This window comes from Onychostoma macrolepis, chromosome 01 (genome assembly GCF_012432095.1).
Source record: "Onychostoma macrolepis isolate SWU-2019 chromosome 01, ASM1243209v1, whole genome shotgun sequence".
In the NCBI taxonomy this organism is placed as follows: domain Eukaryota; kingdom Metazoa; phylum Chordata; class Actinopteri; order Cypriniformes; family Cyprinidae; genus Onychostoma; species Onychostoma macrolepis.
In genome coordinates this window covers 10,705,426-10,765,285 of record NC_081155.1, presented here as the reverse complement: position 1 = coordinate 10,765,285, position 59,860 = coordinate 10,705,426, and the positions used below count along the sequence as shown (strand labels likewise).

The 59,860-nt window shown below is 38.1% G+C and overlaps 7 protein-coding genes and 1 long non-coding RNA gene across 9 annotated transcripts; 1 reads left to right on the top strand and 7 right to left on the bottom strand.

The window, feature by feature from the left end:
• Positions 1–656: 656 nt before the first annotated feature.
• zgc:158803 (LUC7 domain-containing protein) lies at positions 657–8,143 on the bottom strand. The gene is made up of 10 exons (XM_058773148.1): positions 7,573–8,143; positions 6,330–6,424; positions 6,070–6,168; positions 5,881–5,991; positions 3,976–4,119; positions 3,404–3,580; positions 3,149–3,327; positions 2,311–2,340; positions 2,084–2,221; positions 657–1,329 (listed from the first exon to the last, which is right to left on the bottom strand). Exons 1-10 carry the CDS (start codon positions 7,631–7,633, stop codon positions 1,110–1,112), a joined length of 1,254 nt encoding a protein of 417 aa, XP_058629131.1. The 5' UTR covers positions 7,634–8,143; the 3' UTR covers positions 657–1,109.
• Positions 8,144–12,527: 4,384 nt separating this feature from the next.
• mri1 (methylthioribose-1-phosphate isomerase 1) lies at positions 12,528–25,182 on the bottom strand. Its single transcript, XM_058773160.1, has 6 exons — positions 24,288–25,182; positions 20,053–20,276; positions 18,811–18,980; positions 17,683–17,859; positions 17,377–17,601; positions 12,528–13,419 (listed from the first exon to the last, which is right to left on the bottom strand). The coding sequence occupies exons 1-6, from the start codon at positions 24,417–24,419 to the stop codon at positions 13,286–13,288; spliced, it is 1,062 nt and encodes a 353-aa protein (XP_058629143.1). The 5' UTR covers positions 24,420–25,182; the 3' UTR covers positions 12,528–13,285.
• A 1,314-nt stretch (positions 25,183–26,496) lies between these two features.
• cc2d1a (coiled-coil and C2 domain containing 1A) lies at positions 26,497–41,109 on the bottom strand. The gene is made up of 29 exons (XM_058773086.1): positions 40,971–41,109; positions 40,406–40,484; positions 39,451–39,592; positions 39,246–39,352; positions 38,917–39,144; positions 37,647–37,941; positions 37,461–37,570; positions 36,351–36,423; positions 36,172–36,261; positions 35,947–36,074; positions 35,764–35,836; positions 34,596–34,714; positions 34,414–34,525; positions 34,174–34,346; positions 32,648–32,770; positions 32,485–32,543; positions 31,587–31,703; positions 31,424–31,497; positions 31,039–31,097; positions 30,894–30,945; positions 30,713–30,812; positions 30,262–30,352; positions 30,014–30,187; positions 29,857–29,912; positions 29,703–29,775; positions 29,498–29,618; positions 28,759–28,835; positions 28,396–28,443; positions 26,497–28,306 (listed from the first exon to the last, which is right to left on the bottom strand). The coding sequence occupies exons 2-29, from the start codon at positions 40,460–40,462 to the stop codon at positions 28,268–28,270; spliced, it is 2,970 nt and encodes a 989-aa protein (XP_058629069.1). The 5' UTR covers positions 40,463–40,484; positions 40,971–41,109; the 3' UTR covers positions 26,497–28,267.
• An 8-nt stretch (positions 41,110–41,117) lies between these two features.
• si:ch211-286b5.2 (uncharacterized) lies at positions 41,118–44,967 on the top strand. The gene is made up of 7 exons (XM_058773099.1): positions 41,118–41,235; positions 41,592–41,638; positions 41,763–41,848; positions 41,949–43,391; positions 44,323–44,456; positions 44,609–44,701; positions 44,828–44,967. The coding sequence occupies exons 2-7, from the start codon at positions 41,611–41,613 to the stop codon at positions 44,928–44,930; spliced, it is 1,887 nt and encodes a 628-aa protein (XP_058629082.1). The 5' UTR covers positions 41,118–41,235; positions 41,592–41,610; the 3' UTR covers positions 44,931–44,967.
• Positions 44,968–46,010: 1,043 nt separating this feature from the next.
• nanos3 (nanos homolog 3) lies at positions 46,011–46,661 on the bottom strand. The gene has a single exon (XM_058773132.1). It carries the CDS (start codon positions 46,487–46,489, stop codon positions 46,019–46,021), a length of 471 nt encoding a protein of 156 aa, XP_058629115.1. The 5' UTR covers positions 46,490–46,661; the 3' UTR covers positions 46,011–46,018.
• An 828-nt stretch (positions 46,662–47,489) lies between these two features.
• On the bottom strand, positions 47,490–53,023 carry si:ch211-286b5.4 (afadin- and alpha-actinin-binding protein). 2 transcript variants are annotated; one of them, XM_058773112.1, is made up of 13 exons: positions 52,873–53,023; positions 52,507–52,578; positions 52,324–52,430; positions 51,774–51,842; positions 51,548–51,671; positions 50,104–50,182; positions 49,739–49,901; positions 49,460–49,610; positions 49,284–49,387; positions 49,052–49,213; positions 48,051–48,168; positions 47,801–47,948; positions 47,490–47,720 (listed from the first exon to the last, which is right to left on the bottom strand). In XM_058773112.1, the coding sequence occupies exons 2-13, from the start codon at positions 52,565–52,567 to the stop codon at positions 47,666–47,668; spliced, it is 1,341 nt and encodes a 446-aa protein (XP_058629095.1). In that variant the 5' UTR covers positions 52,568–52,578; positions 52,873–53,023; the 3' UTR covers positions 47,490–47,665. The 2 variants fall into 2 exon arrangements, with proteins under 2 accessions (XP_058629095.1, XP_058629103.1); XM_058773120.1 differs by having other exon boundaries at positions 47,528–47,720; positions 49,784–49,901; positions 52,873–53,022.
• A 1,542-nt stretch (positions 53,024–54,565) lies between these two features.
• On the bottom strand, positions 54,566–56,415 carry si:ch211-286b5.5 (uncharacterized protein LOC100003596 homolog). Its single transcript, XM_058776993.1, has 2 exons — positions 56,073–56,415; positions 54,566–54,817 (listed from the first exon to the last, which is right to left on the bottom strand). The coding sequence occupies exons 1-2, from the start codon at positions 56,163–56,165 to the stop codon at positions 54,692–54,694; spliced, it is 219 nt and encodes a 72-aa protein (XP_058632976.1). The 5' UTR covers positions 56,166–56,415; the 3' UTR covers positions 54,566–54,691.
• Positions 56,416–57,290: 875 nt separating this feature from the next.
• LOC131541322 (uncharacterized) lies at positions 57,291–59,642 on the bottom strand. Its single transcript, XR_009271472.1, has 2 exons — positions 57,591–59,642; positions 57,291–57,439 (listed from the first exon to the last, which is right to left on the bottom strand). It is a non-coding gene; the product is annotated as an uncharacterized LOC131541322 (long non-coding RNA).
• Between the last annotated feature and the right edge of the window lie 218 nt (positions 59,643–59,860).

Here is a 59,860-nt window from a genome sequence, read left to right as displayed (position 1 = left end):
TCTAACCCTTAAGTTTACATTTGTGTAACCTAATGTATTTATGTCAATTCGGTGATGTTAAAGTACATTTTGGGCTTCAACAAATAAAATAAATTAACATTTTAAGGTTAAATATTTTAAGTGTAGTGTTCTTCTGATATTTTAATACGTTTGTTTAATTGTAAACACTGGTATTTCCATGCAGAAACGCAAACAAAGCATTATTCACATTTATTTCAGCAGAAGCAGAAAATCCATTCAAAGAAGCTTTCATGAAGACAAAACGCCTGAAACACTTTGTTTAAACAATGAAAGCAAGAGATTTATTATTTCATAGCATAATGACAAGGCAAGATGAAGTTTCAAGACAACCTCTCAACACAGCAAAACCAAAGAGTGAGAAAAAGGGGCAAGAGAAACTCACACACATCATGGTACCATGAGAAATAATGTAAGCCAAGCTACAAACCTGTGCCGTTATGTGTGGGGAAAAAAAAAACTGGTTTGGTTTTTGCGGAGAAAAAAGATAAAATAAAATCACTCGCATTGTAATCCAGGGTTACTGCTCAGTTCAGCTCTGAGTTTATATTCATATCAAATGAAATCAGAGGAAAAAACATGAGAAAATAATTATCCACATCAAAATAGTCATTTAAGGAGCTTTAATTATTTAAAAAAAAAAAAAAAAAAAAAAAAAAACAGTAGCCAGTTTAAAAAGATGAAAACGACTTTTTATATTCCTGCAGGTTCTCCTTCATCCACCTCTCCTTATTTTGCAACATGAAAAATAAACTACTTCTAAATGCACTCTTTCCCTTTACAGCACTTCTGTCAAATGTTCTTTTGGTTTGCTGACTAGTTTGGATCAACTAGATCAAAGTGTGTAACTCTTGCTGTCTGAGGCGTCACCTGTATCTCAAATAATGATGCTTCTCTCTCTCACACACACTCACACACACATACACTCTTACACACAATCTCACACACGCAAGCAATCTGTGACTGGCTTCCTCTCTGTAGCTGCTGAGCTTCTACTGATGTATGAGTAACCGGACGGAAAGCTGGTCCAGTTATTGCCAGATCAGTGTAGGGATCGGAGCAGGGATCGGAAGCTACAGTATGTAAAGTATCTAGATCTCTCCGGACTCCCTCTCCTCGGAGCTGGAGCGCTGATCTCTCTCCAGCGACACAGATCTCTCCCGCTCTCTCATCCGGCTCATGTCTGGGGAGACGGGGGATCGTTCTCTCTCCATGTCCCTGCGTCCGTTGTCCCACCATCTCTCGTCCGTGGCGTTCTCCCGCCATCTCTCCTGAGACAGAGGCTGCTCCTGATCTCTGGTGTGTGAAGACCTGCAGAAACCAGCAAGCGCATCAGAATACAAGTATCTGAGTGAGTGCGACAGGCAAAAACAGGCATATACTATTTTATTAAACATTCATTAGGAATCAGTTTTAACTATATTTTATATTAACACGAATATTTAAATAATTTAAATTTAAATTACTTCAAATTCTGAATTCAAAATATTAAAATGTATATTTAGAATTAAAGTAATTTCAAATGATAGTTTAATTAAATCTCATCGCTTTAAATAACATACGTGCATTTAGAATTTCATTTTAAATAATCAAAATTCAATATATAATTTAAAAAGCAGTCTAATAATTTAAATTCTAAAAATTAACGTAGTCAATTAAAAGTAATTCCAAAATTATTTAAAATAGTTTAAAAGAACTTAAATTCCAAATATTAATTGCTTAATTAAAAACCATTTAATTTAACCACATTTAACTCTCCTTGACTATGGTATAATCATTTAAAAATCAAATAATTTATTACAAATCAAGATTAGTTACTAGCTTAAAAATAATTTCCACTACTTCATTTAAAATATATCTGTGACCATGTAACACACCACATGTGTATATTCATTTTAATTGATCACTGGTATCAATGTTATGTTATAATGCTGTTGTTTTTATGACATTTCACTTCCCTCGACTATGGTAAAATCACTGTAAATCATGCCTTATTGCTCAAATGTAACAGTTCCTCCACAACAGATTTCAGACAGGTCGAGTCAAGCTGGAGTTGTTGTGGTACCTCTTTCTTTTGCTCCTGTGTGAGTGGGAGCGAGAGCGATGGCGCTCCTTGTGTCTGTGTTTCCTCTCCCTGTCTCGTTCCCTCTCTCCATCCTCACGGTGCCGGCGAGAGCGATGGGAGGACGAGCTTCCTCCTTCCCTGAAAAGCACAAAGACAGACATAATTTTATCACATTACATCCTTATATTACTGATATAGATGTTATTCGACAGGAAGCTGATCCTCACCGAGATCGCTCACCACTTCTGGATCTGGACCTGAGAACAGAAGGACAAAGAGAAACTTGAAGAACAAATCATGATGAAACACTTGTGCACTTCTGTGTTATGATAGATAGTTTATAGTATTTTTTGTATAAATGTCAGATAGTTTGATTCATTTCTATGAGTCAGCCCTTTCAAACATCAGTGCTTTAACAATTTGCTTGTCAACTAAAAAAAAAAAGTTCGCAGGAGTCTGTAACATACTTGGTTTACACCTTTAAAGCAACAAAATTGCAAAACAAAACCAAAAAAAATGATCATTTGAATTAAATTGAGGTTTTTTCAGTTCTTGAAGTTTTTCAATTACTACAAGATTTTGAATCTATTTGTGTTTTTGGTCTATATTATGAACTGAATCAACACTGAACTGGGCTGAATAATGACACTACTGTCTGTTTAGAGCTGCTTTGCAGTTGAACTGAGTTTGTTTCATAATTCTATATCAACACTGTTATTGAATCTGAACCAAAATCAATCAACATTAAATCTAAAACGAATCTGAGCTCAACAATGACACTATTGTCCTCTGTAGAGCTGCTTTATAGCTGAAATTGAATTGGTTTCATAACTGATGAGTTTTACAAAATTAATACTTTTATTTTCTTGCTCATTACTATGAAACAATTAGTATTGTATAAAGCGCTACAGACATAAATGTGACTTGGTTTGGCTTGACTATTAGAGCTCCACTGATTTGAATTAAAGTGCATAAATATGGAGACACTCTTCCAGCTGTAACATCAAGGCCTGATTGTGATCTGCACACATCTGGGTGAATGAAAGCAGAGCACAAGAGACGCACCTCCTGCGTTCCCGCTCTCGGTCTCTCTCCCGCTCGCGCTCTCTCTCTCGTTCCCTCTCGCGCTCCCGCTCGCGTTCCTTCTCTCTCTCCAACTCCCACTCTTTGGCTCGCTCCTCTTCTTTGTCGCGCTCCTCTCTTCTCCTCGTGCGCATGCGCTCCTGTTTCTCCGTCACAGCTTTCTGCAAATCACAGAGCAGACCGTCTATGAGGAGCTGCGTGACGCCAGCCTGACTGAGCTGTGAGCCGTCATCTTACCCGCAGTTTTTCAAGTTTTTCCCGGATTTCGATGAAACCTAGATGAAGTTTCCCTCCGAAGTGGTCGGCGAGGCGGCGGTCGTTGTCGTGGAGGCCGAGGTAAGCGGAGCAAACCTCACACACCCGCAGCTTCTGCTGCTGGAAGCTGGAGGCCGGCATCGAGTTACGGTAGATGTCCTAAACACAACAACATAATTAACGGCAAATACAAATACATATCTAATCATTTACTTAAAAATGTGATTACAACACACTGCACATGGAATATAACATACAGTTTAAAAAAAAAAAAAAAAAAAACAGAACCCACATCTTCTTAAGAGACCTGGAATATTTTTTTGGATCTAGTATGAACCGTTTGACTTGTGCCTATATAATTTAATATCCATTTGATGATGCATGTTTTCATATTTGTATACCCTGATGCTACTTAATGTAGATTTTTGGGGGGATTTTTTCCCCCCATTGTTATATTGTAAAAAAACATCAAATTTTATTTGAGATTTAAAATCTAGAGCTAGAACTGAGGACCACAATATCATCTCCACCATGACCTCTGACCCCACACTGACCTCTGCTTCTTTCTTCAGGGTGCGTGTTTTCTCCACCTTCTCCAGCACCTGCTGCGCCTCGTCCACGTTCCCCTCGCCGCCCAGCTGCTCCGCTCGCGCCAGCAGCTTCCCGATCTCCTCGTTCAGCTCGTGCACACGCTCCGCCTACCAATCAGAGAACATCAAGACTTAGAGTCACAGCTGAAAAACAGATTCAGAGTAAAGGTCAGAGAGGGTGGCAAATGGGCATGAAAAATAGAATTCATCGTGGTTGGGAAAAAAAAAAAAAAAAAAAACTTGTTATACACTTATCTCAGGCAAAATAACTAAAAGCTACCAAATGGCAAGATATAATATAGAAGAATTTGACATTCGTCTTTTTTTTATAATTATGACATTGATTTATGTTTGGATTGATTACATTTTATGTAATTTGATTCTATTTTGTTGGTGATTATGTTTTTTTCTTGATATTAGGAATTTTCTGAAATATTTTTGTGAGATATTTTTCAATCATATTTTTTTTTGCAGTTAGGTATCTTTTGATATATTTAGGTTTAGCATTTGTAGTTAATTGTCGTTTTCACTTTTATGTTTTTTTCTTTCTTTTTTAGTCATGTGGGTGATCATGTGATTTAGGTTTGTGCTGTATTTAAGGGCTGTACTATGGATGTGCTCATTGTCTGATCAAGAGCTTGTAGGCTCGAAACGTCACCTGTCGTGAGAACAAATATTTTTCTACTTTTGGAGCTGCGGTTTGCCAACTTTGCTCTTCCTGTGAGATGTTATAGAAGCCTGTTTCTGCCACAATTAAAAAAAAAAAAAAAAAAAATACAATTAGGGTTGTGCAATTAATCGAATTCGATTGTCATGCGCATCTCGTCAGTAAAGCTGGTTTTGTGATTAGCAGTAAATCGCCATCACCTGCTTTCAGATGGAGCGGCAGTTAATACTGACAAGCTACGCAATATCGTGTTCATAATCAAAGACGAATCACCTTCGATTACGAACGCGGTTTAGCGTAGCTTGTCAGTGATCTATGGCTCCGTGTATTAACTGCCGCTCCATCTGAAAGCAGGTGATGGAGATTTACTGCTAATCACAAAACCAGCTTTACTGACGAGATGCGCATGACAATCGAATTCGATTAATTGCACAACCCTAATAGTGATCCACTATTCTTTGACATTTTTTTTCCCTCAGAACTCACACAATTCAGCCTTTTTTTCTCCGAATTCTGAATTTTTTGTTATATCTTGCAACTCTGACACTTTTTTTTTCCCCCTTCAGAATTCTGACTTTACATCTCGCAAATTCAGACTTTTTCCTTAGAATTCTGTCTCACAATTTGGACTTGTGTTCTCATCATTTGGAGTTTACACTTCACAATTCTGACTCTTTCTCAGAACTCTAAGCTTATTATTCCACAATTAAGACATTTTTTTCTCAGAATTCTAAGTTTACATCTCACAATTCTGACTTTTAGTGAAAACGTTCGAAACATAAACTTAAAATTCTAATAGAAAAACATCAGAATTATGAGCTGTTAACAAAAAATTGTGAGATATAAACTGACAATTGCGAAAAATAAAGGCAGAACTGTGGGATTTTGCAATCATCCTTTTTATTCTGTGGTGGAAACAAGGTTCTGTAGGATATGGTCCCTTTAAAAAGAAAACAGATTGAGTGGATTTCTTTTCTGTTTCCATGTACTTCCTATCGAAACAGGAAGTTGGAACAGGGCACATTGAAGGGCCCACCCTCCTTTTTCTTCATAAAAAGTATATTAGAGCTGTGGACCATGACTCACTAGTCGCTGGTCTGTGCACAAAAAGCAGGTGTGTGAAACTTCAATATGAAAATGATGTGCAAGTGAAATCTCGTGTTGCAGAGAAACGTTCCCCAGCGGAGATCGTCAGGTTTTACCTTGGCAGCCACTTCAGCGCTGATCTCTTCCTGCGTTTCGGCCAGCCGTTTCTTGGCCAGTTCGGTTCTTCGGTCACAGTCTGCGATGAAGGACTGCAGGTGCTCTGTGGCCTGAGGAGACGCGGCACGATCAGCCATTTTGAAGCTCATACAGTCAGATGTATAAGAATGTAAAGCGTTCATACTCACATCCAGCTCAAAGAAATACTCCTGCTGTTTAGATGCGATCTCATAATCTGCTCTCAAAGCGAGATCATGAATCTTCACACACTCCCCCAGATCCATGCGCTGCACAACCACAAATACAACAGTTTAGAAACCTCAGGCAACCTTTCAACGCGTTTGAAGTCATAAATTAATGTAACTGTGGCAAAGCATAAATAAAGTCCTGCAATTATCAAACCGGTTTTAGTGGAGTAAAGTCAAGATAAAGATAATGAGACACTTACGGTTCCAGACAGTATGTCATGTGGACACGACTCCAGCAGATGACTCTTACACACCCGCTCGTCCGTGAACTTGATCCGCTGTCTCATCGTGTCTCCTGCGAGAAACCAGATCCACACGTTATGAGCATGAGAAATCACCAAATCACGTCAATCAAATCAGGATTCTCACCGTGTCAAACACACAACGAGACACACCAATCAAATACACAACAATGCCACAAATCAAATCATGATTCTCAATAAAAATCGTGAGAATTATGACACTGATGATCAAATTACAATTTTGACATAACTGCATCAAAAATGAGACTGATGATTGTAATAATTATTTAAGATAATGTAATTATGCAAATAAATGAATCATCATTCATGGTTCTCATATCATCAACATCAATGAATTTATGACGGATATAAAATAATCTCAGCCAAACCATAGGAGTTTTAATCAAATCAAGTCATGAAAACTCAAATTGATGAAATGTTTTAAATTCAATGAAATTCATGAAAACTACGAAATCACACCAACCAAATAATGTTTACAAATCATGTCATTCAAAACAAGGGACAAAAAAAAAATCATGCAAAAAAGTAGAATTATTCAATAAAATCAGTAAAAAAAATAAATAAATTATATACACAATCATGATTCTTATGGCAAATTAATAATTGATCATTAACAATTTGCTTCTCATCTAACAAACAAAATCTGATCGTCCATCAAATTCAGTCAATGAAATCATGAGAATCAATAATGTTTACCAAATTAAGTCAATTACAAAGTCAAAAACTAGAACAATTAAATAAAATTGTGTGACCATAAGTCATGTCAACTAAATCATGTGAATTGTGATTTTTTTAATGGCAAATAAATCATGATTCCCACGAAATAATAAATGAATGACGCGAAATTATTCCAACCAAAGCATAAAATGTATGATTATAGCTACAGAATCGTTAGAATCATGAAATTAATCAATCGAAAAGTGAGAACAGCAGTAATTATACAATTATGGCAACAAAATCATTGTAAATCATCAATCTTACATGCTTCCCGTCAATCAAATCACTAAATTCAGCGCTATTAAATGAATCACCCAAATCACGAGAGCCGTGAATCACATAAAATCGCGACTCTTTAACAGATCAAGAGAGTATCGACATATAAAGTATAAAGCGACAAATGAAGTACTGAATCAAACGCATGGTTTAGTTTCGATTTGAAGGGAATGAGAGAAACACTCACCATCTCTGCCAGTGCCCATGAGCTGGTCCAGCATGGCTCTCATCTGCGCCTGGGCCGACATCTTCACCCGTTTACCTCTCTTCACCTGTGAATATTTACCTGCCTGATCAGTTTAACTCCGTGATCTGAGCTGTTCAACTAACGTTAACTCCTCATACAGCAGGCCTCAAGCCCAGCGGCCGCCGAAAACAACACAAACCGCCTCCTGTAACTCACTAACACACTCTCTACTAACACCGCGCACACTTCTGAGTCTGAGATGCTCCAGAAAGCGCAGTTTATAGCTGAAATGCCGCTGAAATCAGTCAATCATAAATCAGGGAGTTAGTGTCGTGCGTTAGCAGCAGCGGCTAACTCTTCCTCAATCCGCCCTATGTGCGCTTATTTATCAGTCCTAGCGCTGCTTTATCAATCCGCAGTTCAGTATTTTGTGTAGTGGTCCATATTCGCAAAGTTTTGACAGTGTTTATTTGTTGTTGCTTTATTGTTTTATGTCTTTTTTTCCTCTCGGAACGAGACTTCCGACCCGCGCGCGCTGCTCCCGCTTGGTTACGCGGCCTCGAGGAAGTGCTGCAGAGCTCGAGCGCTGATTGGCTGACGGGCGGGTGACGTCATGACGTCGGGGGCCGTCGTGAGGTCACCATCAGAGCATATGGAGCAACATCTGCAAAACTCACACCTTGTCATTTTTTAAATACAAAAATGTGAGTATTTTACTCGAATGTCCCAAACGTTTGTTTGCTCTTAAACCAAAAGTTTTTCAGGTTTTTGTTCATTGGTATAGTGCTGCGTAGATACAGATTGTAGTGCATCACTGATTCCACATTACTTGACAAATATTGTAGCTACTAACGTAATCCATTATATTACACATTTTAAGTTATATAAACTGACTACTTTTAACATTGATTTAAATAAAATAATCTTGTACCATATCGATATAAAAATACAAAGAAAAGAAAAATGAGATTCAATAAATTATGAATGATTTATTGCTGTTGTGTGAATGATATGTAATTATGTAATCAGTAAAAAAAAAGTAACTAGTCTGATTACTATTATTTTAAAATCTTTTAAAAAGTATTTATTGTAATCCAGATTACATGTTATCAATTACTAGCCAGCACTGTATACACATACATACAGTTGTGGTTAAAAGTTTACATACACCTTGAAGAATCTGACAAATGTTATTTATTAGACCAAAATAAGATTTTTTTTTTTTATTTAGCCCTGTCCTGAATAAGATATCTTATGTAAAAGATGTTTACATATAGCCCACAACACAAAATAACAACTAAAATGAATTTATAAAAAGACATGTTTGATTCTTAATACTGTGTGTCGTTACCTAGATGATCCTCGACTGTATACTTTTGTTTTGTGATGGTTGTTTGCGAGTCCCTTGTTTAACTGCCCACTGACATCTCTGAATTCAATAATGAAATGCCTTTAACTGAAAATTGAGCGTTTAATCTTGTACATGACTGACACTCTGTCCTCCAATTTGATACTGTTAAGTGCTTTGACACTATCTGTATTGTTAAAAGCGCTATATAAATAAAGGTGACTTGACTTATTCTTCAGAAAAAAATCCTCCAGGTCTTTGGTTTTCCCGCATCTTTTTTATACTTGAACCTTTTCCAGCAGTGACTGTATGACTTTGAGATCCACCTTCATACTGACAACAACTGATGGACTCATACACAACGATTACAAAAAAACATTCACTGATGCTCCAGAAGGAACTTGATGCATTAAGAGCTGGGCAGTGAAAACCATTTGAATTTGAAGATTAATGTAAATTGTACTTATTTTGTCTTTGTGGGAGTATCTTCATCCAAGTACCTTCTAAAATAAATCTCCTGAAGGGCAGTACTAAATGAAAAATATATTTAAACAAAATAATCATCCGGTTCGAAAGTTTTCACTCCCAGCTTGCACCGTGTTTATATCTGACAACGGAAACTTGAGTGAGGGGAACTGGAAAGTTCTAAATGATGCATGTTTTTAATAGTATAATCAAATTTTAAAAGAGAAAGGACTATTTGATTACTCATGAGATGACCGCTTTAATATTGGGTCTCCTCGTTAGCATCTCACTGGTCAATAATTACACAAGAAACGACCACAAACACAACAGTATTGGTTCTCTCTGTTTATTGTTCTGATGTGTAACAGACATCTCTTAATTTATGTACGTTGTATATTATATTCATATGTATAAAAAACATCCAGTGTAATAGTTTTTTCTCCAACTACTTCCACAGAATACAAAATCAAACCCAGCTGTGATTATCAATTAGAAGAACGAGAACAAACAGAAACACAAAGAGGTCCTCTCAGACGGACATCCTTCCTATTGATCACAGTCACCAAAGACACAGTCACATTGGTGTTTTGGCACCAGAGTTTCCTCTCATCTCATTAAAGCACATGGAAAACATACGAGCTCATTTATTAGCCCGACTCTGCACATGCAACTCACCATCCTGTGTTTAGATTGTCTGGTGAAGAAGAAAACGGCCCATCTATCTCATCGTTAGATTACATTTCTGAATAATACAGAGAGATGAATCCATGAACGTTTGCAGCTTTGGCATGCCAGCTAACTGCTTGATTCACAGTTTCTACAAGAGCCAGGCCGTGCATGTCAAGCGCTCCAAAGCTTTTAGTCTTTAAATGATTTAAATCGGAGGAATTTCATTGCTTATATTCTAGATTTAGCCTCTAGTTGTCGAGTGGTGTGTCCCGTCTATAGAGGGCCTCTCAAACATTAGTTTCATCACCAATAATCACAATTCATGGATATACAATGTATAGATATACATAAAACAAATCATCAGCTCACACAGTTTAAGTAAAAATAAAAAAGAATCGATGTGATGTGAAAACTAAACGTACCTTCAGAACATTACAAATCCACACGGATGACCTCGAATTATGCTACATTTGTCTTTATAACGAATCTTTCCATATTTCCCATTCATAGTTCTGGTCTTCAAAATCAAAGATAATAAACTGGCAAAAAATAAAACTAATTTTGTTTTGAGCTGTATCATATGAGAATTTGGATTAAAAAAATTAGACAACACATTTACAGCTGCTCTAAGTGTTTCGATGCTACATTTTTTCGATTTAAACAGATGAAACTGTAAAAATAAATGTGCATTCAATACCGTGCGTGATCCAAAGCTATTATCAAAATAGACCTTAAGCCCGGTTCACACCAAGAACGATAACTATGAAGATAACTATATTAGCCAAGCACACCCTCGTCTGCAGCTTTAAATTCTCGAGCTCATTACAGCAAGATTGATTCTGATTGGCTGTCAGTGTTTTTATTATTCATCAGTTGAAAAAAAAAACGATTCCAACTGTATAGTTTCTCTGTTCCTTTATCGTTACAGATGTGGTGTTGACTGTGCTATTCTTTAATACTGAGAACGATTTTTAGAAATGGTTATCGTTCTTAGTGTGAACAGGCCTTTAATCAGGTTAGACGCCATTTTGAATTTAACGCGGATGAAAACGAGGCTGTACTGTCGTGGCACACACTGTATAAAGATCGCCATTTTTACAACTTGCAGCCTTCAAGCCTTCTGTCCAGCCTCCTTTTCATTTTTGTCAGAAATTAAATATGAAGTTACCTTGACTAAGGTTTATTAATGTGACACTGATTCTCTGACTGTGAAAAACTGGACTATGATAAAAATCATACATTGTTACTTTAAGTAAGTTTATTATGATCGGGTTGCCGTGGTGATTTCAGAAAGCCGTAAGTGGCTGCACCGTTCTATGAGAGGTGGGCGTGGCTCCGTCTCATTCAGCCAATCAGACATCAGTGGGCGGGGTGTTTTTGCTGGTCTCGTAAGGCAGTGAGGATCTCGGGCCTCGTTACATTCGGTATCACGGAGCACAAGCCCGGACCAACTCGCGGTGCTGATCCCCGATCAGACCCGCAGCCGGACTCTGAGCCGAGATCCGCCCAAACCCAGGCTCGACTGCGATCGATCGCGTGTTTGTGTGTGATCGTGTGAATAAATACAACACAGAACTAGGATAAAAACAGAGTGGAAGTACTAGAGGAGTCTGGGATCTCTTCTGAGGTATTGTCTAACATCTAGCTCCATAGCACCATTTTCCCACAACTTGATCAAATACATCTGCCTAAATTACAGATTTAAAGAAATATCGCAGGTTTAACTGTGGTTGTATGTGAAAATAATTTGGATTCGTACCTCATTTTCTGGTCTAAATGACTTTGTTCTAACATACTGTATTTACTCAAATAAGGTTAAAGATCATCTGAATATGGATGCTCATACTCTCTATTTGTTTTATTTGCTCGATTGCAGGCTTCAGATCTCTCTTAATGTTAATATAACATTTTGATTTTGTAACATGAGATAGTTTATTCAACTGGCACTGCCTTTACAAGGACTGGCACTCAGATCGGCATAAATCGTGTAGTCATGGCCAAAAATATCGGCACCCTTGGTAAATAAGATCAAAGAAGGTTGTGAAAATTAATCTGCATTGTTAATCCTTTTGATCTTTTATTTAAAAAAAAAAAAAAAAAAATCTAACCTTTCATTGGATAATAAGAAATTAAAATGGGGGGAAATATTATTATGAAATAAATGTTTTTCTCTTTATACACATCTATATCATATTTACCAAGGGTGCCGATATTTGTGGCCATGACTGTATATGTAGATTAAAGTACAGCCCTTATCTAAAATGGGCTTATATTTTACATAAATCTATTATTATAGCTAATAAACAGTTGGACCTGTAAGGGAAAGTCTCATGAAAATACTTCACCTCAAAACCAAAAGAAGTTTTGCAAAAACATTTTGGTATCATAAAGATGATAATTAAATACATTTCCCACCAAAATTCTCAAAATGTATGTAATGCAAAAAAAAAAAAAAAAACCTACCGTTTAAAAGTTGTTTTTTTAATGTCTTTGGAATGTACTTTTCAGAATATTTTAAAATATCTTTCTCATTACTGTAATATAGTATAGTAATACACCATATTTTTAATCTAAAATTTAGTTAGAGTTTTTTTTGCATTACATTAGTGAGAATATGGAGGGATTAAAAAATATTTAAGTGTCATTAAAATCACAATGCGACATCTTTCTTAATAGTTCTAAAATAGACATTGTTTACTTTAGAAAAAATGTAATTTCTTATTTTTCCATTTGATTTTGGGGTGAAATACGACCCGGATGTGTTCTCAACAGCTTTCACGAGGTTTCCCCTTAAAGGACATCAGTTGACCCGTATTCATCGTAAGACATTTATTTTGAAATACTCTGAATGTTCTACACTGTTTACCACCTCTGTGAAACACTTCCTGTTAAAAACTGGAGCTGAGCCAGATAGAGGGGAAGAAACGAGTGGAAAAAGGAACAAGACATGAGATGACGTGACATGAGCTGTACACACAGAGAGAAGGAGAACAAACTTGTGTGTGTGTGTCTGTGTGTGTGTGTGTGTGTGTGTGTGTGTGAGAGTGTGTTTACAAGCATCCCTGGGTTGTACAAGTGTGTGTCACATGGTGTTTTTCCACGTTGTAAGTGTTGAATTGAATCGAACGTGCCTAGTATACCTTGTTTACACCTCGGTGCTGACGCTTGTGTGTGTAATTAAAGGTGCCACTTCCACCACAGTGAGGTGAAACCACAAGGAGAGCGAGTGGCTTACAGAGCCGTGAGTCTCCCCGTCAGAGCGGCCTGCAGTTCAGACGGCAGGAACACACCCAGCTCGGTGATAATGCCGCCCGTGATCAGCTGGTGAGGAGTGACGTCAAACGCCGGGTTCCACACATCGATGCCTGCAACACAACACAGAGGATGATCGCATTGAATATTAATATTTTGATATTTTGTGTGTGCACTTCGAATTTATTTGTCATTTTTATTAGTTTTAGTTTTTCTTCTATAAATATGTACAGTCAATATTTATGGACCTGACTGTATATGTGACCCTGGATCACAAAACCAGTCATATGAGTCAATTTTTTTAAATATTAAATTTGATTATATTGAGGCTTATATAATAATAAATAAGCTTTCTATTAATGTATGGTTTGTTAGGATCGGACAATATTTGGCTGAGATGCAACTATTTGAAAATCTGGAATCTGAGGGTGCCACTAAGTGAAAATACTGAGAAAATGGCCTTTAAAGTTGTCCAAATGACTTTCTTAGCAATGCATATTACTAATCAAAAATGAAGTTTTGATATATTTACAGTAGGAAATTTACAAAATATCTTCATGGAACATGACCTTTACTTAATGTCCTAATGATTTTTGGCATAAAAGAAAAATCGATAATTTTGACCAATACAATGTATTTTTGGCTATTGCTAGTCTGTTTATTTGTAGTTATTTTAGTATTTAAAATTCGTAAATACACGTGCCGCGACACACGATAAAAGGTATCTTTTCCATGTTAATCTGAGTTTTTGTCATAACAGCGAAATTTCTAATTTGGAAACGGTTTATATTTCCACGACGTCGCGGCTGGAACAACAACAACAACATACCAACTATATGACAGTAGATAATCTCAGGTGATTATGTGCTTTATTCAAAGTTGAACGTGTCTAATATGAGTTTAAATATCATATTAAGTGACCTTATAGCCACACTGAAAGCAACAACAGATAGTTTACCTCAGATCTTGAAAATAAATTAAAGCAAAGATGTCCGTTAAAACTGTGAACTCACCGCGAACCAACGTGTATTCCATAACAGAGATGCTATCAGTCACTCAGTGTGTACATTTAATGATGTTAAAAAGCTTTAATATTTATGAATTAAATTATAAACACTTCCATTTCGTAGCGAGGGCAGTGCGCTTCCAGAGAGGCCCCGCCCACACGCGCTTCTGATTGGCTGTGATATTTGATTGATTCTGTCGCGTCGAGTCTGGTGTGGACACACAAATTGCTTATCGCTGGAATCTTGTCGCGTCGCGTGTAGTTAGGACACGGTATTATACTAATGTGTAAACTACCACTTTTCATAATCAACTAGTCAGTGTTATGGATTGATATTTTGGACAGTTAAAGTTAAAATGCATTAAAGGGTACCTATTATGCAAAATTAACTTTTACATGTTGTTTGAACATAAATGTGTCTTGGCAGTGTGTGTACACAACCACCCTACAATGATAAAAATACATCAGCTCCTTTTTTTTAATCCCCATAAATCATAAGCAGTGTCTCAGAACAAGCCATTCACAGAATCTGTAAAGTGTGATGTCACACTTTACAAGCCCCGCCCACGACTGTTGACAGACACTGCCTTATTAGCAGAGACCCCGCCCCGAGCGAGCCAAAAACACACAATCCGCCATGTTCATCTTCACGCTAGCATTTAAAAGCAGCATTCAAGTAAGAAATATCTTATTAAAGCGATAGAAGTTATTCAGTCCAGAGCAGTGAGTGATTTTCTGCTTTTATTTTATTGTCTGGCTCATATTAACAGCAGTAGGTACTGTATATTAGGCTGCTGTCACGTAATACACAGATCTAACATAAACATGTGATTCTTTCCCAGATGTTTAACTTCACAGACATAACCTACTGTGTTTTTGTAACTCATGTGTGTTTTTAACATAAACTTGTGAGTATTTGACAGTTTAAGCGCAATAAGACATAAAAGAGTTTAGTTCAGCCGTTTGGACTCTCATTCTGACGGCACCCATTCACTGCAGAGGATCCACTGGTGAGCAAGTGATAGAATGCTACTAGGACTGAAAAACGATTAATCAAGATTAATCGCATTCAAAATAATAGTTTGTTTGCATACTATATGTGTGTATACTGTGTATATTTATTATGTGTATATATAAACACACATACATGTATATATTGAGGAAAAATGTGTTAGATTTATATAAATTATTTATATATAATATAAATCGTATACAAATATATATATATATATATATATATATATATATATATATATATATATATATTACACACACAAATTTTTAAAATATATACGTGTATTTATATATACATAATCAAAATAAAAGCTTGTTTACACGTATATGTGTTTACTGTGTATATTTAATGCGATTAATCGTTTTAAAGTCCTAAATGCTAAATTTCTCCAAATCTGTTCCTATGAACAAATGTATTAACTATACTATATATACACTATACTATTTTACTAGCAGTCTAGCTCATACAATTCATGCTGTTTCTCTTCAGATATAACAGACATATAACAGTTCCAGTCAGATAACAAGTTAATTTGCTGAGATGAATTGATTGGGGCATCCCGTGCTGATCTGGGACCAGCGTTCCCGTCTCAATCTCCCGGTCTTGTCTGTTGTGCGTCAGACAGCAGTTTTCATGAGAGCAGTGCAGTAATCTGTCTCTCCCCTCGAGACGCCCGCAGCTATTAAACGCTGCAGCTTTAATTAATCTGATGATTCTGACTCCTCTCTCTCTCTCTTCTGTTTTCACATGTGCGGAGGATCGTTCCTCCCTCATATCAGAGCCGTTTAATTAAAAGCAGCTCTGCTCTGTTTCAAATCTCGTTTAAACCCTGCGGTCACACACTCACACTAATCATCTTTTTCTGCTTTTCTCACCCCTTCTTCAACAAAAAAACCCCCTGCTGCTTTGAACTTTAAAAAACACAAATAGCCATTTACTATAAATGAACACAGTGCAATAGCACATTTAATACACTTACACCACCATTCGAAAGTTTAGCACTGGTAAGATGTTCTGCTCACCAAGGCTGCATACAGTAAAAACTAATATTGTGAAATATTATTACAAGTTGAATCCACTGTTTTCTATGTGAATATATGTTAAGATGTAATTTACTGCTGTGATCAAAGCTGAATTTTCAGCATCACATGATCCTTCAGAAATAATTCTGATTTGCTGCTCAAAAACATTTCTGATTATTATTAATGTTAATGTGCTGCTTCATATATTTGTGGAAACCATATTTTTATTTTCAGGATTCTTTGATAAATAGAATGTCAAAATAACAGAATTCATTTGAAATGTTATGAAACGTCATAAATGCCTCCACTGTCACTTTTGAACAATCATACAAACCCCGAACCTTTGAACGGTGTATACAGTATTTATGATATAAATATATTTAAAGGAAACGTACTGAATTTTACAAAAAAATATTTTTCTCTCTAACTGACATTTAAAATGACCAATCACAGTTTTTGTGTGTGACTTTAAAAGGCAGGTAAAAAGTGGAATATATTAATAAATTTTAGTTTTCGTTATTAAGTTAATAAATAATTGCTAATAAGTGTCAAAAATTAAACTTTAACTATCTTTCTATACACAATCTTCGCAAACTAAGGCAAATTCAGTGATTTCTTCATCCTTGGAAGTATTTATTGTAGTATATTAACTGGTTATTTTAGTTTTATTTATATACTATTATACTACTTATTAATATTTTGAATTAATCTTATTTTTATATTTTTAGTTTTCTTTTTAATTTGAGATTAATTTTCAGCAATTTTGTTCTTTTATCAGTTTTTTTTTTTTTTTAGGTTTAATTTATATTTATTTTAAATGTAAATTTATTTCAGTTTTATTTTAGCTTTTACTTATTTCCACTCAGTAATTTTAGTGCTTCAACTTACAACTTTTCAAAAAGTTAGAAATGTTGCAATATATTTTTATTTATTTATTAAATTTCAATAGTTTTAGTTGTAAAACTAAAGTGCTTTGGATCTAAATTTGTGCCATTTTTTGTGTGAAATAGAGTAATTGTGCACTTACCAGGAGCGGCTACAGGAACTCCATTGATGCTGGTGAGCTCCTCAGCCGGACGCTCCTCGATCACGATGTCTCGTCCGCTCTCCAGACTCAGGTCGCAGGACGTGCTGGGCGCCGCCACGTAAAACGGTACCCCGTGATGCTTGGCAGCGATGGCCAGCTGATACGTGCCCACTTTGTTGGCCGTATCGCCGTTGGCAACAACCCTGTCCGCTCCGACGACGACAGCTGTGTGCACACAGGAACATTAACATCTGACACACCGGATACACACACGACACTCAAGCCAATGCACTCCACATGCGTCACCTGTGATGCCCTTCTCCCTCATGGCGAGCGCCGCCATGCTGTCTGTGATGAGGGTGGCCGGGAACCCCTCGGCCACGGCCTCGTACGCCGTCAGCCGGGCGCCTTGGTTGTAGGGCCGGGTCTCTGTGCAGTACAGACGCTTCAAGCGGCCCAGCGCATGCAGCGACCGCACCACTCCTGCACGGATCAGTTACAGTCATAATCAGAGTCAGTCTTAAGGGATGAGTCCACTTCCAAAGTAAACATTTCCTGATCCTTTACTCACCCCCGTGTCATTTAAGATGTCCATGTCTTTCTCTCTTCAGTCACAAAGAATTTAAGTTTTTTGAGGAAAACATTCCAGAATTTTTCTCCACATAGTGGACTTCAATGGTAGCCAATGATTTGAACGTCAAAAATGCAGCTTCAAAGAGCTCTACACGATCCCAGCCAAGGAATATAGGCCTAATCTGGTGAAACGATCGGCTATTTTCATTAAAAAATGTATATGTATACACTATAACCACATATAATGTATATGTATAACCACAAATGCTCGGCCAGCATTGGCTCTGCCGTGCGCGTCTTTATTAGGCGATGTTGGAAAGGTCACGCATGACGTAGGCGCAAGTACCGACCCAGTGTTTACAAAGCAAACATGCCCTTTAAAAAAAAAAGTAAAACAACAATGTCGGATGATTTTAAAGTTGGAGGAGAAAATGAGATGGAGTTTTTAAATGAAGTCCAAAGACGAAGAACTAACCGCACATGACCTTTCCAACAGGATTACGTAATGTGTGAAGACGTGCATGCGCATCGCAGAGCTACAGCAAGCCGAGCATTTGTGGTTAAAAAGTGGATAAATACTGATTTTTTTCAAAAAATGACTGATCGTTTAGCTAGATAAGACCCTTATTCCTCAGCTGGTATCCCTTTGAAGCTGCATTGAAACTGCATTTTGGAGCTTGAAATCGTTGGCTGCCATTGAAGTCCATTATATGGAGAAAAATCCTGGAATGTTTTCCTCAAAAAAAATGTATTTCTTTGCGACAATAAAGACAGACATGAACATCTTGGATGACATGGGGATGAGTAAATCATCATTATGATCCTCAGATTTCTGCAGTAATGCTAAACACGCGGACTGACCTAGAGCCGTGCCGTATCCCGCGGTGGCCAGGCTGCCGGTGTTACAGTGCGTGAGGATGGTGACCGAGTCTCGTGGGACGCCTGACAGGATGTGCTGCGCGCCATAGTTGCCGATTTTTTTGTTGTCATTCACATCTCGCTCCAACATCTCCTCAATCCAGCCAATCACACTGCAGAGGGGCGTGGCCAAAAGACAGGCATGTTAGAGGAAGATAAAAAGGAGTAATCAATGCAGCACTTCATATTTAGGCTGTTGTGATCATTTGTTTACATTTTCGCTGGAAATGAACTTGAATAACAATTTAAATGGTTTAAATTAAACAATTAATAACAATTGAAACTTCACAGTCTCTCACAGTGAGTATCTGATAAACATTGTATACACCAAATTTGGAAACAAACAAGAACAAGTGTAATTTCCTTTAAGGCTTGTTAAACAGATATGCACAAAGTAGAAAGCCATGTAAATGATATGAAATACTTTAAATAGTATTTAAAGAAAATAAAAACAATGAAAATATTCTAAACAAACAATTGTAATTTTTGTATTATTTTTTTAATGTAAAATATTTAAAATAACAATTTTCTTAAATAAATATCTTTTATTTTGGTCCACTTTAGTTGCGGCAGGGTCTTCATTCTTTATAACCTAGCTGGTCTCGAACAGCCACATTTTTGACAATTGGCATACGGTCTGGTCAAAAACATTATAAAATAATGTAAAATAAAAATTTTATTATTATTTATATACTATTATAGTATTTATTAAAAATGTGAATTAGCCTTTATGTATTTCCTGTTTTCTTTTTACATTTTAATAATTTTGTTTTGTGCTTTTTACATTTTTATTAGTTTTTGCTATCTATATTTGAAATGTTTCTATCTATCTTTAATTCATTTTTATTTCAGTTTTAGTTTCAGTAATTTTAGTACTTCAATTAAAAAAAATAAAATTGAATTTGCCTGAACTAGAACTATATAAATAGAACTAACTGAGAAAAAGCAAGTTGAAGTTTTTCCATCTATAATTTATATTTTATTTTAATTAATGAAAACTATTTTTTACATTTTAAGATTATTTCACAGACATGGTAAAGAAAGCAAAGCAGAACATACTGATCTTTTCTGGAATATCTGGTTTACTTGCTATTAAAACAAAACTCTTTCAAAGAATACAATTTTTCAAACATCCCCAAATCCTCCCATCCCGGGTAAACCCTCGAGGGTCCGGCGGGCTGTCACCTGTCTCGGAGCGGCTCTGTGTTCTTCTCCATGCTCTCGTTCTCGGTGAACTCCATGAGCTCGCGGGCGGCGCGGCCCATGTTGACCGCCGTGGGTCGAGCGGACGTCAGGTGGCACAGCGAGTCCCTGATGAAGGACACGAGGTCTTCGCCCCCCGCGCCCGCCCGCAGCTCCACCGCCAGGCTCAGGCAGCCCACGATGGCGATGGCGGGAGCGCCGCGCACCTGCAGGGTGAAGGGTCACAGGGTCACAGGACTGCCAGCGCTTCATTCACAAATCATCCATTTCAATCGGCTTTCACAATGTGAACACTTCCAGTCAGCTCTAACCTCAGCTCACTGGAATGAAAATTTTTATTTCTTTTGGGATGAAAAGCCCCATAAATGTATTCATTCTGATTGGAAACACCATTCTGAGTTAAAAGTTGTGTGCTGAAGACACGCTCAAGCCAAAATGCTGTTTGCAAACCCTTTTTACATTCAAAATGTTAAATATCAGCAGGAAATCCAATGGGATAAATGTACAAAAGCACTACTCGCTGCATTTAGTGAACCTTTTAGAGGAAAACGACATTTCCATTTAAGAGTTTCAGTGAAATTATGGAGTCATCACAGTTCAGAGATTATTCAATAACTACAAAGAGAAATTACGGTAAGCGTGACGTCCTCGTTTCTTTAGAACTTCAGCCGTTATGATTAGAATGAGCAACAATGACATCATTCTGAGAGTGGCATTCAGTTCAAAGAGCTGATTAACTATGATGTCAGAATGACTTAAAGGGACAGTTCACTAAAAAAAGAAAAGAAAAGAGAACTGTGTCATCATTTACTCACTCTCAAGTTGTTGAGTTTCATCTCCTCCTGAGCACAAAAGAAGATATTCTGAAGAATGCTGGTGACTGAACAGTTGACGGTAGCCATTGACTTCCACAGAATGGGAAAAAAAAAAAAAAGCATGGAGGTCAATGGCTACCGACAACTCTTCGGTTACCAACATTCTTCAAGAAATCTTTTGTGCTCAGCAGAAGAAAGAAGCTCATACAGGTTTGGAAAGAAGACAGAATATTTATTTTTAGATGAACTATCCCTTTAATAATCATATGGCATCACTATTCTAACCATTCAACCATACATTTGTGTTCATTTATCACTTAATCGTTTTATTGTTCCATTTAATCATTGACAATGATCATTTTAAAGCCATTGATTAGTCTTTTATATTTTTTCCATTGTGGTTTAGTCTTATGATGTGTGGTTTCTAGGGATGTTTGTCTTCATTAGTACGAAGTAAGAGAATGTTTTACTTTCAGGGTTCTTAAGGTCACGGGACGTTGTTGTGAAGCAGTAGTTTTCTATTGACTTGTTGGATTTGTGCTGGTCAGACGAAGTCTGAGCAACTGAAACATATACAACTAAGATTATTCAATAAACTCTGCTCCTTTTATCATCATCACCACTTCATCTCCTGCCTCTGCTCTTCTCTGGCTTTACTCAGTCAACTTAGCTGATAGAAGACTGTTAACACAGTTTCGGGTATTAAGACAGTTTTGCTGACTAGCTGTTCTGTTTCTGGATATTTTCTGACAGGGTATTTCTGGCGTGGAAGCATGATCTATATATACGGGCCACTCGTGATGAACCATCACAGAACGTTTTTTCCTTGAACAAATGCAGAGTAAAGAGAGACTCTCTGATGTAGGACTGACCGTGACTTAAGCGCTCGCTGGTGATTGTCATTTCCCGTCCATTAGTAAAGGTCTCATGACAGTGACAGCGGCTGGCACGGGACCAAAGCCCCTCAATCCCCGATTGATCAATAATTCATGCCAGATATTTGCAGTTACGACTATTAATGAGGCGCAGACATGGCTGCCGGAAAACCATCACCCCAACACATTAATTATGCACTACGTTAATCAAGACTGCAACGGCTGGAGAAAGAAAACTCGAGGTTTGCGAAACACCTTTATTATGTCACAACGTGTGTTCGCAAGCATTTACATCTGCAAGACGTCTATAGGATGTTTCCTATCAGATGTCAAATAGATGTTTTTAAGATGTTTATAAGCCCTATTTGGATGGGACTAGTGTTTTCTTGTGTGTTTTGGCCAACGTGAACTACCGTATATGCTCTTACCATGCACATTTTTAATATGTTTGCCTTCCAGCAAAGAAATAAAAAATAACAATAATAAAATCCAGAGCCAGATCATGTAAACTGTTAAGACTGGCTATACTATCAGAATCAAGTAAGAATACTTTATTTTACTCATGTTCGTTTTAATTACATATGTACCTTTGTGAAAATTAAACAAAAAAATAAATATATAAATAGTAAAACTAAAGTACCCACACATTAAGCATGGTTTTGCTATACTAGCCATTTAGCTTCACCATGGTATTTGTAATAAAACTGTGGTTATACTATGGTAATCAATCCAAATGACTATACGCAATGCACGCACACAGATCGCGTGATCTCTGTGACGCCCAGATGTACAAAAAAGACCCTCCCACCTCTGTAATAAACACAAGATGTTAGTCTTGAAAAACACAGGCGTCAGGTGATAAGAATCGAAACTCAAACACAGTTTAGAAAACTAGTCCCGTCCGAATAGGGCTTTAGAACTTATGTAAAACTGGCATCTTACAGACGTCTGTCAGATGTTTGCACACAGCAGATGCTTTCCAGATCAAGCGATCTTTAACAGACATCTTGCAGACGTACATGTGCTATATAGGGGGCATTCACACGGGACAGGTACTGTTTAAACAGTTCAGACGTTTTAAACTTGACGTTCCTTCATAAAAACACATTAGTGACAAACAATAAAACAAATTAGCACATTTAAACCACAAATATATATGTAGAGCGCGAACAGCCAGCTATTCCAGAACGTTGCCCTAACGTTAATGTATGATTGATTTTGGAACATTTCTTTTAATTTTTTTACAAGCATAAACTAACACTCCCAAATATTAAGTGAAATAACGGCCGTGTCGTAAAGAAGGTTTTCATTTACGAAGCTCTAAAAATATTACTGATGGGTGTTTTAGTGCATTTTCTGCAAATATGGAAAAAATAAAAGGTCTCAATTAAATATTTGCAGTGTCACGTGTTTAGTGCAAATTGTTTACTTCCTGTTTGCACCATGAGAAGATGATGGCTGCATCAGAGCTCCAAAACAAAAGGCTAGCGAAATATGTTAACAAAGATATGATAAAGATTTTTGGTACAGATTATCTTTAAGGTGTCTAGTATTAATATATGAATTCACAATTAATGCATTTTGTTGAGTGTGGACAAACATCTTGATAGCGACAATAGTGAACTACCGGTGTGGGATAATATCTATATGTGACCCTGGAGCACAAAACCAGTCATAAGTAGCACAGCTATATTTGTAGCAAAAGCCAAAAATACATTGTATGGGTTAAAAATTATTGATTTTTTTCTTTTATGCCAAAAATCATTAGGATATTAATAAGTAAAGATCATGTTCCTTGAAGACATTTTGTAAATTTCCTACCGTAAATACATAAAAAGTTCATTTTTCATTAGTAATATGCATATTGCTAAGAAAGCAATTTTCTCAATATTTAGATTTTTTTGCACCCTCAGATTCCAGTTTTCAAATATTGTCCGATCCTAACAAACCATACATCAATGGAAAGCTTATTTATAAATCTCAATTTCACAAAATTGACCCTTAAGACTGGTTTTGTGGTCCAGGGTCACATTTTTTTTTTTTTTTTATCTTAGTATAGCTATTCAGTGTTGTATTAGGGGTTTTAATGTGTAATAATAACCACAGTGATGAAAATGAATTAATAGCTGGGCTGAGATATATGAGAATCTTGATGACTGCAGAAGTAGTTTGATTTCAGTAACCGGTCACAATAGTGACCAACCATAAAACACACACTTTTCCCCAAAAATAATTATTGATTATTTCAAGGGGTTACTAATGGCACATCATTTTGATACTTTCACGTCTGAGAAAAAAATTGGGATTAAATGGGTTAAGACGCAAGCGTGCATTATTAAAAAAACAGCGCAGGGACGTTATGTCAAGCGCAGGTTATGCAGATCACACATGCACACGCGTGCACGAACAAAAAGCGCAAGCCCGTGCTCTGATCCGACACAAAGGAGCTCTACCGGCTTCGAGATGTCCGGACGTGCGCGAGCGAAACCGGGCAGTGGATCCGTCGAGCGGGCCTGTCGTAGCCTACCTTCATGCTCTTGATGGCCTCATATCCGTCCCGCACCGAGCGGATCTCGTCGTACACGGTCTCGTGCGGCAGCAGCAGCTGGTTGAGGATCTGCAGAGAACCGGGCCGGTACCGGATCGCCTCCAGCGTCATGACCCGTATGAGATGCGGCTGAACGTATTCCGGGAGCGCTGGCGCCGATGTGTGACGGGATCCGTCGGTCCGCTTCGCGTCCGGTGGAGTCGGGGTGTGTTAGAAGCGCTGCGATTCGTGAATCATGAATCGCGAATCACAAGGTGTGGGCGTCTGCACGGATCGAGGGGGAAAGCGCACCGATCACGGAACCGCGTGTTCGCTCTGGCAGGAAGCCCCGCCCCGCTGACCACGCCCACTCCTGTCAGTCATCCCGCGGAGGCGCGTTTGACATTCAGATGAAGCCTTTTATTATTCTTATAACTACGGCGAAGCAACAATGAAGCGATTCAGACTATTCTTAGCGAGTGAATGGAGGGATCCAATGAAGAGCAGATGTTTGAGACTCGGAATGAGGACACGTAAGATCATGTTTGTGTGGAGGAATCGATTAAAACGCACACGCAGGCGCTATTGTTCATATTTTAATAAGCCGTGACTTCATCGGGGACTTTCATTCGAAGGAATGGTTCTCCCCAAAATAAGAATTCAGCCATGTACTCCTCTTAATAATCGCTAACGGTCTAATGTTCTAAAACAACAAAGCATCCACAGCTCTTTTGACAATGAAAGTGAATGTGGACTCGGTCTGTTGAGCGTCCACAAATGACAAAAACAATAAGCCGTTCACACCAAGGACGATTACTATAAAGTGTGATATTTTAATGTGTCATGACATCTGTCACCTCAGAGGCGTTTTAATTAAAAAAAGTATGTTTTTTTTTCTTAAATGAAAATCCTGTCTAATTTAATCACCTTCAAATCACTGATGTATAATAGAGAACATTTTATATATATATATATATATATATATATATATATATATATATATATATATATATATATATATATATCAGTGCTTGACTCTTTCTCCCGTGTAACACAGAAGTAAGAGATTTTAGCTGAAAAACGATAAAAAAATAAAAATAATAATGTTAACAGCCAATCAGAATCCGACAAATTTTATAGAGCGCGAACATTTAAAGCAGTAGGCGACAACTTACCCTAATGTCGTTCCAAACCTGTATGACCTTCATTTATCTTCTGAACTCAAATGGAGATATTTTTGATGAAATCCGAGAGCTCTCTGACCCTCAGCGAAAAACTGAAATGGTCCTAGGCCCAGAAAGGTACTAAGGGCATCAGACAGTCCATGTGACATCAGGGGTTCAACCGCAGTTTTACGAAGCTATGAGAATAGTTTTTGTGTGCTAAGAAAACAAAAATGATGACTTTATTCATCAATTCTTCTCCTCTGTGTCACCCTCTGCATTCGTGTGCTTTCCTCTGCTTGTAAACAAGGCGCAGCACATGTGTGTTTTACAAGCAGAGGTACTCTTGATAAATGGCAGAAGGCATGATTTGGAGGAGAAGAGTTGTTGAATAAAGTCGTTATTTTTCTATTGTCGTAGATTCATAAAATTCCCCTTGAACCACTGATGTCACATGTTTACGTTTCTGGGCCTAGGAACATTTCAGTTGTGTTGCTGTCTGTGGAGGGTCAGAGAGCTCTCGGATTTCATCAAAAATATCTCAATTTGTGTTCAGAAGATGAATGAAGGTCTTGCGGGTTTGGAACGACATGAGGTTTATTTTTGGGGGAACTATCCCTTTAAGTGCATGCTTATAATAAACAGAACATTATTGTTCTTGGAGTGAACAGGCCTTAAGGGGCCATTCACAGAAACACATTCTGTGTGAACGGCCCATAATACTATAACAAACGTTGTCCGTAGGGGGTTTGAAAGCTTCAAAGCTCACTTACATTTGTGAACTTTTAAATATGGCTTGTTAAGATGCATCACATAAAGTTAAATGAACAACTAGTATGGACTACAAACATTTATACCTACCTTAAAGGTGTTTTCCGTTGTTTCTTGAGCATGACAGTCCCAGTCCCCATTTGCTTTCACTTTTTAGAGCAGCCAGGACATTCTGCAAAACATCTCCTTTGTATCACTTAAACATTAAAAAAAAAAAAAAAAAAAAGTGGCTTTAAACACCACAAGTATATGAGTGAATGATGACAGATTCTCCATTTTTAGGTCAACTTTCCTTTTTAATTATTACATTAGACATTATCATATCCTTCACCGTAGACACATTAACAAATTAATGCAGCTTTTAAAAAATAGACCCATCGTCAGAACATCAGTACATACATTAATACATTAGCAGTGATTGCCTTCAGTATATGGAGACTGTAATGAACCTGATCTGTACACGCTGGAGTGAACGGGGATCATGAAGGGTAATTGGGTTCAGACAGCATCCTAAAAGACGACGGCGTGCCGAATAAAGAGGTTGTCATGGAAACGCGGCAGCTTTATGTCTGGCTCTTTAAAAAAAAACAACCAAACAAACAAACAGTTGATATAATGATTGACTGTAGCACACGCACACACACTGGGACATGTGGATCTGCTCTACACAAACAACAAGGGGTTCGGACTGTGTCAGCCAGGGGTTAAAGTTGATGCCCTTTGACTCTGAAACAGACAACTGGGAAAAAAAAAAAAAAAGAGGTGACAGCTTCCCTAAAAACATGCTGATCTCAGCATATGAATGACCACATCTCCAACACCACAACATCACAAACACACACATTATCACCCGGATACATAACCTCTCGTTCCATCTTATCAAGCCAAACAGACCCAAGGCACACACAGGCACACATGGACACCGTCCTCCGTCCTCCACCCGAAACACCCGCACAATGAGCCCCGTTTCATTTCCTCTCACAACCCTGTCTCCCGAAGCATCGGGGTGCGGATAATCCACGATTATGGGATATTATCCACATCTCCTCCATCTAACACACTCACACACACTTGAACATCTTCCCTGGAGTGCTGAGATTATTCCCATATCACGGCCATGCAGCGGCATTATCCTAATCTGAGAATACTGGAGGACACAGATTACTGTAAAGACTGCAGATTAACAGCATTTATATGTGAAAGAGAGGTTAGGCTGAGCCATGTCAGATAGGAGGAGATGGAAGACAAAAGAGACAAAAACTGGGTTAAAATAAAAAGAACCATTTCGCTTTTGTAGTGCTAGATACATGCATGAAACTGTCAGAGGGAATGAATGACCGACTGTAATCCTGTTCCCTGATAACCGTCATTTTGTTTATGTTTTATATATATATATATATATATATATATATATATATATATATATATACACACACACAAAGCATTACATGGGGAAATCTCACAAATTAATGTCATATTTCACAAAAAGTGTATATATATATATATATATATATATATATATATATACACACATATATACACATACATACATACATACATATCCACTTATTCTTAATATTTATTTTTATTATGTATTTATATATAAATATATAATTTATATAAACATTAAGAATGTGTGTATTTTTAATTGTCATTAAAACTAAAATTAAACTAAACATTAAAAACTAAAATTTCTAATCTCTCTCTTTTTGGGGGCTAAATAAATAAATTGATGGGTTTTGTGAGATTCCCCCTTTAGTGTTTGATGGGGTTTTTTTTTTTTGCATTAGGTGAGAGGAGTTTGATCTCACTCGAAACATTCAGACGGCTCTCCTTACAAAAGACAAATTGAGGATTGTTTTGACGGTCTAGACCGCAGAGTAATGAAGTGCAGCAATGCAAAAGGTGCTTAATTGGATGTGTGTGTGTTTGTGTGTAGTGTTTTTGTTGCGTTTCCCTCTGCAGCTCCTTTATATCTGTCAAGATTCATTTCTATTCTCATGATTTCAGAAGTGTGAAGAGTTTTCCAGCAGACAGTGCGTTTCTTCACTCTCTGACGGCCCGTTTTTTCCTGACCGACTCAAACTGTGAGAGAGAGAGACAATGAAAAAGACGACAGTGAGTTCACATGAAGATGCGACTGAAGCACAGACACGGCAGGCTTTATTATTCACCTCGTTCTCCACCATCTTCAGTCGGCCGAGGGCGTCTTTCGCTGCATCCTGAGAAACCAGAGAAAAAGCTCTTTAGCTTTAATCTAAATGACTGATTTAAAAATGTTGACATCCAGCTTCTGCTGTGTTTAAAGGCACATCACAGAACATCTGCACATCTGAGCAACTGCATGAGTGTTTCATGTCAACACAAAATGACATTCACAACCCATTTCACTTCAGCAATGTCAAGTATTTCTGAGTGAAATGAGAACAAAAATAGACACCTCACAGTTTATCACCGCGTTTACGCAGAACAGCTAAAGTCTGATAGTGTGTGAGTGTGTGTGTGTGTGTGTGTGTGTGTGGGGGTGGTTTGCTCACCCTGTTGCCTTGGCTGGAAAACATTTTGACTGAATCTGACAGACCGTGAACAAACTTCCGCAGCACATTTTCATATTCTGAGACACAGACAGAGAGATACAGTACGTTATTGATTATCTGTTTTGCTCTTGAATGTCTTTAATATGTAGCACTGGAAAGTCCATTTCATTGAAGTGAATCAGTTGATTTAGAGGGTTCATTTAAATGAACCATTTAAAAAAACGATTCACCGATTCATTTGAATCATCAATCATTATCACTCCCAGCAGTCCACATGCAACATTTTATGCTCTTATTTGTAACAAAATAAACATCTAGTAAAATAACAGTTTCCTGTTATAAAATACATTAAAATTTATTGATCAAAGCTGTATTTTCAGCATCATTACTCCAGTCTTCAGTGTCACATGATCCTTCAGAAATCACTCCACTCTAATATGATGATTTGCTGCTCAAGAAACATTTCTGATCATCAATGTTTAAAACAGTTGTGCTGCCCAATGTTTGTGTGAAAACCATGATACAATTTATTTTTTGATGAATAAAAGTTCAAAAGAACAGCATTTATTTGAAATAGAAATCATTTGTAACATTATAAAATGTCTTTACTGTCACTTTTGATCAATTTAATGCATCCTTGCTGAAGAAAAGCTTTAGAGTCTTTGCAAATAAACCCCTGGCCTGGCCCCTTTTGAACGGTAGTGCACATAATGAAAAGTTTTCTAATTGCATGTGGAACCTGTCAGTGCTGCCGGATGTTTCTCCAGGTATGATTTCTGCCACTGCAGTCGCTGACAGACGTCCATGTGCTGCTTGATCAGCTCCGACGGGTCTCGTCTGTTCTTCTTATAATCGTTGATCTAAAGAGACACACAAAATGACTCGCTATACACTCAATATCCAGTCAACAGCTCAATGCTACCATGACTGACACAGACACACACCTTCCACTCCAGTCTCTCTTTGTCGTGGTGAAGCAGACTGAAGCTGTGCAGCTTATACTGCGGAGGAGGCGAGCTGAAACCAACCAGAGACACGCGTTAAACACACTCGCAGAGCGACAGGAAATCAGTGCTGTACGATCAGCTTTAGAGTCACCTTGGTTTAGAGTTCCTGTCGTGATCGTTCCTGGGTTTGGATCTTGGAGAAGGAGCCTGCGCAAAAGAAAATGTTTTTTTAGTTTTTGTCCAGCTGTGTTTGTACGCAAGAACACATCCTGTGTGTAATATAAACAGCAGTAATTGGCATCTCATACCCGTTCCTTTTCCCTGCTTTTCTCCCGCTCTCGGTCCTTCTCCGGTGAAGGTGTGAGTGGGTCGATGACGAGCCACTTCTCTGTCACCGGCTGCAGCTGAACTCCAGACAGCGGCTCGCGGATCTTCACTCGCACCTCCAGCTTCCCTCCTGTCGCCTTACGCCCGTCCAACACCTGCAATGGCAGCACAGCCTCATGGGACACCAGCGCTCGTGTGCATGTGACACGCGTTTGTGTGAATCACTCACGTCAATGATCTCTCTGATCTCACACTGGTTCTCAAGAGCTTCTAGCTTCAGCTGAGCACTTCCCACCACTTTATCTGTCTTGAAGAGACCGCTGCGGACACACACGCGATTATTAGAGTCGCTGCTAATGATAGTGACACCATATTTCAACCCTGTATGAAAAGTGGAAAACTATTTTGTCTAAAGAAAACTAGGCTTATTTTTAGGACTATTAATTTAACTATTAAAACCAATTTCATCTCAATTAATAATTATTTGAATTGTAGTAAAACTTATGCTGATTTGTTTTAAATTCCTTAATTTTATTTTATTTTTTTAAATTTAACATTTGAAAAAAATGACAGCATTGAGAATCATCTTAATTTTCCTTATGAAAAATACTACTAATGTCATGTCATTTTGGGGTGGAATGTGATCCGCACGTGTTAGTGTCGATTAATAAGAGTCTCACCCTTTGTGTACGACCTCAAGCTTGATGCCTTTGGCCTGTACCACTCTCTTAAAGCCTCTGTGATCTCGCTTGATGTTCAGCTTGAACTGCTCCTTAAACTCTGAAAACACACAGAGACTGTCAGCTAATGCTGCCACCTGTTTAACACACTGATCACGTGTGTGTGTGTGTGTGTGTGTACCTGGAGAGTTGGTGTTTCTCACAGTGCTGGTTTTGTCTCTCTGAGCTTCTTCCTAAGAAACAAACACACTGTTAGATGTCAATAGCATGTGTGTGTGTGTGTGTGTGTGTGTGTGTGTGTAGAAGAGTGTGAAAGTGTTGTGTACCGCGCTGGGGAACGGGAACTCAAAGCGCACACTCGCATCCAGATCGTTGGCTGAAACTCCTGGAGAAAACAAAGAAAACAACATTTGTAGCCATTCTGTCACAGAATTTCATTAAGTTTTTATTATATATATATATATATATATATATATATATATATATATATATATATATATATATATATAGACACTCATGTTCAAAAGGTTGGGGTCAGTAAACATTTTTTGAAGAAATGAATACAAAAATAAAATCCCCCAAACTTTTCAACGGTAGTGTATTTCAGAGACAAATCAGAGTTATTTGAAACCATCTTTTTACAGCATTATGACACACAAACACACACACAGGCACATGTTCACACACACACACACACACACACACACACACCTGGAGGAGTGGGCAGGTTGATTCCTTTCACCACGGTCAGCACCATGTCATTAGACGTCAGGTTAGGATTGATCCTAAACACAGATGAAGACATTTAGTGAATCTGCAGGACGACTGCACTGACAGATGTGTTGTGTGTGTGTGTGTGTGTGTATGTTCTCACTTGACGGTGTTGAAGGTGCGCTCCTCTGTGTGGTATTTGGGAACTGATCTTCCTTTAGCGTGAGCTTTCTTCAGCACTTCAATATTACTCATGCATTCCTCAGCCAGCTTCTCAAACCTACACACACATATTTTCTATCACAGAGGCTTTCTATTTACTTGTAATATTTTTATACTGAGTTAATAACCTTTGCTTGGCAGCAATCCTTAAACCAAACCCTCAGCATTTTTTATTTTTTATTTACTATGTTTATTAATCTGTTTTCCTCATGAGGACTGTTTGCTGCTCCCACAATGTTCATTTCAGGTTTTACTCTCCATGTGGGGGCTTTTATTCTCCACAATCTAGGCAAAAACTATCCAACACACAAACAAATATACTTTAAGGCTAAATTATGTTTTTATTTAATACTTATGTTAGTATTTATGGTTAGAATTTAGATACTGATAATTATTACATATTTGAATTAATAAAAAAAAAAAAACATTAATTTGTTTCATTTATACCATTCATGTGTGTAAAAAAAAAAAAAAAAGTAATTTGTTTTTATATTAAATAAGTAAAAAAGCAAAAGCAGTTTTGCATAAAAATAGCATTTTTAATGCTTGTTTAGGTAAATATTATCAAATCTGGCTGTTTTTGATTCATACACTACCATTCAAAGATTTGGGGCTGTTAAGATTTTTTAATGTTTTTGAAAAAAAAAAAACATTTTGCATTTTTTAAAATGTAATTTATTCCTGTGATCAAACAGGAATTAAAAATTTTTTTAACGAATTTAAGCTTTAACATTTTTTTAAAACTATTAATTTCTTTCAGATTCATCAGGCAAAACGCACACCTATTTCAATTTTTTAATTTCACCTATTGTATTTAAATATAATAAATGAAAACACACCTGGCAGTTTCTGCTACATTCCCCATATGAGTGAATTGCTGCGAGTACACCAGGCATTTCTGGAAACAAGTGTTAGAAAGTCAATTAGATTGTAAATAAAGCATGTGTTTCTCTTGAATTCAGTGTGCGCTTCACATGGATCAGATCTGTGCGGTGTAATAACCTCATGCTGCTGTTTGAGCTGCACCATCAGTTGTGTGTACTGCTCAGATGAGTGCGGAGAGAGGGCAGACGAGCGTGAATGAGACAGTCTGTAGTCGTCCTCACTGACCGGAGCGGCCGGCACCTGGACACCAGAGACCACACCATACATAAAACACACACACACTGAGATCTGTGTCAAACACTTTCTCTCTTTACACATATGCACCCTAATTAATTTCTTAATGAAACACCAAAACCAAAATAAATGTAATTAAGCTGAAAACCAAAATAAAGTTTATATAATCAATTAATTAATCAAATTTACATGAACATAAAGACTCAAGTAAAAACTGAGTTGTATACAAACATTTAAATTGCACTTGAGGCAGTTTTCGTATCAAATTACGTTTCTATTCCAATTCGTCGATGACATATAAACATTTAAATGGTGGCTGTAATAAAAACTTCAAATATACATTAAATAATGAAGACAAGTTAAGTAAACATGCAAATGTAATACAGAGCATATATTTAACAACTACTAAAATTTATTTTAATTTAATATAAAACTACACTGTAAAAAAAAAAAAAAAACGGCAGCTGTGGTTGCCAGAATTTTACTGTAAAAAATACTGTTGCAACATTTTAGGTTTTACGGTTTTGACTTACATTTATAGTTAAATACCATAATTTCATTAACTTATATAATGTTAATATACCAACCTACTGAAGTACTGAAATCTGTTTTGTACCTCTGTAATACAGATAACCACCAAATGCAGGTGGTGATGAGAAAGTCACATGATAAACCAAAGCCTATCACAAGCAGCTTTTAAATATCAACCTATAGAAGGTGCACATGTCATTCACACAAACACTAAACACCATCCTGGTAACACACACGAAACTGAAATAATGTAATAAACATTAATTTAACAACATTAGGTGTAACATACAACCCTAATGTGCAAAACTGATAAGAAAATACTAAGAAGAAACAGTTATTTCAACAAAAAAACATCACATTTGAAATGTAACAAAGGGAATTCTGGGAATGTCAATTTATGGTTATAAGCTGTAAATTATATGTTCTTTTTCCACTTCCAAAAATGGTATACTACTGTAAAATAACGTTATGGCCAATACAGTTTTTCACCGCATATAGTAGGGGAACTTACCGTTAACCATTTAACAGATTTTTACTGTAGCATTTTTACAGTCTTTTACCGTTAAATTCAGTCATTTTTTACAGTGTAGCTAAATTGCATGTACAAAATAGGATAGTATTGTCCAATTACGATAGGATATGTAACAATTTGATTTATAGCACTTTCATAAACTGAATAAAAACAAAGCAAAAGCACACCTGATGTGCATTATTTTATATTTTTCATGGAAAAGGTACATTTTGCTCCAACCAAAATGACCTGAACACATCTGACATCTTAATTACAACTTCCTAACTCATAAATACAAACTTCCTAGGAGCGCACCAGAGAAGCGCTAACTAAGCTTTACTTTTTGGTACATCGCTGATTCACAAACCTTGGTGATGTCAACAGGAAGTCCGGCCTTGGCGGCAGAGATCATGGGCTCGAGGCCTTTGGCGTGTCTCAAGTGCTGAGTGGCTCCCTGCATGTCCTTCATCTCTTTAGAGCGCAGCGCAGCCTTCACGAACTGCTGCCTGCGCATCGTCAGGAAATTCAGCTGCTGCTGGGCTGCACAACAACACACGTCACACAACAGTGCGTACGCGTTAATGCCGATATATAAACACACATCTACCTTTCCCTCCTAGTTTGGAGGCGTTGGTGGAGCCGGTGGGCGTCCCTGCAGCCGACGAGGATTTCGGAGGAGCGGGAGCTCTGGATTTCTGAACGGCAGGCTGAGCTGATGGCTGCACAGACACAGAGAGATGAAGAATCTGAAGCACAGTTTCTAGAGGTTCTGCTGAACTTTGACGCTACCTTCTGTGGTTCTTCGTCTGCGTCGGCATCTGCGTCCTGATTGGCCAGCTTCATGGCTGTCTCCAGGACACCCATAAAATTCTGTTCGCCGCCCTCAGTGCCCTGCAGCGGAGGACAACCTGACATGCACAAACATTAACAATGTCAAAAATGAGGTGTACAAACTATCTACTATGAAATCCTGACATGTAAATTCACAATTCTAAGTAAAAAAGTCAGAATGGTGAGATAAAAAGTCACTATGACTTTATAAAATATTTTTATTTAATCCATGACAATAAAACAAATACAGAACTATGATAAGTAAGCTCTAAATTGCAAAAAAGTCAGACTTTTTATTTATTCTCATAAACCCCTATATCTTGCAATTATGACTTTTTCTCAGAACCGCAAGAAAACAAGACTGAATTGTAAACTAAAAACAAATAAAATAAAAATTACATTTATTCTGTGCAGAAACAATAACCGTAACTACACTGTATCCGTTTTATATACACTATAATTAATTTAATTACATAATTATAAATGCACACTGCCATTTAGTATCAGAATGTTTTAATTTAATTTTGTTAATTTAATATATAATATATTTATATATAATATAATTGCTCAAAAGTGACAGTAAAGGTATTTATGTTACAAAAGATTTCAGTTTCAAATAAATGCTGTTCTTTTGGACTTTCTATTCATCAAATATCGTGGGGAAAAAAAAAATTCCACAAAAATATGAATCAACAACTGATTTCAACAATGATAATAATAATAAACATTTCTTGAGCAGCAAATCAGTATATCAGAATGATTTCTGAAGGATCATGTGACACTGAAGACTGGAGTATTTTCAGTGTGTATTACTGTATTTTTTAACACATAAATACAGTCTTGGTGAGCAGAAGAGACTTTCATAAACATTAAAAAAAGTCCTACGGATCCCAAACTTTGAACAGCAGTGTGTATAATTAAATTACTTATTTACTTATAAATAATCAGCACACCATGCTCTAACATTTACAAACACCTCTTGATATATTTAGATTTTAATTAACACATTATCTGGTACATTTTTAACCTTTCTCACTGGTGAGGCACATGCAAGACGTTTTACTATATTCATGAAGACATTTGTCAGAAGTTTGGCTCTCGCTAGAAACAAGTAAACAAGCGTTACCTGGTGGAACAGGAAGGTCTGCCAAATTCACAGGCCGTCCAGCTTTATGAGCTTTAATGGCGTCTTGATATTGCTGAAGTCAAGAACACACACACACACACACACACACACACACACACACACATGAGAGGTTAATGAAACAGCACCTGCTCTTTTATTTAAGTGAGTCTTGGCATGTGTTACCTTGATTATGCGCTGGTGCATGCGAGCTTTGCGGTCATCTCCTTTGCTCTTGGCGCTCTCAGCCGCTTCTCTGTATTTGTCCATGCGCTGCTGTAAGGCCTCGGCGACGCTCCGGGGAGCAGAGAGAGCTGAAACACACACACACACACACACACACACACACATATAACTGATGTCTGTGTTTGATGTGTGAGTGGGACGTCACATTAACCCACACACTCTCACCTGTGTCTGGGGCAGCAGTGGGGGCAGCAGGAGGGGCGGCTGGTTTAGAGGACAGCTGGGGAGGGTTAGAGCGGGGCACTTCAACCTCTCCTGAAAGACAGAGACACTGTCATCAAACTCACACTGAACTGATCAGAATGTAACGGAGGCTAGTGGAGATCTGTGAGGTAAAGCTGTACCAGGAGGGGGCGGCAGTGAGCTGATGTCCACAATCTCCCCTCTGTCAACACTCTCCACCACTGAGTCTAATCTCTGTGAGGAAAGGGAGAGACGGAGAGCAAGGGAAAGTTCATTTTCTCAGTTGTTAATTGTTGGTTAACCTAGTGCTGTGTAAATCTACAATCCACAATAACACACCGACACTTCTGTTCAAACTTTTGGGGTCAGTATATGTTTTAATATTTTTCAGTTAAGTCTGTTCTGGTTTCTATGAGAATATATTGTAAAATGTAACTTATTGCTGTGATCAAAGCTGAATTTTCAGCATCATTGCTCCAGTCTTCAGTGTCACATGATCCTTCAGAAATCATTCTAACATGCTGATTTGCTGCTAAAGAAATGTTTATTATTATTATTATCATTGTTGAAATCAGTTGAGGTGCTTCATATTTCTATTAATAACTGTAATACATTTTTTTCAGGTTTATTTGATAACCATAAAGTTCAAAATAATAGAAGTTATTTAAAACAGAAATCTTTTGTAACATTCTAAATGTCTTTACCTGTGTTATTTTAGTATCATCGAGTTTATTCATAATATTTTGAGTTAGCTTTTATTTTGATATTTTCCATTTTTATTTTTGTTAAGGTTTTAGTAATTTTGTTGTCTGTTTTTATTAGTTTTATCAGTTATTTTTTAAATATGTCTCTATAGTTTTTATTCATTTTTATTTAAGTATTAGCATATCAAGATAAACTAAATGAAAATGAGAAATCTTGCCTAGGCAACTAGCTTAAGTACAATAAGTTTATGTTTTTATATTTTCTCTCACTTAACATTTATTTTATTTTTTAAGTACAATTTTTTTCTCATTTTAGTTTATTATTTATCCAGTTTATCTGTAATAACCAATAACCCTGGTCTTTACTGTCACTTTTCATCAATTTAATGCATTCTTGCTGAATAGAAGTATTAATCTCTTTCAAATTAAATAATCGTACAGACTGCAAACTTTTGAATGTTACTGCACATAAATAAAATGCATAGGGAACCAAAGAAATGAGTGTAAATGTGTGACTTTGTGACCCAAATTAGACCTGATGATCATGAACTGGCAAAACTCATTCACCTTGGACACTTGGTAGAGTTGTTTGGCTTGTTCAGTGTTTCCGCTCTGTTTGGCCTTTAAGGCTGCCAGCTTATACTCTCTCTGTCTGCTTAATATACTCGCTTTGAGCTCTGAAACACACAAACACACATGACAATGTGTACAGTAACAGCTTCAGTGTGAGCGTGTGTGTGTGTGTGTGTGTACCTGAGTGCTGAGCGCTGGGCTGGCCGGGTGTCAGGGGTGATATGGCTGGTGTATCTGGCGTCACGGCCATCGCTCTCTGTGACGGAGGCTGTAGCAGCTGAGGTTTGGATGGAGCAACTGGCTTGACGTTGGCCGTCTGCGGTGGCGTGTTTGCTGGAGCAGGTTTTTCTTGCTCTGTGATTGGCTCAGCCTGCGGAGCAGCGGAGGGTTTTCCACCAGTGGCCACAGGAGGAGGAATCTCATCTTCATTGATGGGCTTCCCCTTTTTAACTGACGTCAGCATAGACTGTAGAGTCTAAAAACAGAAAATGTGTTACTAACCGCTTGGAAATCCTCAGACATGAGGAAAAAATGAAAATTTTGTAATGTCTCGGACTCCTGATGCATACAATACATTGCTATTGGTGATATATGACTTGATCACCATCTGATACATTACAAACAGTCAGTCCTTTTTTCTGTTTGACTGATAACACACACATGCATGCATATATTTAAGAAAAATATGCTGTTTATATATTAAATATATTTATGTATAATATAAATTATGTGAATGTAAATATATTCATGTTAGTATTTTCAAAATATATACTGTATGTGTGTGTATTTGTATATACACATAATAAATATACTCAGTACACACATATATTATGTAATCAAAAACGTTTGAATGCGATTAATCGCGATTAATTGTTTGACAGCACTAATTGCCATATAGTCTAGTAAAAATGTAGTAAAAGTAAAATATAAAAATACATACAAACCATGTAAATATATTCTACATAAAATATAGTACAAGTTATTTATTTTACAGATTAATTAATCTAAATGAATTTAAAATCAAGTTTAAATGTTAAAGATTAAAAGTTTTTTTTTCTTCAAAATGATGGGTTTTCAAATTATTTATTTCTAATTATTATAGTAAATATTGTGTCAAATAAATTGCAGTAATTGTTAGGCTTGTGTGATTTATTATTGTTAAATGAAATAGTCTGATGATATCATATATCACCGTTACACTGGCCACCCTGCTCTCTGAGACAGAGGTCTTCAGCCCTGCTCCTGGGGACCCACTGTCCTGCAAAGTTTATTTCCAACCTGTGTATTTATAAGCAGTCTTGAGGAGCTTGATTAGCTGTTTCTGGTGTGTTTGATTAGGGTTGCAGCTAAACTCTGGAGGACAGTGGGCTGAAGACATGTGCTCTAAGACACTATCATCGGCCATCAAAAAGTCAATGTGGGTGGTGCTCTAGTCTTGGAAATGTCCCACCTTCAGTCCGCGGTCGTATCGCCGTGCTTTGCTGGTCTCCCCCACGGCCTTGGCGTTGGTAATGGCCGTTTGGTACATGTCCAAGCGCTCTTGCAGGCGAGCCTCCAGGCTGTCAGGTGCATTCTGGGATGCGGGCACTGCATTCGAGCGTTGAGGAGGCACCGGTGACGGAGGAGGTTTCCTGACCACTTGCTCCTCATCGTCTTCCAGAACCTCATTCAATTCGGCCTGAAACACATAAAACGACTTGTAAAACCTGTATCTGAGCGAAAGATCACATCTGATGTGCCACCTGTAGTGATGTAAAGACAAGAAGGGTTTTGTCTTACCAAGAGATCAGCGTCGTTCTCCAAATCACCATCGTCATCTCCTTCCTCGTCCAGGTCTTTCATACAAAGCGCTGCCATCCGTTCAATGTCCTCCATGGGCACCGGAGCTACATGATGCAAAAAAGACAGAAAGATTAGGGCAAATGCCAAGGGATCAAGGTTTGTCTTGCTGCTGGTATACGGCATAAATACATAACATCCTCACCTTTTCCTCCAGGTCTTTTGCCTGCTGGTCCGCTCCTCCCTCCTCCTCCCATCAATGCCAGAAGCTCCACCTCCAGCTCCTCATCATTTCCTCCAGAGTCATCCAGCCCGCCGTCAGGAGCCAAATCCAGCAGCAGTCCCATCTGATTAAATGTGAGGAGGGAGAACCGGTGTTATTTTCGTTTTTATCAATATTTTGAATTACATTATATTTTCATTTCATTTTCATTTTAAATAAAGTTTTAGTCATTTTGTTGTGTGTCATTCTTTGTCTGTATATGTAAATATTCATAGCTTGTTTGAACATTACATATGAACTGTTGCAAATTCAAAAGCATTTTTACACATTTACATTTCACTTAATATGTCTATAAATGTTTTAATTTTTCTTTCAATTTTTCTTTTATTACTTTATTATGGTACTTCAGGTTAAAGTAAAGAACAGTTAGAAATTTTGCCTTTGTGACTAGCATGTAGCAATTTTTTATTTTGGTTAATGTTTTTTATTTCAAGTGTCATTTTTTAATAGGTTTAATAGGTTTTTTCATTTCATGCTGACTTCAAAGATGACATTTTAATATTGCATGAATAAAAAAAAAGTAAATTTTATTTCAATTTTTAATAGTTTTTAGTTTTAATTTACAATAATAACCCTCAAAACTGATTTATAGATTCAAAAGCATTTTATGAACCTATATGTGTGGCACTCAAAAGTGAATGCAGTTTTAGCGCACTAAATGTTGGGAAAAGTCCTAGTTACATCACCACAAATCATTAAACATTATAAAGTTAAACAAAAAAAACAAACAAAAAAAACACATGCACAGATGAGTAATTCACAATATGATCTATAACAGGCATTTAGAAAATAAATAGGGTGATTTTCCATTTCATTTCATGCTGACTTCAAAGATGACATTTCCTCTACGAGTCCTGTCTCTCATCTGGTTTGTTACCTGTTTGGCCTTGGCGGCCCCCTGGCCCTTCTGCGGAGGGTTCCGGCTTCGACTCATTTTCTCCGCAGGTCCTTCAAACCTGGAGTGAGAAAAATAAAGATTCATTAACAAAACTACAAAGCAGCCACTGCATCAGCCTTTCAATCACTCCACAACCAACCACAGCAGAAAGAGAGTGGCGTCATGGCGCATTCCTAAATCATTACGTCTGTATTTGCATAATCAATGCATAGACATAATCAACGGCCAAATATACATATTTAATAGTTGAATATTTCTCCCATAGCTCCGTCACCTTACATTAACAGACTAAGCTCAATAGCGAATGTTTCAACGGTACTTAACCTGCTAGTGTTTACAGGTTAAACAGGTTAATCCAAAGCACATATTTGGCTGATTTCGTACCAAAACTATTGGAGGCAAAGCGAAAGGAAGCCATAAAATGAATATCAGATCATTCACAATATAAATCATAAAGTAAACAACTAATTCAGTCAAAGTCTCTGCTAGCGGGAAGGCTAATTCTTCCATCAGACTCTATTTACTAACAATTTGAACGCGATACCTTGATCATATGTTCCTCCAAGGGCGGGTTACGTGGTAAATATCTGTTTCGTTGAGAAGAACAAGCTGCCTGTCATTAAATTTCTGCACCAGAGTGTCATAAACACAGAGATAAACACAAATCTGCACTGCTGTCACTGTAGCTCCAGCACTTCCTGCTTTTCGCCAGGTTTCCCATAGCAACGACAGAGGCTCGCGCTTTACGGCACGCGGGAACGCCCCACAGCACAGCACAGCACCTGTAGTTCAACCGTCAGCGTGTCTATGTATTGAGATTTTAAATCATATTTTACACTTTATGATGGTTTGTCGTGTTATAGTTTGTATTCTCTGAGAAAATGTGCAGAAATAGTTTACTAAATATGAAATAGCGTCACGAATCTTTCGCGCGCTTATTTGACTTGACAGTGTAATGTCTGTCAAATTAATTAAGTGCTGTTTACAACGGGTTTAAACGGTTTATTTGATATGTTAAAGTGATTTATAATTGGTTATAAGAACTTATTTTACAAAATTGGTTTAGAGGAAAAATATATTAATACATGTAAACAAACAATCTACAGTATGTAAATTAATAGCGTCAAGTGTGCCATTAACATGTTTGTGACTTTTATTCATTTAGTTGAATCTGAACTAAAACAATGGGCAAAAGAAAATCAAAGACAACAGGTAGCCCACCTTGTACCCATGTAAACATAATTATCAGTCATTCATACTACCAGCTTGATTAGAGTTATATTACATATTTAATTTTTCAGTAAACATGCTGATGCTATTAAATGTCTTTTGGCAGAGTTCAAACCCCCTAAGAGGACGCAAACCAGAGCAAAACGACAGAAAAGCACTGAAGAAACAAACCAGTGTGAAGATGAAAATCAAGTGAGTTCCCTCTTGATTACAAACATTTTGAAGAAATTACAATATGTTTTGATGTCACTATGCTGTTATATTTGTTGATTCATTTTACCTTAATGTCTAGACTCTGACACCAGAATCAGAAAACGACAATTCCCACAATGCATTGTGCTCAGACAAGCTGGATGAACATCAGCCTGGACAGAGCACATTACAAGTCACTCACACAACAGAATTCCCTGTAGATCCGTGCTGTTCCTTGGAAGAGAAAACAAGCCATGATGATAATGATGAGCTTGGAAATCCACCTGAGGTCTCTCATGGGATTGAACAAACTGTAGCGATCACAGTACAAACCCCAGAACTCGACAACAGCGACAAGCACACTCTCTCTAGACCTCTGAATACAGAAGCTATTAATGTAGATCAGCTCAACATAGAGCTGGATGATGAAGAGCGTGAAATCACAAGAAATTCAAATCATCAATCTCAGAAGGTCCCAGATGACTGCGACTCTGAATTACCACCAGATGAGCATCAAGAGAGAGAATTGTCACACGAGGACACTGAACCCAAGATGGATGAACAATTAGGGTCTTCGGGCATCGTAGAGGAGACCTCATATGACCAGATTCAGATGCCTGAAGATGCAGGTTCTGCAGATCCTCTAGTAAAGAGGAAAACAAGAAAGAGGATGGGAATGTGCAGGCTTGGAGGAAGGAAGAAGATGCTCAAGGGACAGCCGACTAGAGGGAATGTGTTTGAAGGAAGCCAGGAGAACGAGATGGAGCAAGTTACTAATGCAGATCAGGTCATGACGAGTGACGAAAAGGGAGTTGCTGAGTTAGAGGTTTCAGTGCCCTCCTTCTCAACCTCTTGCTCAATGGAGGATACACCTGTACAAGAGGAACTGGAGCAGCCTGATGTGCAATATGGGAATGAAGTTCAGATACTGGTGAAATGCATGTCAAGGGAGCCTGTTACTCATGAAACTGATAATGCAATCTCATCCCATGCTCTAAACACTCTCGAGCAAAATGACACTGAATGCATGGAGCAAAATGCTACTGAAAGCAACGTTAGAGAAGATAGCAATGAGGTCGCAACTGAGATTGGTACTGAAGTACCTGTAGATTTTGCTGAAGTTTGCAAGGACTCAACTGATGTTTCAGCTCAAGAAGAGGTTGTGATAGCCGGTTCACTTGAAGTTCCCAAAGAGGCCAATGAAGCCTCTCCATCCGCTTCTGCGGTTGCTAACCAATTTGGAGAAGAACTCGTAGCGGGAGGCGACGAGATCAAGCAGTGCAGTCCGTGTGAATGTGACATGAACGCCTCTACCAGTGACCACACCAGTGAACAGTGTGTGGAGCTCATGGATATCGCAGCCGATGAGACCATCAGTGCACCTCCTGCAGTCCACGAGACAGAAAATAAGTGTGAGTCACCTGACTTTACTCAGGTTGCTCCCACCGTCACAGCTGAGAACAAGGCAGACTGTGAGAACAACAGCGCCTCGAGTTTGTCCTTACCTGCAGCTCCACCAGGTGGTGATAATGAAGATGTGCAAGTGAGTTATTCTTTTGAATGAAGAACGTACACTTAAAGCAGGGGTGTCCAAACCTGCTCCTGGAGGGCCACTGTCCTGCAGAGTTTAGCTTCAACCCTAAATAAACACACCTGAACCAGTTAATCAAGCTCTTCAGACTCAGAAGAAACGTCCGTGCAAATTTGTTGGAGCTAAACTCTGAAGGATGCCGTCTCTCCAGAATCAGGGTTAGACACCCCTGACTTAAAAAAAACAAAACAGTCAAGTCATTCCAAAGCCATATTTCAAGAAGATACTGCAGAATGTGCTCTGAAGTGCTTTTAGGATCTAGAAAAGTCATAAAAGCACCATAAAAGTAGTCTATACGACTTCTATAAGATAGCTTTGGGTGAGAAAAAGGCTAGAATAAAGTATTAGTTGACACAGAAATCAGTGTTGGTTGTCATCAAACCGGTGTCACTGGTGTGTATATTCCTTTGAAATACCAAAACCACTAATTGGTATTTTTTATTTGACTTTAGTTTTAAATTTGCAGTGTAGGTTTTGGTATCCAAAACTCTGACATGTCCTTTAAAGTCAGCATTAAAGGCATAGTTCACCCAAAAATGAAAAATCTGTCATCATTTATTCACCCTCAAGTAGTTCCAAACCTGTATGAATTTCTTTGTTCTGCTGAACACAAAGGAAGATATTCTGAAGAAAGTTTGTAACCAGGCTGTTTTGGGGCTCCATTGACTTCCATAGTAGGGAGAAGAAAAAAAAAATACTATGGAAGTCAATGGTGCCCCAGAACTGCTCTGTTTCCCACATTCTTCAGAATATCTTCCTTTGTGTTCAGCAGAACAAATACATTCATACAGGTTTGGAACTACTTGAGGGGGAGTAAATGACAGATTTTTCATTTTTGGGTGAACTATCCCTTTAAGTTACTAAAACAGAGTTGTATCCTCAGTCGTTTACGGAGCGTGTAAGTTTAGCGAGTGACGCCCATGAGCCTCATCGGAGTCCCGCCGCTGAACCGGATCCTTCCAGCCCTTTATCCATGCACTCGGTGACAGATTCCCAGCTCAACAACATCCCTCTGAGGTGAGACAAGTGTGACAGCCATTGACTTTGAATGTTACTGGAGGTCTGTTTAGGTTTCCAGAAATGGGTTAAATTTCAGACTTTACCGTTCATAACATTAATGCACAGCGCAAGGTGTTTTTGGCCATTTTCATTGTTTATATTTTGCTCAGTTTGGAGGATCTCCCCATCTCAGAAGCCTCCTGTGATCTGGAAGATGCCACAGAGCTTGTATGCGGCCTAACCAGAGATATTGCCTCTCTGAAGTAAGTCAGGATTTGTTTTGAGCACTTAAACAATTCTGATTTTGTGGTTTACACTATTAAGTTCATTATTAAATAAAACCGTAAAGAACAGTTTTGACCATAAACCATAATTATGTTTTCTTGCAGTCAGTTATTGATGGACGCACGCAGGAAGATCGGATTTGGGCAACAAGGCAGAAAACCTCCACTCCACAATCAGAAATATAGGCATAGTGCCAACAGATTCTGAACGCATTTTACTGCACGATATAGTGGACAGAAAAAAAAAAAAGACAAAGGAAAGATCAATAAATAATTTGCACTGATGGGTTCCGATAGCAGGCACTTGTTCACAGCTGTTCAGTTACACTTGTTAGAAGTCTGTGTCTAAGAGCAAAAGTACAACATGCATAGAGTTGCTCTGTTTTAGTAAGCCAAAGTTAACACTTTTCTTAGGAGGTTCAAGCAAAGTAGTAAACATTGTAATTCTGTCAATCACAGGGTTGTGACCCCTAGACTGAAGGGTCATAACCTTAGCAACCGGTCTTCAAAGTTCCAGTCATAAAATCAGTCCAAATTCCTGTTCAGAACACATTCTGCATAAATAAAATGACTCTTTCTGGTTGTTGCAGTGTGCGTTTGATTCTGTGAAATCATGTTTTGTAAAACTAGACATCAAAAATGGTCAAACTGAACCAGTTTTAGCTGAAGTGCTGTGATATGTACACATACGTTTCAAAAGTTGACTTAACATGTTTCTAGTGTTCATTTTCTTTTGTCTCAAAGTAAACATCATAATTTTAAACAAATGTACATGATGCCACAAACAAAACCTGATGATCAGGTTCTCCAAAATGTAGTAAAAATAGAGAAATAAAAACAGAAGATTGATGTCAAATATTAATGCAAAATATAGGCAGCTTTAAAGAGAAAAAACACACTTCAATAACATTAAAAGGGTTTATATTTCACCAAAGAGTATCACAAAATACTTTTTTTTTTTTGTAAAATTAAAAAAAAGATTTAAGTCACACGTGGTTGCACCTGTAGCGAGCCTATTGGCTTGTATACAAGTTTGTTCAAAGACAAAACCAAATGAGTGAAAATTAAAAAAAAAAAACACCACTGCACACAAGAGGAAGACAAGAAATGTGCAAATCAAACAAAAGCGTGCAAAAATCAAACCCCAAAAAGCACACATGCATGCAAACTTACACACAAGCCATTATGGATCGAACAATAAAAAAAATTTAAAACTTGAATATTAAAACCACTTGTAAAAATGCACTTCTGGTCTACCGTGGCCAGATCTTCTACGGGTCAGAAGAAACGTCCGGTTCACCATGTTGATTTGGCGTACACGGAGCTGTAGGTTTTGTCCACGAACGGGCAGAATCTCTTGGTGTGCGCCTTGGCTCCGGTGGCTCCGCACAGGGGACACACGTACTGGCTCAAGTACGGGCACATCACGGCTCCGGCGCGGTCTTTTAAGTAGTGTGAGGTGAACACGGCTTCGCTCTCTCCGTTGTGTTTGCAGAAGCTGCAGAACTTCCTCTCAGGTGGGCTGCTGCTGCTACTGGCGCTCTTGCCGCGTTCCGGGTCTCTTCTCTCCGCCGTCAGGGTCCCGTGCGCCCGCGTCGGGCCGCTTGGAGACTCCAGGAGCGCGGGGGCGGAAGCGGAAGCGGAGGCGGCGGCGGTGTCATCGGCCGCGTCTGGCTGCTCTGGTCGTCGCCGCTTCATGCCTCTGACCAGATCCGCCAGACCCATGTAGTCCTTCCAGACCTTAAACTGCTGATTTCTAGGATCCATGCGCCGAGAAGAGAAAAGCACGCGCTGAGCACGCGTGGGTTTTAAAGGGCGGACGTCACGGCAGGAGACCAATTAGGACACGAAGAGTTTGCCAAGTGTCCTCTGAAACAAAAACGATTGGCAGAGGAGATTGAAATTAAGTAAGAATACTTTTAAACTGTGGACTGGAGTTGCTCGTGTAAGACCATATGGGGAAAGTTGTCACTACGAGAGCCCGCTCTTTATTCACACTGATTGGAGAAGACCGCGTTTTTGAAATATGAAATAGCCTATTATAGGAAGTTAAAAGAGAACCTGTAAGACTGGCAAAAAAACAAAACAAAAAACTATGTCAAATTGCAATAATAACAATTTGGAGCAACTTGCAAAGTGTTTTATGAAAAACACTCCTAAGAACTCAGTTCAACCTTTCATTACGATCCTTATATCTTATAGCAAAAATATTATAGTGGAATTAATATTCTTATTTTAAAGTAATAGTTCAATCAAATATGAACATTTGCTACAAATGTAGTCATCCTCAGGCCGTCAAGGTGTAGATGGGTTTGTATCTTCGTACAAAAACAGATTTGGAGAAATGTAGCATTACCTCCCCCATTGTTCACCAATAGATCCTCTGCAGTGAATGGGTGCCATTGACTGGATGAAGTGTCATTATGAATTATGGACTCATATATTTTGGCCATAAGTGATGTTTGAAGTTAAAATGTCCTGATGATTAATTAGTTTTTTTACAATCATGCAGCTTTTGGCTTCACAAGATGTTTATTGATGGACTAGATTGTGGATTATTGTGATGTGTTTATCAGCTGTTTGGACCCTTATTCTGACGGCCCCCATTCACGGCAGAGGATCCACTGGCAAGCAAGTGATGTAATGCTACGTTTCTGATGAAGAAACAAACTCAACCACATCTTGAATGGCATGAGGGTGAGCACATTTTCAACAAATTGAAAAAAAAAAAACCCACTGAGAAGTATTTGTGGACTTCGGCGTCAAATATAGTACTGTAAACATAGATGTTAATATGTAAGAAGAAAAAAAACAAGACAAGGCAATTCTATACATATGGCATACCTTTATTTAATTTTTTTCAAAAATGTATCTTTGAAGACACTGATTCTTCAAGAAAACCCCCCCACAATATTTCCAGCTCATGAAATTGAAGTGTGTAAACTAAAAGGGCCAGTTGGTGTTGCGCTCATCAGGAGACTGAAGGATCCGTTCTGACCTGAGACAGAAAATAACACTGTTGAGTTCAACTGTGCTCTGACATGAGTGGTTCATGAGGTACAGTGTCAGACATTAGACCTGTAGTAGGGCAGTTTAAGAGCCGAGTACAGCTCAGGGGTGTTGGGGGTCATGACCATGTTCAGACGGGACCCCGGCATGACCTCTGACCCCTCAGATGATGGTGTGGCACATGGAGACAGAGAGAGCTGCTCCGGTATGGCTGCACCTGCACACACACGCACTGCTGTATTACAGTGTGATATTAGTTCTGTAAACATGATCTCTGTGTTGTGTGTGTGTGTGTGTGTGTGTGTGTGTGTGTGTGTACGTAGGTCGCCGAGCACTGTGCTTTCTCTCCTGTTCCACTGTGAGGTTTTCTTGACAGGAGAAAGACTGAAGAAGTCGGACATCATACGGGACGCCTTCTGCCGCTCAAACTCACATCTCTGAAACACACATGCAGATTAATTGCTGGGGACAATTAGGATGATAAAGGAGTAATTCATCCAAAATAAATTCCATTACCATTTATGCAACCCATATGCTTTATTTTTTTTTCTGTGGAAACTAAAAAGGAAAATTAAGTTATCAAGCAGCTCATATGATAGATGGACTATTTTTATGATACTTTATGTTTGACAAACCCCTGGTGGCCACTATAAACTGTTGCTGTAGCAAAAAGCAATTTAATAAATCTTCAAAATGTTTTTTGTGGTCTGTAAATTGAGGGATTTATGGAGTGATTTTTGCTATAATGACAAAGCTACTTATTTTCTAACTACATTTTCAGAAACTAGAAGTGTCATTTAAAATGTATGAATTTGAATTTAAACATTATGAGTTTTATAATAACAATAACATATTTTTAATAAATTAAATAACTTAATTCCACAGTTCCTGAATTATTTAGGGTTTACCATTTTAATTACCAAACATTTTTTTCTCCCTCAATTTCCACCTGATGCAATATTTTACAGCTTGACAAAATTAGAAAAATGTCCATAATTTTTATATTTTATCAATCCCCATGACTTTTCCTGCTCTAGAAATCACACCTTCAAACGTCCCTCATATACCCAGGTTTTTCAAGAACTTGAAAACCCTTGAGGTGGTGAATTAAAATGACTTTTGTTCTTATTGTATTATCTTATTTTAAAGCTTGTTTTATCTCATTTTAAATAACTATTTTGCGGCCCCGTTGGAAGAGGCCCGGACCCCAGTGAGGAGAACTGACTTCATGCATCATTAAAAATCTTAAAAACACATGCAAAAAAGACGATCAAGAGAGAAACACACGTACGCGCATAAATCGGCACGCGTTTCTCTCACCTCGTGACCCAGTCGGATAGCAGCTTCAGTGAAGGCCTGCCTCTCTTGCTGGAAGCTCCGCCTCTGCCTGTTAAACTCCTCCCAGTGGTCCTGCAGCCGCTCCCACTCCTCCAGATAGTAGCAGTCCATCAGGACAGCGGGGAGGGGCGCAGTCACACTGTCCTGAGAGAGAGCACTTCTAGCTACTGCACTAAACAGAAGGTCTGAGGTGACCGCAGCTCCGGTGCCTGACCTGCAGTAACTGCTGCTGCGCTCGGATCAGCTGTCTGCTCTGCTCCAGCTCCTCCTCCAGATGAGCCAGCAGCTTCTCCTGGTCTGTTCCTTGAGCAACAGGACCTGAGCACACATGTAGAAGTCAGTCAGTAAGGCCTCTTCTAACCTGTCAGTCTCAAAACACACAGCTCTTACTCTTTGACATGAGCTCCCAGAGTCTTTTCTGGACCTGCGTCCACTCCTGGACCACACCTCCGGTCACATGATCACCAAGGCTCCGTTCTGATTGGACCAGAGCGTTGTCTGTCTCATCTTCCAGTTCTCTACTGTTGTCGTCTCGTAGTGTCTAATTAAAATGATTTGGATATACGATGCACAATTCATACTCATGTAGTAGTATGTTTTTGCCTGTTACCAGTTAAGTATATACTTTTGGTGCACAGTTTATGGTTACAAGGTGGGACGTAGCCATACCTTTTCACAGGAAATCTGCAGTGAACGCACAGTTGTTTCTCTCACCTGCTCCATGTTATTTCTGAGCATGTGCAGAAGTGTGGTGAGGCCGTGTCGTAGTTTCATGGCTTCTCTGAGCTCGGCTTCCCTTCGGTCCAACAGCAGCCGCAGTGCTTCTTCTGTCCTGCAGGGGGACACAAAGCGCTCGAGCCACCTCGTTTTTTTGGGTCATTTTTCCATTATTTCTCTTTTCACACATTTTGCATTAAATGTGCTACAAGTCAAACGGTTTACGATTATACACATGCATGATTCGTCAGTGCACCATATTGGTAATAAAACAAATGTTTCTGATAGGTATAAGCAGTTTGCACAGTTTGTCGTACCTCCCATCAGCCCTTGCTGTCTTGAAGCCAGGCTCTCTCCGTCCTGTCTGCTTTGGCAACACATTTATTATCTCTATGGCTATTGACAGGGAATATCATGCAGTCATTGGACAATGAAACTAATACAGTGAAATGTTTTGTGGGTTTCATATAATAAAGAGTTTGTGTATAGTATAAATTATAAACCAATTAGAAATAGTAGCACATTATGGTTCTCATTTACAATAAATTACTGTCAGTTAACTAGGACAAATATGTAAATAAATACAGAAAGGTGAAAGGACAGAATTGTGGTCAGTGTTGGGAATTCGATACTTTGGAAATGTAATAGATTACAGATGACCCTATTTAAAAAGTATTAAGTAGTGTAACTATTTCAGTTACTTTAATAAAGTAATGCAACTGACTACATTTGATTATTTTTTGATTACTTTTCTACATTTATAAATGTACTCAACTGTCAATAATTTTCAAACATTTAAAGCAGGCAGGGTTAACCTTACTATAGCAGCCTACTCAACACTATGGTCAGACTTTCAAACGCCTTCGTCACTTGAATTAAGAATGTAATAATTTCATTAATTTTAAAGCACAGTCACCACAAAATCAAACTTTAGCACCTCTTTTTGCTTTTAGGTCATTCCTAGGTTAAATGCGGATTTAACATCATGACAAGAAAATAGTTTAATAGCTATGATACTGTTTTTGAAATAAAATCTTTGCATATCTATTTGTGAGCCTGGACCACAAAACCAGTCATAAGTCGCTGGGGTATATTTGTAGCAATAGCCAAAAATACATTGTATGGGTCAAAATTATCAATTTTTCTTTTATACCAAAAATCATTAGGATATTAAGTTAAGATCATGTTCCATGAAGATATTTTGTAAATTTCCTACTGTAAATATATCAAAAGTAATTTTTTGATTAGTAATATGCATTGCTAAGAACTTAGTTTGGACAACTTTAAAGGTGATTTTCTCAATATTTAGATTTTTTGGCACCCTCAGATTCCAGATTTTCAAATAGTTGTATCTCGGCCAAATATTGTCCGATCCTAACAAACCACACATCAATGGAAAGCTTATTTATTCAGCTTTCAGATGATGTAAAAATTCAAAGTTTCTTAAAAAAATAAAGCATACATAAACCCAAATAGGAAATAAAACAGTTATTGAATAAACATGTCCTATTCTGTGTCCTAAATTCTTGAAACATTGGTGTCTCATATTTTAGAGCAGTCAATGTAATTTAATCAATTAAATCTGTATGTAAGAGTGAGAAATTCAGATGTAACCCCCTTTGTAATCGTTAATATTTTCAGAAGTAACTGTAATTTACATTTTCTCAGTAACTGTAACTGATTACAATTAAATTACGTAATTCTGTTACATGCGAGCAGTTTCTCCCCAACACTGACCAAGAGGTCAGACTCGAGTCTCACAGGCGCCGCGGGGTTTGTGTCTGTCGGCGAGCTGCGAGAGTTTCTCTCTCATGCGCTGGATCTGCTGCTCTCGACGCTTCAGCTCCGCCCCCTGCTGGTGACAGCGACCCTGCAGCCGCGCGCACTGCACGCACAGACAGACAGAGAGAGATTTCCGTTTCCCCTCACCTTATTATAGCAGTTATTAAGTTAAACATGTTATTAACATATAATGAGAGAGATGAACCTTTTCTCTTTCCGAGGTCAGAGTATCTTGTAGTCTGGAGATGTGGAGGTCCTTCTCTAGAAGCTGCTCCTGTGAAAGAAAAAGCCCTAGAGATATATAGCCTACTCAATTTCAAAGGGGTCCTAAAATATTAAACAAACAAATATTAAACAGGAATATTTTATATATTGTTTGTGACATGCCCCTTGAGATGTACTATGTGGTTTTGAGGAGGTTCCAACAATTTAATAAGATATATTCATCATATATATATATATATTTTTTTTTTTTCTTCCCCAGGAGGTCTCAAAGTCTAATATACAATCTACAATTTAATATGTTAATTATGAAGTAATAACAATATTAATATAATAATAAAAACCAACAACATTTAATAATTTTTTTAATTTTGGAATCCTGAAATATAATTTTATATAAATAAAAAGGCAGTAAAATAGATACGGTAAAGGCAGTATGTGTGATATAGGCTATAGTAATGAGAACTGGAGAATAAAATAAGCACCTAATATGAAAGTGATATCAAAACCTGGGGTGATGGGGGTTTGTGCACCTGTAATGAGCTGGTGAGGTCTCTGCGCTCCTCTCTGGAGGTCCTGTGTGAGGAGCTGTGAGTGCTTTCATCAGGACACAGAGGCAGAATCACAGAGTTCAGCATCTCTGAGACACACAGACAAACACAAACTCAGCCTGTGCACGGTCTGCCTCGCATGCTGACGGTGTGTGTGGTCAGTACCTGAGCAGTCCTGAGCTCTCAGGTGGGATGTTGGGGATCTTGCAACCCGTTTGTGCGCCATAAGCCCAGACACTGTGACAGCAGCATGACATTAAAAATCACTGCAGCATAAACACTGGCATCTAATACAATACACAGCTCTTCTTTTTCAGTGTATAAAAATCAATGGCAGTGATTGTGAAAGAATTGGTCAGTTTATTCAGCAACAAAGCAAACTAGCTTGGTTTTTGGCCTTTTTTTGTGTGCAATTTTTAAATTTATAACATTAAGTAACTTACCAAAAATGGATTTTTACATAAACTCAATTCCTAAATATATATATATATGACTACACAAATATTCTAATTCATATACAGTATGTCTTACCAGAGCAAACAAAGTTCACATGGACTGTTACGGAGCAAACCGAGATCACAAGTGACTTCAGTTCATTTAATCAAGCACTTCATCCGCAGGTTTCCTTCAATCATCTCATCAGTGATTGAGAGCTTCAGTCTATTTACCAGCAGCTGTGAGCTCCGACCCCATATCAGATACAAAGCACACTTCAATTATAATATTTAAGGTGAAGATGCATTTTAAAGCCCATTCAACAAAAGACAACAGGTGAATGATCAATAACACTTTATTTTAAAAGTCAGTTTAGCAAAAAGTCAATGAAACAAGAAAAAAGGTTTAAATGTAACAGGCTCATTCAGTAGGTGATCAGGGTTTCCTCAACACTGCACATATTGTATGTCTTCCTCATCAGACACACCTGATTCAACTCATCAGATCATCATTCGAGGCTCAAAATGAGCATCAGATAAAGACATGTGTATTGTTGAGGACACAAAGCATGTTTACAAACGATCTTCAAACCAAATCCTGCTGGCCATAAATTAGTAAAAGGCTATAGTAGAAAAATGTCATGTAATTTTTGATAGGAAAAATACTCTAATAGTTTAATTCTTTCATTCCTTCCACATAAACCAGGGAAACCTTCATTCAATCATCAAGGAAGTCTTTTTGTTTGATAAAATACACGTTACAAATAAAATAGTGTTCGGTACATAAAATTGCTTTCGAAACATGGGATGTGTTATGGGTTTTACAGTTTGATTGTACCATACAGTGTAAATTTAGCACAGTCAACATATTATTACTCATAATACAGTTCATACAAATAGACAGCAACTGTGCAGATATGAATTGAGGATGAAGAAAACGAACACAGTAGAAATATTTCTTTTTGTGCTATGCTAAGTAGTGTTTGTGTGTGTAGTGCTCCAGGAGGTCTTTATGGAGTAGTGTAAAGGTAGAAACAGACACTTGAAGGCAGCAACATCATCCGAAACACTTCACCAGCTCTGAAAGAACAGATATAATACAGATATTAGCATATTTAAATGAACACGCCACCCATTATGTAGATGAGTTTGTTTCTTTATGGGAATGGTCTTGGAGAAATGTACCATTCCATCACTTGCTCACCAGTGGATCCTCTGCAGTGAATGGGTGCCGTCAGAATGAGAGTCCAAACAGCTGATAAAAACATCACAATAATCCACACCACTCCAGTCCAGCAGTTCATGTCTTGTGAAGTCAAAAACCGCACGTTCGTAAGAAACAAATCCACCTAAAGGCGTTTCAACTTTAAACTGTCACAAAATATGAGTCCATAATGACTCTTCATTTAGTAAGAGAGTCCATTCGCTGTTGTCCTCTCATATCAAAATCCACCAACTTATTGTTATTTAGAACTGCTTGTAAACAGTACTTGATCTGTGCATATTTCTCTCCTGATTCAGGCAAGACGCCTTTTTCACTGGAGGAAACAATATAAGACACACATTTTTGCAACAGTTTGAAGGTAAAAATGCCTTAATGATGGATTTGTTTCTTGCAAACACGCAGCTTTTCACTTCATAAGACATTAACTGATGGACTGGAGTGGTGTGGATTATTGTGATGTTTTTATCAGCTGTTTGGACTCTCATTCTGACGGCACCCATTCACTGCAGAGGATCCACTGATGAGCAAGTGATGTAATGCTACAATTCTCCAAATCTGATGAAGAAACAAACTCATCTACATCTTTGATGGGCTGATACATTTTGATTGCGTGTGCATTCACTGAATGCATCTACGGTGCTTCAGAAGGACAGGAGGTTGTTGGTAACCTGTGTGATCAGACAGCAGTCGTTCAGAGGAGGCCGCAGGACTTGGGCGGGCGGAAGGGGTTGTCGCTGGACGGCATGCCCATCAGCAGCGGGTCTTTATGGGCGTTCTGCAAGCAGAAGTTCTTCAGGTCTGTGGCAGCTTGAGAAACCTACAGAAATTACAGTTAAGACGACATGTTAAACGATAATATGCATAGAGTGCACACACCTCTGAGCAAACTTAACAGTTTTATTCCTGTCTATATTTAGAAGTTTTTTTTATAGAGGGGTTAAAAACCAGAATTCTGGACCTAGCCTTATCTGATGTTCAGGTTTTTCTTCTGGAAATTTGAATATTTAATACATAATTTGTACATTTAAACATAACATTTCAAAATACATTTAGACAAGTCTTAAATGTAATGTGATTAAGTTTTTTTAATTTATTAGTACCCTGCCCTACATTTATGGTTGCAATAAGCTTTTCTATAAGTTCTCTGATTACTTCTGAACATTAAACAAATGTAAATGTGTTTGTCATGAATTTATAGGATATAAAAAGTACTTAACTGTAAAACTAGGTTAACACCACTTTGACAAAATAACATTGCAATACATTTCACTATTAATGCAATATTTGCCACAGTATTATTAAAAAAAAAAAAAAATGCATTTTCATATTGGGGTCTTCAGGCTGAAAACCCCGTTTTTCGACTTGGGTAAAGTAGGTTTTATATTCGCACATTCGGACTACAGCATTCAATTACTTTAAACACACATTCACAAGTAAATATGACATTAAAACAATACTTGCCCATTTTGATCGATTGTGGAAAAAAATGTAGTAGGTTGACAATGATGTCGCTGATTAGAATTAGCAGAAAAATAACTTTATTGCACATATAATTAGAAAGCTATTGAACGCGGAAATGTGTGAATGTCGTGAATGCGCGAATATAAAACCAACTTTACCCAAGTCGTTTTTTGGGTCACCATAAGTAATGCACACAAAAACAAAAAGTTTAGTTTGGACTCATACCAAGGTTTTACAATTGTATAAAATACAAAACAATGCAGTACCATAGTATTGCAATCTGATACCACAGTACTACCAGCAAAGCGTCCGTTTCAATATATTTGCATTATTAATGAGCAAGAGAAACAACATTAACAGTTGTCTGAACTTCACGCCTGAAGTGCGCTTCTGGCAGTAAAAAGCTCGTATAAAACACTTTAAATGCATCTCGGAAAAGCCGTGATGTCAAAAACGAAAGTTATTTACCTATAAATGAGTTCAGCCTCGTTTAAAGTGTTGTTTTGTCGGTTAGCGTTAGCACTAGCAGTGGCTCAAACCGGTTAAACTCATCCACAAACTCTCAAAATACAAAACTCTTTGACGTTTACTGTTGAAACAGGTAAACTTACGTTAATTCGTCGTACTTTGGCCTCTAGCCTGAGCTGTTTGACGGCTTTCTGCGCCACAGCCACACTGCTGCTGCTAGCGTTGTTGTTAGACATGACTGACTCGAGAGAGTTTGCGGAAGTTTGCAAGTTTGCGGAACAAGCGCACGCGCACACATTGTTTCCATGTTTTTTGGGTAATGGTTTTTATACTGTTCAAACTGTATTTTCTATCGCCCTACACCTAAACCTACCCCTCATAGGAAACTTTATGCATTTTTAGATTTTCAAAAAATTTAATTCTGTATGATTTATAGGCTTGTTTCCTCACGGGGACCTAGAAATGCGAGTAGCCCCAGAGTCAAGTGCACCCTGGACTTGAATGAAATCCCCAATTTCATTGGTTTATAATACAGCAGATCTTATTGGTGGCTTGAGCATGCGCGTTCTTTTATAGGTTTTAATGAATGATCTACTCTGTTTGGCTGTACTACAGAAATATTAAGCGCTAACCACTGCGATTTTAGTTATAATCAATTGGCAATTAAATTTTTTTTTTTTAAACTTAAGTAAAAGTAACTCAAGTATTGCCCCGCCCCATCGTCCAGGCTGCACTCTGGGGTACTTGAAAAATGTCCCCACAAGGTCAAAATATACTGGTATTATCCTTGTGTGTGTGTACCTGGTATGGGACCAAACATACTGTATAGGCTTTTGAAAATTGTTTTATATACACATAATACTTTTTACATTTTAGCATTAAAAAAAAAAAAAAAAAATACAAAATCTACTTATTTCATACCTTTTTTAATTTTACAAATGGAGGTTTTGTCAGATTGTTGTATGGGTTTGGTCCCCCTCGGCTAGGGGTGGGCGATGTGGCAAAAAAACAAACAAATATCATTTTTTTTTTTAGAAATATCACGATTCCATCACGATTCTTTGTCATGTTTGTTTTTCTATTTTGCAAGTTGTTTGAGCATTACAGCCAAACTAATTTCCCTATTATAAAGACAAGGCCTTTCAAAGTAACAAAGTATAAAAAAGTATGGCAGATATTTAGGCCAAAGTGGTGAAGATAAAAATCGTTGTCATTTTATCTTTGTTATTAAAAAATGAGAGCAAAGATACATGTCACAGGCCGGGGGGTGTTTGCGCAATGCCAAACACCCAACACCCCGAACTACCGCACCACCACTGAGGAGCCACCCCACGGGACAGAAGAGGCCAGACAACAAGAGGTACGATTTGAACTTTTATTTATTAAAAGGATATCTCTTTTTAAAATCAAGCAGTCTCTTCCTGTATCTCTCCAACACACATTGGCTCTGTATTCATCCACAGAACTGGATGACAGCGGGAGGTGAACTCAATTCCACAGCTCTGATGGGCTTCAGCACAGACAAGGGTGTCGACGTTAACTCGGTACTCACAGGATGGAATAACAGCAAGAGATGAACTCAATTCAACAGCTCTGATGCGCTTCAGCACAGACGGAGGGCAAACAAGGGTATCAACATTAACTCTGTACTTCGTACTCACAGGACTGGATGACAGCGGGAGGTGAACTCAATTCAACAGCTCTGATGGGCTTCAGCACAAACGGAGGACGGACGAGGATGTCAGCATTCACTCCTGTATTTCGTACTCCAAGATTGAGTTTCATGAGCCAGCTCAACTACATCAAGGATGTTTATCCACTCGGTCGCCTGAACGATCTGCGGGAGCCCACACTCGTGCATACGCTGCAAAACACTCAACTCCACACGTGAAAATATCAATTCAACACTGCAAAACACTCCAAACCTTGCAACGAATAAGGCAGTGTTCAGGCTCAGATGGACACCTTGATAAAGGGACTCTTCATGCGCTGGGAGTATGGAGATATAATCGTTCTTCATATAATGTTCATGCCAAAGAAAGTTAGCTACGTAGCTGAAAGAACCTTGTTCCCTCCGTCCTTCTCTTGCGTCTTTACTGTGTCACCCGCTGTTTCTTCCTCCTTTTTCTTCCTCTCTCCAACGACAGCCTCTTTTATGCTCCTCGAGCCCTATTCGCCGTTTGGAATTTTCCCCTCACAGGTGCCGGTGATTTCGCTCGATCAGTCTCGCTGTACTTCCGCCCTGTTCGTGAGACCGGAACCGACCTGGTGTTGCACCGGAAATGCCCCCCCCCCCCATAGCAACAACTCCCGTGCAAAGAAGGTTCCGGCCTTGGTCACCCCGTGACATACACATTACAAGTAGCCTACACATAAACCCCGGTTCTAGGATTGCGTGACTGGGGGGCATTTCGAAAATGTTATAATGACAAACAAATACAACTCATTATATACACTATAAATACTTTAAAAGACACAGACACGTAGATGTTTGTGGAAGAAGTTTTCTCTGTTTTGGAGGGATGATCGTTTTTAAATCATTGCATCAAAATTTGTTAATAGGCCTACTGTACTATAGTTTGGGGTGGATAATTTTATCAGTTGTTTATTATTCATGCAACGATGTATTACTGTTATAGTTTTTATTAATAACCATTGCTATATAGCTGATACCTTTGTCTAGTGCTCTTATGAATGTTTATAACATGATTTGTGAACATTTAACTACTATACTGAATGACATAGCATAGACTTCATGGCGCTACTGTTGGCGTATTTCATTTCATTATGTAACCTGTTGTACAGATCTGTGTAGTGTTAAATACTGTTTTTGACAGTGTTGATAACGTTTCTGACAGATAATATCATGATATTCCCTTACCGAATGTCGTATCCTGTCAGCAATAACCTGTCCATAGGCTTTGAACATTTCACATGAAATTCTGTCAGTGCGGGGGAGCTGTAGAACAAGAAAAATACAGCTGCGCTATATCTCTGGTCATTTTAATATGTAACTAATTTAATGTTTATTTATTTTTTTTTTTAAAGTATCCAGTGGATGATCGAGGGGCACAAGAAGAATCTGGAGGGGGGCATTGCTTTAGGTGTTGTAACCATAGACTGTAAAAAAAATGGACGTAGTGTCCGTGACGTCACCCGTAGGTTTCTGTAAAGCGTTTTTGAAGCCTAAAGTGGGCGGAGCCGACCGCCGCCATCTTGGAAGCGCGTCACCGCGCGTCACTCCCGGATAATCGAAAATGGGCAAAAAGGCGGGACGTGGTTGAAGCTGAGCTGAAACCACGCCCCTCAACAGTGACAGCAGTGCTGCCGTGCAAAGACAGAACACCATAACTTCGTTTTTAGTCGAAAATGAGTTATTGATCATTTTGGGACATTAATGACCTCCTTTATCATGTGTTTAATTATCATGGAGAAAAGCCCCGGAGAAACCAAGGCAGAACACAGTATAACATCAGTTACCGCGCTTTGACTTTGTTTTGGAAAGCTCAGATAAGTTACGGTGCTCTGCATATGTTTGCATTCGTTCGTCAGTACTGTGCCAGCCTGGAGTTACACGGTATTCTGCCTTTGTTTTACTGTCCATTAAAGTCTACCGCGTTTATTGTGTACTTCTATATCTGTTGGCACTTCATTAGACAAACAAATGAGAGAGACTGCGATCTAACAAACTGCTCCATATAACAAAGCACTGTAAGCAATAACGATTAAAAAACATCTAATTGCCAGATTCCCAGTGTCCTACCTATAATTATTTTTTTCTGTACAAATACAAATCATTAAAGCCAGTTTTCTAAGTTTCGCACTAGAGAGTTTCACACTCTGGAGCAGAGCTCATGCAGTCCACCTGTCACTCAAGTGGCCACGCCCTTAATTATGCAGAACTTTAAGGCTTAATATAATTTAAACGGAT

What these genes read in the sequence shown, in the direction of transcription:
- si:ch211-286b5.2 (XM_058773099.1), top strand. Translation starts at nt 41,611, where the DNA reads ATGGGCAAAAGAAAATCAAAGACAACAG. An exon ending in GTGATAATGAAGATGTGCAA is followed by an intron (nt 43,392 to 44,322) that starts GTGAGTTATTCT and finishes TTGTATCCTCAG; the next exon opens with TCGTTTACGGAGCGTGTAAG. An exon ending in CTCAACAACATCCCTCTGAG is followed by an intron (nt 44,457 to 44,608) that starts GTGAGACAAGTG and finishes TATTTTGCTCAG; the next exon opens with TTTGGAGGATCTCCCCATCT.
- si:ch211-286b5.5 (XM_058776993.1), bottom strand. Translation starts at nt 56,165, where the DNA reads ATGTCTAACAACAACGCTAGCAGCAGCAGTGTGGCTGTGGCGCAGAAA. An exon ending in CCAAAGTACGACGAATTAAC is followed by an intron (nt 54,818 to 56,072) that starts GTAAGTTTACCT and finishes TAATTTCTGTAG; the next exon opens with GTTTCTCAAGCTGCCACAGA.
- nanos3 (XM_058773132.1), bottom strand. Translation starts at nt 46,489, where the DNA reads ATGGATCCTAGAAATCAGCAGTTTAAGGTCTGGAAGGACTACATGGGT.
- si:ch211-286b5.4 (XM_058773112.1), bottom strand. Translation starts at nt 52,567, where the DNA reads ATGGCGCACAAACGGGTTGCAAGATCCCCAACATCCCACCTGAGAGCT. An exon ending in GAGAGCTCAGGACTGCTCAG is followed by an intron (nt 52,431 to 52,506) that starts GTACTGACCACA and finishes TGTGTGTCTCAG; the next exon opens with AGATGCTGAACTCTGTGATT. An exon ending in TGACCTCGGAAAGAGAAAAG is followed by an intron (nt 51,672 to 51,773) that starts GTTCATCTCTCT and finishes CTGTGCGTGCAG; the next exon opens with TGCGCGCGGCTGCAGGGTCG.
- mri1 (XM_058773160.1), bottom strand. Translation starts at nt 24,419, where the DNA reads ATGACGCTGGAGGCGATCCGGTACCGGCCCGGTTCTCTGCAGATCCTC. An exon ending in ACAGAGCCGCTCCGAGACAG is followed by an intron (nt 18,981 to 20,052) that starts GTGACAGCCCGC and finishes GCCCCTCTGCAG; the next exon opens with TGTGATTGGCTGGATTGAGG. An exon ending in GGGATACGGCACGGCTCTAG is followed by an intron (nt 17,860 to 18,810) that starts GTCAGTCCGCGT and finishes TGATCCGTGCAG; the next exon opens with GAGTGGTGCGGTCGCTGCAT.
- zgc:158803 (XM_058773148.1), bottom strand. Translation starts at nt 7,633, where the DNA reads ATGTCGGCCCAGGCGCAGATGAGAGCCATGCTGGACCAGCTCATGGGC. An exon ending in ATGACATACTGTCTGGAACC is followed by an intron (nt 6,169 to 6,329) that starts GTAAGTGTCTCA and finishes GTGGTTGTGCAG; the next exon opens with CGCATGGATCTGGGGGAGTG. An exon ending in CCCTGAAGAAAGAAGCAGAG is followed by an intron (nt 3,581 to 3,975) that starts GTCAGTGTGGGG and finishes TGTTGTGTTTAG; the next exon opens with GACATCTACCGTAACTCGAT.
- cc2d1a (XM_058773086.1), bottom strand. Translation starts at nt 40,462, where the DNA reads ATGAGTCGAAGCCGGAACCCTCCGCAGAAGGGCCAGGGGGCCGCCAAG. An exon ending in GGGCCGCCAAGGCCAAACAG is followed by an intron (nt 39,593 to 40,405) that starts GTAACAAACCAG and finishes ACATTTAATCAG; the next exon opens with ATGGGACTGCTGCTGGATTT. An exon ending in CTCCAAACTAGGAGGGAAAG is followed by an intron (nt 34,347 to 34,413) that starts GTAGATGTGTGT and finishes GTTGTTGTGCAG; the next exon opens with CCCAGCAGCAGCTGAATTTC.